The sequence below is a fragment of the Malaclemys terrapin genome, chromosome 10 (genome assembly GCF_027887155.1).
Source record: "Malaclemys terrapin pileata isolate rMalTer1 chromosome 10, rMalTer1.hap1, whole genome shotgun sequence".
NCBI lineage: Eukaryota > Metazoa > Chordata > Testudines > Emydidae > Malaclemys > Malaclemys terrapin.
This window is the reverse complement of record NC_071514.1, coordinates 61,875,992-61,948,080: the sequence shown is the minus strand read 5'-3', so window position 1 is coordinate 61,948,080 and position 72,089 is coordinate 61,875,992. Positions and strand designations below refer to the sequence as shown.

Genomic DNA, 72,089 nt, shown 5'->3' with positions numbered 1-72,089 from the left:
ACCATGATGAGCAGGGGAGGGAGCACACAGGAACTCGATCCTGCTTGAGTGAGAGCATCACACTGCCCACTGCAGGAGTAAAACCAAAAAAGGGAATGTTTGGCTAAGACCCCCATCAAGAATGATGGCTTAAGCCCATGATTCCTCAGAAACACTCATTCTCTGCTGCCATCCTTTGCTCCTTGCTTTCCCTCCCCCCCAACAAAACCCTCTGTACTTTTGAGAGTAAGGAAGTGGGCATGTAGATAGCCTGAGACATACTCTGTTTAGTGCGATCAAAATAAGAACGGGTGGTGAAGTTCTGGTCCCACTAGCTCTTATCCTTACTTCCATGGAGAAGCTTCCACCCATGTTTGTGCTGCAGTGCAACAACATTGCAATCTCTGCTCCCCATTATGTAAACAGATGCTATAGATAATGCAGATGGAGGATTCCAGGAAAGCTGTTGCCATAACAGGTACAATCTCTCTCTTTCATAAGTGTATTATTTTTCTAGTCACACCTCTCCACTGCCAGATAACAATACTCTGGTGTCTGAATTTAACTTTCTCCCTGCCAGCATCTGAGGGGAAGTATGACACGCTGCCTGACATTTGCTCCTCTAAAGATCTGCTTTGATCAAGCAATCTGAGTGGTAGAATGAAGTTGACACCAAAAAAAAAAAAAGTAGAAAAATCCCAAATAAATTGATATTAATATACCTAATATTTCTGTTCAGGACTGAGTGCATCTCTAATTTCCCAAGGCATACTGACAAAGTGAATTGCATTTTTCCATAGATATGCCATTGTCATGAGCCCAGACACTGAAAATATTGTAAAGTTTAAGAAACAAATAGCTGAAAGTAAGTTCGGAGCTCTCATTTCAAATTGTATTTAATCCAACATGGATGCTGACCTTCTGATCTTACCGTTTTAAACTAATAACTGTGGAAACTTGCAAAGACTGCAGGATTTGTCCCATTATGATTATTGCAATAACATTATTGGAATCAATGACAAAACTCCCATTAATGTCAATTTCATCCAGGGGCAGGATATTTAGTACTGCCACATCAGACAGTTCTTAACCCTGGCCTGCCCCAACCTCCAAAATATAAACACCAATTTGTCAGCATGTGTGGAAATGACAGTTGAAATAAGCCTTTTTCTGGTTCAGTGTCATCACAATTTTGACACAAAGCCAGATTTTAATTTTTATAAATATCATATTTGTTTTTACCTCATACAAAGTAGCACCTAACACAATCAAGAGGAGATATTAGAATTAGCTCGATGGGATCACTTGGCAACTGTGTTTTCACATGAGGGGAAAAGTAACAATTTCTCTCCCTTTATCGTTTTGGCTTCCTTGAGTGTGTAGATTCAGATTTTGATTTTCACTTGAGGCAGCATTGGGGGTTGGGGTGTATGTGCAAGATAGTGTAGTTCAGATTCAAGCTCAAAGCACCCTCCGAATGTCCAGATTATTTTACTATTCCCAGACAAGAATTACATTAAAGTGGAACTAAAGCCGAGCGCACACGCCAGTAATTTAGGGTAAAACATCAGATGAAATGTGTGGCTCTGTGTGGCATATACTCCGTATTTCATTGCGTGAGTGAGAGCCACAAGAGCCTTGATACACCAGCTGGTGTGCAGAATCCATAAAATTAAATTCCTTGCACCATGTTCTTGTCAAATGGTATGTAGGTGCAGCAGGCAGCATAGCTACCCTGTTTCCCCGAAAATAAGACAGTGTCTTATATTAATTTTTGCTCCCAAAGATGCGCTAGGTCTTATTTTCAGGGGATGTCTTATTTTTCAGAAATGAAAAATGCCTTATTATTGGTGGATGCCTTATTATCGGGGAGGTCTTATTATCGGGGGGATGCCTTATATTACAACGAGAGGCAAAACTGTAAGTAGGCCTTATTTTCGGAGGATGTCTTATTTTCGGGGAAACAGGGTAGCAACTGGCTTTTGGGCCAGTGCTCCCCCCTCTCCCCAGTAAACAGTGCCAGAACGGTATTGATCCCAGATGTTCAGACTCTCCCAGGTGGAGTTCCTAGGTAGCTGATGAGAATTTGCCTCTGAAATAAAATACTTGCAAAACAGGTGGGTGCACAGCACAGGGTGTGTGTGGGGGGGAATCTAAAATCCAGTAGACAAACAGGTTCTCTGTGGCAGACATCTAATTTTCCAAGCCTCCAGGAAAACAGTAGACAGTGGTTTCTTTTCTCCTTCTTCCCAGCCTGAGCTGCAATTCTGCCCCGTGTTAGTGTTTTAAAAGGTGACTTCAGTCCACGTATACAGGCAACAAAATATCCTTTAGCTCAAAGCAAATAACCCACAATGCATTTCTTTTCTTCATTAAATATGATATGGCTATTTAACGCATGGATTTACTCTACTTGCTTTACAGCATCTTCCTACCATTGAATCATTCAAGACAAAAGATGGAGAAGACATCTTAGATCATCTTATCCATACTCTCAGGGCCCAGTGCATGTGGGTTCTCACAGGTTATTTTCTAGTGCTCATGTCCAAGCTGATTTGAAATATCCTAAGTGATATTTAGAACAACAGGAGTCCCAGGATTTGAGATAGGAAACAACAAATGAATATTTCTGCAGTAAGAAAAAAAGTCATGTCAAAGAGCATAAAATCTTGTCTTCATCTTCTTTCATTTCCACTACACTATGTCAGTAAAACACTAAGCAATTTATTGTAGCATAATACTTGCTAATAGAGGTTTCATATCCTTCTGCAAGAGAATTAATTGGTTCTTGACCCTAAATAAACTGATCCCTCTAGGCTAGATGATGATGAGGGAGTACAGAGACATGTTTCTTTGGGCTGATCTGGAGTGTACCTGCTCTTCAAATGAGAGAAATCTCAGGATTTTAGCAGACTCTCTCTTTAACACACAGTTATACTCTAAAAGGGTAAGAGACGATTCCATCATTCCGCTCAGCTCTGCAATCCAATTTATTTTGAAGCACTTCAGACTGAAAGGTTAGCCAATCAATGCAGTTCTCAGCATGAATAAGCTGTGCAACATATTTCAAAAATATTGTGTAAAGTTTCATTTAAAAAGAAGGTACAATCTAAACATATCTTCCAGCAAACATAATGGGGTGTTATAGAGGATTGGCCAATCCTACAGCTAGAATAGGTCAAATTCATCCCTAACATAACCTCAGGGAAGTAAATGAAGTTACACCAGGGATGCATTTGGTCCAATAGAGCCATTTAGTACAGGCAATACACATCAGTGCCACTCATAGAAATTACAGTTGTTTGCAGATTTTAAGATCAGAAGGGACCATTAGATCATTTAGTCTCACCTCAGCCTTGTCTAATCAGACTTTCATTTCCCATTTCACATAGAAAGGCCAGGCCCTGATTTCCACAGTCTTGGAAAAGTCCTTGACTTTTCCTCCCCTTCCTTCCATGTTCGTTTGAAAATGTACATTCTCAGCTTAGGCAGAACAAGATACTCAAAAGATTTTCACAGGTTGGTGTTCTCGTTTACATTGGCACACACTCTTGGCAGAGAGCTTAATGGAGAGGCTCCTTTCTAAACAGTAGCTGTCTGTTGCCAGATTTTAACCAGATGCAGAAGATTTTCTACTATGGAGGATTCCTGAAACTTACTATCCAGTGCTCAACTGCTTAGAGTAGCTTTCCTTTCCTAAGGGTTGGCAGCTAAGCATCTAGCTGCCCTTTAGAATAATTTTCTATTGGACATCCCAAGAACAGCACTAAAGTAGGTATCTGGGCCAGCTAACATTCTGTAAGTAACCTAATCAGTTCTTAAATTTCCACCATGCTGGTATTGGTGGGAAGGTTCCAGCCTCCAGACATAACTGGCCTTCTGAGCTTCCCATTGAACATCACTTCTGAGCTTGGAAGTACACATCTTGCTGGAATGTTGTATTTGTGACTCTGGCTGCCCCATAGGGCAGACCATGAGGTTGATTGAGAGAAGAGAGGTAGGAGTGAAAATGTGCCACAGAGATGGCACTTCTTTCCTGCTCCAGCTGAGATCCTTGGGCACAGCCAGGGATCTCTCAGTGCAGAAACCAAGAACAAAGCCACATGCAAAACCAGTCAAAACAGAGCTGAAGTGGTACATCGGCCCTCTGCACAGGAGTGAACTTGATCCACAGAAAACTGGAGGGGAACTGCTGACTCTCAGATCTAGTTCAGGAAAAAGCCTCCTGTTAAAGTCATTCCTGAGAAAGCTCTACATAGTGCAGCTTATTCCAGGGAAAATGTGCTGTTTTTTCCCCTATTACAATATATTTAAGCTGTTGATCTGAGGAAGATGAGGCTCATATTTTAAATATACAGGCCAGGATTGCTATGAACCTCATCTCTTCAACTCATATCTGGAGTCTCTTTGTGCATTGAATAATTTCCATGGGAGTCTTCTCTTGTCTCCAGTGCAGTATACTTCTAGTTTCTCCAGGACATTTTTACTCCTTATCTTGAGTCTCTTCACTCTCATTTAATGAATGTTCTCCCTTCAGCAAATCAGCATGTGTAACACATCACTGCTTCTCTCCAACTGAAACTATGCCATGTTAATGGCGTGGATGTGATGTCATACATAATACCTGAGAGCAGAGGTGCCTGGATTGATTCCTGCGTGGTCATAGCTCGTTATTTACAACTAATCACCGTGCACACATTTGCTGAGATAGCTGAAAAACATGCTACCTATCAGATGCTACTATTCATGTGTTACAGACTGATCCACTGAGGGGCCGAGTGCCTTCAATGGGAGTCACAGGTTCTCAGGACTTCGTAAGACTGGGCCCTTGGGTATTTTGCCACTACCTGTAGTAAATGGCCTTTTCGTGGTGGAGAAATACCTAGATGTGACCATCAGCAATTCCCCTTTGGTTTGATATTTATTTTTCTACTCTTTGTTTAAAGATTGGGCCAAATTCAGAGCAGACTCTAGCCTAAGTTGGCATAACTTCGCCTTCTTCCAGCCTTCTCCACTCATTATTTTGTACCATTTCAGTCTCTGAAGTCTTGAACAGGGCCGGCTCTAGGCACCAGCAAAACAAGCTGGTGCTTGGGGCGGCACATTTTTAGGGGGCGGCATGGCCGGCGCCAGAATGCTGCCCCTAAAAATGTGCCCCAGCCGCCCTAGCTCACCTCCGCTGCTGCTGCCACGGCGTGCGAAACAGCTGATTCACGCGCCGCTACTCGCCCTCCCTCCTAGGCACTCAAACCTGGGAGGGAGGGGGAGCAGCGGTGCGTGAATCAGCTGTTTCGCACGCCGCGGCCACTCGGAGTCTCCCCCTCCCTCCCAGGCTCTCAAACCTGGGAGGGAGGGGGAGATCCCGAGCGGCCGTTTCGCGCGCCGCTGCTCCCCCTCCCTCCCTCCCTCCTAGGCTTGAGAGCCTGGGGAGAGGAGGCAGGGCTGGGGATTTGGGGAAGGGGCGGAGTTGAGGCAGGGCCGGGGGTGGGGTAATTAAAGAAGGGGGGGGCGGCCAAAATTGTTTTTGCTTTGGGCGGCAAAAATCCTAGAGCCGGCCCTGGTCTTGAACCAACTTACTAGTGGGTAACTCACACCTCTCCCATGCATCTCCTCTAATTTGGCCCACTGCATGTAAAGTGTAATTCACACACCAAGGGGCCCCAGGAGAAGAGTGTAGCAAGAAAAGCAGCTAACAAAGGGGTGTAAGAATGTATATAATTAAAGTAGGCCATTCCCTACTTTAAAAAAGGGTTACTCACCTTTGTAACTCTTGTTCTTCGAGATGTGTTGCTCATATCCATTCCAATTAGGTGTGCGCACACTGCGTGCGTGGCCGTCGGAAAGTTTTACCCTAGCAACACCCAGTGGGTTGGCTGTGAAGTCCCCTGGAGTGGTGCCCTCATGGCACTGGATATATACCCCAGCTGACCCAGTGCCTCTTCGGTTCCTTCTTGCTGGCTACTCCGACAGAGGATAAGGGGAGTGGGTTTGGAATGGATATCAGCAACAAATCTCGAAGAACAGTTACAAAGGTGAGTAACCGTTTTTTCTTCTTTGAGTGCTTGCTCATATTGATTCCAATTAGGTGACTCCCAAACCTTACCTAGGCAGTGGGGTCGGAGTGAAGCAACGTGGACTGCAGTACTACTCTACCAAACACTGCGTCATCTCTGGTGTGCCGGATGATGGCTTAGTGCAAGGCAAAAGTGTGCACTGAGGACAAAGTCACTGCCCTGCAGATCTCCTGGATCAGCACCTGGGCCAGAAAAGCCACAGACGAGGCCTGGGCCCTTGTGGAGTGAGCGGTGAGGGCCAGGGTTGGTACACCGGCAGGTTCATAGCAAGCATGGATGCAGGACGTGATCCATGAAGAATGCATTGAGAGGAGACCGGGAGGCCTTTCATCTGGACCGCCATTGCAATGAAGAGATGGGTCGTTTTCCTGAATGGCTTTGTGCACTCAACGTAGAAGGCAAGGGCCCTAGGGACATCAAGGGAATGCAGCTGCTGTTCCCGGGGACCAGCATGCGGCTTCGGATAAAAAAACTGGAGGAAAATGTCCTGGCTAGTATGGAAGGCCAGCACCACTATGGGAAAAAAGGCTGGGTGAGGTTGCAGCTGCACCTTATCTTTATGGAAGACCGTGTAAGGTGGTTCCAAGGTAAGGGCTCTCAGCTCGGACACATGCCGCGCCGACGTCATGGCAACAAGGAAAGCCATCTTTCAGGAGAGGTAGAGGAGGTAGCAGGTGGCCAGCGGCTTGAAAGGGGGCCCCATGAGTCTGGAAAGGACCAGGTTAAGGTCCCACATGGGGACCGGCTGCCGGACCTGAGGGAGAGGCGGTCCAAACCCACCAACCATGGGATTGACGAAGACAGAGTGGCCAGACACACCCGGGTGAAAAGCCGAAATGGCCCAAGGAGAAGCCTGACAAAGGACACCGCCAGGCCTTGCTGCTTCAGGTCCAGGATGTACTCTAAATGAGAGGCACGGGCGCTTGGAGAGGGGGCGTGCTGTGCTGGGCTCACCAGCACGAAAACCACTTCCACTTAGCCATATATGTGGCCTGAGTGGAGGGCTTCCTGCTGCCCATCAGTACTTGTTGTATGGATTCTGAACACAGAAGCTCTGAAGGGTTCAGCCACGCAGCATCCATGCCGTGAGGTGGAGAGACTGCAGGTCGGGATGGCAGAGGTGACTGTGATCCTGAGTGAGCAGGTCAGGAAGAAGAGGCAATGGGACTGGGGTGTCCACGGACAGTTCCAACAGTGTGGTGTACCAATGCTGCCTGGACCACGCCGGAGCCACCAGAATCACTCGCACCCTGTCCCTGCATACCTTGAGCAGGACCTTGTGCACAAGGGGGAATGGGGGGAAAGCGTAAAATAGTCAACCCGTCCATGGGAGCAGGAAGGCATCTGTGAGAGAGTCCGGGGAGCTACCTTGGAAGGAGCAGAATGCCGGGCACTTCCAATTGTTGCAGGAGGCAAACAGGTCGACCTGGGGAAACCCCCAACCTTTGGAAGATGAGGTGGATGACATCTGGTCGAAGTGACCACTCATGGGAGTGGAAGGAACTGCTGAGGCGGTCCGCCAGAGTGTTCTGGACCCCGGGCAGAAAGGATGCCCGGGGTGGGCTATGTAGAATGGAGTGGGCTATGTAGAATGGAGTGGACTATGAATGGAGGTGAATGGAGTGGGCTATGTAGAATTCCCACAGTCAAACGGCCTCCTGACAGGGGAGAGGAGTGGGCCCCCCCCCGCTTGTTGATGTAGAACATGGCCGTAGTGTTGTCTGTGAGGACCACCACAAAACGACCTTGCAGCCGCTCCTGGAAACCTTGACAGGCCAGGTGCACCGCCATCAGCTCCTGGACATTGATATGAAGGGAGAGCATGGACGGAGGCCATAGCCCCTGCCTCTGAAGGTCTCCGAGGTGGGCGCCCCATCCCAGGGCTGATGCATCCGTGACCAGGAACAAAGAGGGTTGCGGACTGTGAAAGGGAACTCCTTCGCATACCAGCTGTGGACCTAGCCACCAGCGGAGGGAGGCAAGGACCTGCTCCGGGACAGTGACCACCAAGTTCAGGCTGTACCAACCTGGGCGACAGACTGATTCGAGCCAGGCTTGCAATGGGCAGAGTTGAAGTCTGGCATGCCTGGTTACATATGTACAGGATGCCATGTGGCCAAGAAGACTCAGGCAACTTCTCGCTGACGAGGTTGAGAAGCTCTGAAGGCTCCGGACAAGGCCCACTATAGTCTGAAAACAAGCATCTGGCAGGAGGGCTCATGCCTGCACGGAGTCCAGAACCGCTCCAATGAATTCTATTCTCTGGGTCAATTCTAGGGTCGACTTTGCCACATTGAGGAGGAGGCCCAACTGAAGAAACATGTCTGTGACCAAGCGGAGGTGGGACTGCACCTGTTCTCTGGTGCGTCCCTGGATTAGCCAATCATCGAGGTAAGGATATACCTGCACCCACCATCAATGAAGGAAGGCCGCCGCGACCGACATACATTTGGTGAACACTCGGGGGCCATGGAGAGTCCAAAGGGAAGGGCCGTGAACTGATAGTGTTCACAGTTGACCACAAAGTGGAGGAAGCGTCTGTGCACCGGATGAATCGCTATGTGGAAGTACGCGTCCTTTATGTCAAGGGCGGCGTACCAGTCTCCAGGATTCAGGGAAGGTATGATGGTGCCCAAGGAGACCATGTGGGACTTCAACTTTACCATGAACTTGTTGAGTCTGTGCAGGTCCAGAATGGGCCGAAGCCTGCCCTTTCCCTTGGGGATTAGGAAATATCGGGAGTAAAACCCCTTGCCCCTCAGTTTCCTCAGAACTTCCTTGATCACCCCCCTGGCGAGGAGTGCCTGAACCTCCTGAATAAGGAGTTGCTCATGAGAAGGGTCCCTGAAGAGGGACGGGGAAGGAGGGTGGGAGGGCGAAGAGTCAATAGTGCCGGGTCTGTAGCCTGTGTCCCTAGACGCCTGTGTCCCTCCGGGATGCGTCTCCACAGGCGGATCCAGGGAGGCTGGTCTCTGCAGAGGCAGCCACCCTTTTCCGTCTTCCGGTGCCGCTTCTGGCCAGGAGAATGGGAGCGGTGCTGGGCTGATGTTGCTGGTTGCGGTGCTGGGGAGCATTGGTGCGGCAGAAAAAAAAAAAAAGCCGCGCTCGGCGGCAGCTCTCACGCCGCCGCTTCATTCTTCGGTGGCAGTTAGGTGGCAGGTCCTTCCCTCCGGGAGGGACTGAGGGACCTGCCGCCGAAGAGCCGGACGTGCCGCCCCAAGCACCTGCTTGCTGCGCTGGTGCCTGGAGCCGGCCCTGACTATAACTGACTGACAAACAACTATTAACTATTAGGTATACGCTAGGGAGAGTGGAGAACAAGTGAAGCAGGACTCCACAGTTCCAATGACCATCACAAGTGGTAAGAAGGAACTGAGGAGCTGCTGGGTCGGCTGGGGTATATATCCAGTGCCATGAGGGTGCCACTCCAGGGGGCTCCACAGCCGACCCACCGGGTGTTGCTAGGGTAAAACTTTCCAACGGCCGTACACACAGCGTGCGCACACCTAATTGGAATCGATATGAGCAAGCAACCAAAGAAGAACATACAGCCTTTTCTGGTTGCTTGACATGTAAGCATACACCACGTTAGGCTTCCTGACTGATTTGCAAATGGGGCTAGTTGAGTCTGAGCTAAATTCTGCCCTCATTTACATCTGCGCAACCCTTATTCTTTCAGCTGGATTGCAAGGGTACAAATGAAGGCCACAGAGCCGTGGTTATAGTCATTCACATCCATGTTGAGTGGCTGTTCAGTGCTTCCATTCTGATTTGACAGCATTTTATACCCACCCTAGTTTAAATGACTGCACAAGGTGCAGAGCAACAGAGAATCAGGCCCCTTTGTTGAACTAAGCACAACCTTACACCTCATTGCTAAACTTGGCCCTTTTAGGAGATTCCTTGCCACATTCCTTTTATTTCCTCCCAGGATCTCTCTATTTTAGATTAGGATTGTGGATACAAGAGTGGCTCAGTGTACACAGCTGGATATGTAATCCATGTCCTGCATGGTCCCTACTCCTACAGCTGGTACTCTGGTTAACCCATGCACCAAGTTCTTTAGGTTCTCGTCGTCTCTAAGAAGCATTTTTAAAATGAATGTTAGCAACTTAGCATTGCAAGGTGCATGCTTTCCTTCTCCTGCATGAAACTGGCTGGCAGCCAGGCCTGATGGAGCACACCATTGTTTGCTGACCAAAGGACACAACCTCTTCAGCAGACCCAACCAAAAGTAAAACATCATGATCCTGGAGGTTGTGCTGATGAATTCATCCACCGCCATCGAAGGATAATGAAACACCGCAAGGTCAAGTGCATTTTCTAAGGGACATGACTCCAGGGTCTTTTGCTCCATATCTGTCTGCAAGTCAAAAATTGTTTGGTTGTGTTGACAAGAACATTGATTCCTCCCGGTTTTATGTGCAGGGCTTTTACACCTTGGACTCATTGGGCTTTATTTTTTCCCCCTGAATTGCTTCCACTCCATTGTCAGAGCTGTCACCTTTTAGTGCTGCAGGTTATCAGCATCTGTTCCACCTGGTCTGTGCACTCTTCCTGGCTGTGAATCTCTCTCTTAAAGGGTTCTGTAAAAACTCACTTGAGTCTAGACTGTACTACTCTGTGCTTCGTCTGATTGCTATCAATGGACCAAATTCTGCCCCTCAGAGTTCGTTAGCTGGAATCCCATGTATGCATCTGAGGACAGAATTTAGTTCTGTCTCTGTAAATTGATTTCAAGAGCACACAACTTGCCAGAGAAGGAACTAGGCAGGGAAAGTGATTGCTTTTTACCTTCAACACTCATTTCGCTTACTGTCTGGGATTTTTCCAGTGTTTCTGAGGGTTTGAAGTGGACATTAGTTTTCCTTGTTTTATTGCAATTATTAATATAGCACTTGAGATGTGCATGGCATTTGACAAAGGTATAAAAGACAAGACACCTTCTTACTTATGGGAGCATATCATGCAGCAGGCTTGCATGATTGAGTCCTAAATTAGAAAGTTAACGTACAAGACAGACATCAGAATGTGGGTGTGGGAAGGGAAAAGTGAGGCCTAAACCAGAGGAAAGGGAACAATGATATTAGGAGAGCTTATCTTTATATAATAATTACTATCTACTTTTCTTTTAGAGAGATCATGAGTAAGGCTGTGAGTTTGTCACAGAGGTCACGGAAGACATGGATTCTCTGACTTTCCAGGACCTCGGTAACTTCAGTGGCCCGTGCAGCTGGCCCAAGGGGTGCAGGAGTAACTCAGGCAGCCTCTGGGCCAGCCGCACTGGCCGCTGCTGAGGCAGTCTCAGGCCACCGTGTCCCCTTCCCCCAGCAGAAGCAGGAGTTTGGGTGGGGGGCTCACAGCAAGGGGTTGGTGTGCAGGTGGGGGTGAGGGCTCTGTGCGGCACTTACCTTGGGGGGCGTTCCCGGGAAGTGGCAACATCCCTTGGCTCCTAGGCAGAGGTGCCACCAGGGGGCTCTGTGCTCTGCCTCCGCCTGCAGACATCACCCCTGCTGCTCCCATTGGCTGCAGTTCCTGGCCAATGGGAGCTGCGGAGCTGGTGTTCTGGGTGGAAGCAGCATGCAGAGCTGTCTGACCGCACCTTCGTCTAGGAGCTGAGCGAGGGGGATGTCGCCACTTCTGGGGAGGCACAGAGCCGGGTAGGGAGCCTACTAGCCCCGCCATCCCCCACCAACACTCATGGCGCCCCCCTGGCTGCATGCTGCCACCCACCTCCCGGGCCGCTGCCCACCCTCCCAGCACCCGCGGTGCCCCCTACTCCCTCCAGCATCTGCAGCGCCTCCCTGGCTGCCCCTGCCCAAGATTTAATCAGGAGTATATAGTACAAGTCCTGGACAGGTCATGGGCCATGAATTTTTGTTTACTGCCCATGACTTTTATTAAAAATACCCATGACTAAAACGTAGCCTTAATCATGAGATAAAGATCTGTTACATACATCTCTCTCTATGATCATGATTAGATGGCAATGGAGAGTATCAGAGTGGAGAGGATAACATAAATCTACAGGAGCTGAAAGCAGTTGGGTGTGGGGGAAAGGGGGATCTTGTATTTCACATTAATGATGCTTACGCTGGGATGGTACTTTACATATTCAAAGCACTGTGCAGACATTTACTAGTCCTCACAACACCCCTAGGAGATAAGTAAGGATCATCCCTATTGTACAGATGAGACAGAGACTTTACCAGCTATATGTTATATTGTTTATCAGCTACACCCCTCCTTTCAAAAAGAGGTTGGTAAAATATAGGATTTTTTGGCTCTAGTCAAGCACTCACAGGAATACACAATATGATCACTTCAATGAACTTTCCCTCTCCTACAAAAGAATTTTGACAATCTTAAAAATAGAAAGTGTATCTAAACCAGCTGCTTTAGTCAGTTTCTCTCCTAATACAAATGGTTGTATGTGAAAAGTGCTAACTACTTGCAAGTCACAGAAAACTAAGGTGAAGTTTTCCCACATTTGCTTCTCTCTCACATGTTCCTTGTCAAATAGGATAAAAGCAGGAGTTAAATGGTATCTAGGCCCAGTCCTGGTTCTCTGCATGGGGTGAATTTCACCCGAAATACAGGTACAAGTAATAAGTGCACTTAGCTGAATAAAGTAGCAAGGAATAGTGCAAGAAAGTTTTCTTTAGCCTGTTTTGGAGCTAAACTGGACAGGAAACATTTTCCCCATCCTGCAAAGATTTTGAGATTTCTAAAGTGTTTCCCATCCCAAACCAGGACAAAAAGTCAAAAATTTCCAAATGTTTCACAAACTAAATAGCCAAAAAAATTTCTGTTCCAGTCGATTAAAACATTTCATTTTTTATAAATAGTGATTAGCTTACATTTCAAAATGAAAAATCATTTCAAACCAGGAAAACAGAATTTTTTGGTTAGAAAGGTTTCAAAAAAAAATCTCAAAACTTCTTTTTCCAAAAATACTTCAAGTCAAGAAATTCAGCAAAAATGAGCCGTTCCCATGAAAACTTTCAGTTTTGATAAATCTGCATTTAACAAACACATGTTTTGTTGCTTTCAACAAAACAATCTGTACCAATTGATTTCCTGGCATGTTTTATACGCAGTTCACAGGACTAAAGCTAGAGCAGTTAGACCACAATTCAGCAAAGCAATAAGCACATGCTTAGAGTGCATTGACCAGCGTTGGACAGGGATGGGGATCACTCTCATGCCTAGAGTTAAGCATCGGCTTAAGTTTGTTGAACTGGGGCCTTAAATCACTAAACATATTTAATTCAAGTAAGTCTCCCTTCCTCTCTTTGCACTTTGATGAATACTTCCTAGCATGCTGTACCTAGTGATTGGGGAAGCTAACAGGAAAGGGACATTCCAAACTTTGCGGGTCAGAAATGTCAGATCAAATAAGCCACTTTCCTGGGGTAACTGGTGCAAAAATAAACCAACAAATAAAAATAAAATGGCCTTCAGTGGTCCTTTTTTATTATAGCTATTGCATTTTTAAAGTGTGGGAAGGATTTTCTTGTGGCGAAAGCACAAAATTAGGCATCATGAGTTCTAGGTTCAATTCCCAACTCTGCCACATATTTCCCATCAAATGCTGGGCAAGTTACTTAACTATTCTGGGTCACAGTTTCCTGTATAACAGGGATAATACTGGAGCATTGAGAGATCCAATTTATGACTAACTTAAAGTACTTTGAGATCTCCTAGTGGAAGGTGCTACAGAAGTGCCAAATATTATTATCTGTGATGATAATGCAACTAATTGCATAAGGACACTTTGTAAGGGAAGATGCAGGGCAGAGCACAGCATATGCTGCAATGTTTATAGAAGGGGTGGGCAGGGGGTTGTAACTAAGAAGCAAAATGATCAGAGCTCTTTGCAGACTGATAACAAAGCCCAAACAATCTCAGCATTTGCAGGTGACCTCCTGTATACACTCCAGAGTTCACTGAAGTATTTCTTGTCATTTCATCTCCTGATGCAAACATCTGTCAACTGTAAGTGATCGCTGCCCGTAGCAACCCTGTCTTGTGTAATGACTTACATCATATTTCTAGGCTATCATAACAACTAGTGGGGCTCTTCTAGACTTCATCCACACCCCATATTTGTGCCTTATGTGCATCATTAGACAATTTTCCACATGAAACCATTTTTTTGATGTAAGATATGATGGCAAATAGATTTTTGGGCTCATGACTGGATCCTGAGGCACTGTTTGTAGCACATTAATATCCTTTTTCAGCGTTCACAGCCAAGGGAACACATGGGCTACAATGGTCATATTGCTTTAGCTTCAACAAAGGAAGCTTTGGAATGATTGAACAGGGATATTCTGAAATAACTCTTTTTTGACATTGCCTCAAACTAGACTCTGTTTTGAGATGTCTATTTCATGAATACAATTTAAATAATTCTCTGATGACACTACTTTGAATTGCAGGGTTAAAGATCTGATTGGAAGTTGTATTTCCAGCAAATAGCTAAAAAAGCCTTCATTATAATTTATTGTGTTTGAGCTGAACAGGAATTTCCCAGCTACCCACATATCAAATGCCACCAGTTGCAAGCCTTCCTTCTCTTGTCATGGATCAGTCTAGCTCTAACCATACAGACAGAGCCTCTGTATAAAGCGTTTCCCCACTACATTGGTTTCAAGTACATTTTCCTACATTGTAAAAAGCATAACAAAGGATGTTTCATATGTCATAAACTAAGTATTTCTGCTGAGAGTCCAGAAATACCTAATGTTTTCTTTTTTTTACAAGAAGTTTGATAATGACAGTTGTCTCCCACTTTTCACACTGTTTTGATAAATTGGTTCATTCAGCGACCATTATCTAAAAGTGATGATTTTCCCAGAGACAGCTCTCCGGGCATCCTTAACCAACCTATTCATCTTGTGTAGGTTGGATGGAAAGCCATTTGACACATTGCAATGGGATCAAAAGAAGCCAAAAAACCCACATAGCACATTTCCGTTTAGTGCCACGAGAATACATAGGGCAGAAAAAGAAAAATGGAATGACACCACTTACGTTATTCTGCTACTTGAAGTAGCTGATAAATAGTCAAGGACTGATCCAGCATGCTATCACGTAGCTTGGGAGATTCACAAGATCACAATCAAGGTGTCATGACAATATTGTTTACCTCGACATATGAAGAAAACTGGGTCACAGATGTGTTAAATTTTTGTTTCATAATTAGAATAGGCTGGATTCTGCTTTCACACTGGACTTCAGTGGTGTTTATTCCTGATCTACGCAGGTGAAAGGCCTTGATCTAGCAAAGCATGTAAGCATAGGCTGATAGCATGCGCATAATCCCAATTATGATCCAGTCACTTAGACTCATAGACTCATAGACTTTAAGGTCAGAAGGGACCATTATGATCATCTAGTCTGACCTCCCGCATGATGCAGGCCACAAAAGCTGACCCACCCACTCCTGGAATAATTCTCTCCCTTGACTTAGCTGTTGAAGTCTCCAAATCATGATTTAAAGACTTCAAGTCACAGAGAATCCTCCAGCAAGCAACCCCTGCCCAGCAAGCGACCCCTGCCCCATGCTGCGGAGGAAGGCGAAAAACCTCCAGGGGCTCTGCCAATCTACCCTGGAGGAAAATTCCTTCCCGACCCCAAATATGGTGATCAGCTGAACCCCGAGCATGCGGGCAAGATTCTCCAGCCAGACCCTCCGGAAAAAGTTCTCTGTAGTAACTTTTAATATCCCATCATTGACCATTGTTACTAAATTACCGGCGATGGCACGTTATTGACCTATTGACTAAAATCACGTTATCCCATCAAACCATCCCCTCCATAAACTTATCAAGCTTAATCTTAAAGCCAGAGAGGTCTTTCGCCCCCACTGTTTCCCTCGGAAGGCTGTTCCAGAACTTCACCCCTCTGATGGTTAGAAACCTTTGTCTAATTTCAAGCCTAAACTTCCCAACGGCCAGTTTATATCCATTTGTTCTCGTGTCCACATTAGTACTGAGCTGAAATAATTCCTCTCCCTTTCTGGTATTTATCCCTCTGATATATTTAAAGAGAGCAATCATATCCCCCCCAGCCTTCTTTTGGTTAAGGTAAACAAACCGAGCTCCTCGAGTCTCCTTTCATACGACAGGTTTTCCATTCCTCGGATCATCCTAGTGGCCCTTCTCTGTACCCGTTCCAGTTTGAATTCATCCTTTTTAAACATGGGTGACCAGAACTGCACACAGTACTCCAAATGAGGTCTCACCAGTGCCTTGTATAACGGAACCAGCACCTCCTTATCCCTACTAGAAATACCTCGCCTAATGCATCCCAAGACCGCATTAGCTTTTTTCACGGCCACGTCACATTGCCAACTCATAGTCATCCTGCGATCAACCAGGACTCCAAGGTCCTTCTCCTCTTCTGTTTCGTCCAACCTATGCGTCCCCAGCTTATAACTAAAATTCTTGTTAGTCATCCCTAAATGCATAACTTTACACTTCTCACTATTAAATTTCATCCTATTACTATTACTCCAGTTTACAAGGTCATCCAAATCTCCCTGCAGGATATCCCGATCCTTCTCCGAATTGGCAATATCTCCCAACTTTGTGTCATCCGCAAACTTTATCAGCACTCTCCTACATTCGGTTCCAAGGTCAGTAATAAATAGATTAAATAAAATTGGACCCAAAACCGAACCTTGAGGAACTCCACTGGTAACCTCCCTCCAACCTGACAGTTCACCTTTCAATACGACCCGCTGCAGTCTCCCCTTTAACCAGTTCTTTATCCACCTCTTTGATTTCAAGGGGACTATTCACATACTTAGAGTTAAGTGCATGCTCAAGTGCTCTGCTGGATCAGGGCCTGAAGTGAGATCAGAATCAGACCCTGTACTTCCAGTAGATGCAGAGAGAGCATTTAGGAATTATGTGTTTGCCTGTGAAAGCTATGATTTAAAACTAATTTGTGGAGCATACTTAAAGGGGAAGTTTTGCATATTTCTCTCAGTGACACTGCTCAGCCATATTCAGATGTATACATTCTTCTTCTGGGGATTCATGCTGTCTAACACCAGCCATTCCCTGTCTGTTCACAGAGTGTGTTCATATTTCAATACTAAACTGTCAGTTTATTTGAATTAAAAATGTTCCTATTCACAGATTTTCTTGTTGGCATCATATTCTATGAAATTCAAAAAATATCTAAATAAATCTGAACATATTTGTAGGTCTGAGTTCTAAGCATTACATAATACTTTTGCTAATGCAGTTTTCAAAACCACTGTGGACAGGGGCGGAGGGGGAGAAAAGAAAGAACCTCTTCATTAGGATCCATTAATTCCTAATGTAATATCTGCACAACTTAATGACCCTATTCTAGTTTGATCATCCTTACTCAAGTATCGCCTCTAGATAGAAATTGTAGTTCCATCTATAGGTGCACATTGAATGCATAGATAGGGAGATTTGTTCATTCACTGGTAAGTGGTTACAGAAATTGTGTGTGTTTATGAAGAAATACCTTTTTTGTCAGTCAGTAACACACATAAGCACGTGCTGAACTTTAAGCATGTGAGCAGGTCTGTGCTAGAGCAGGGTCAAAATGATGTGCTTATTTGTACTTTAAATTAACAACAATTACAAAAGGCTGATCTAAGGCAAAGAAGCCGGAACCCAAGGAGAGGAATTAGCCCACTGTGAGGACCTGGCCCACTGTGTTGTATACCCTGTGCATTCTCATAGATAAAGTATATTTACCATGTTCCTGATGCAAAGTATCCCCACATCGACTCACCAACCTTCCTGGCAATACAGCATGTTGTGGGGAAGTGTTCAGACATAGTCGCACAATGAATACTTCATATCTGAAGAGGAACAGCTAGAGCTCAAGTTTCAGAGTAACAGCCGTGTTAGTCTGTATCCGCAAAAAGAAGAACAGGAGTACTTGTGGCACCTTAGAGACTAACAAATTTATTAGAGCATAAGCTTTCGTGGACTACAGTCCACTTCTTCAGATGCATATAGAATGGAACATATAATGAGGAGATATATATACACACATACAGAGAGCATAAACAGGTGGGAGTTGTCTTACCAACTCTGAGAGGCCAATTAATTAAGAGAAAAAAAAAAAAAAAAACTTTTGAAGTGATAATCAAGCTAGCCGAGTACAGACAGTGTGATAAGAAGTGTGAGAGTACTTACAAGGGGAGATAGAGTCAACGTTTGTAATGGCTCAGCCGCTACCCAAGATCCATAAACCTGGATATCCTGGACGCCCCATCATCTCAGGCATTGGCACCCTAACATCAGGCTTGTCTGGTTATGTAGACTCTGTCCTAAGACCCTACGCTACCAGCACTCCCAGCTATCTTCGAGACACCACTGACTTCCTGAGGAAACTACAATCCATCGGTGATCTTCCAGAAAACACCATCCTGGCCACTATGGACGTAGAAGCCCTCTACACCAATATTCCACACAAAGATGGACTACAAGCTATCAGGAACAGTATCCCTGATAATGTCACAGCTAACCTGGTGGCTGAACTTTGTGATTTTGTCCTCACCCACAACTATTTCACATTTGGGGACAATATATACCTTCAAGTCAGCGGCACTGCTATGGGTACCCGCATGGCCCCACAATATGCCAACATTTTTATGGCTGACTTAGAACAACGCTTCCTTAGCTCTCGTCCCCTAACGCCCCTACTCTACTTGCGCTACATTGATGACATCTTCATCATCTGGACCCATGGAAAAGAAGCCCTTGAGGAATTTCACCATGATTTCAATAATTTCCATCCCACCATCAACCTCAGCCTAGATCAATCCACACAAGCGGTCCATTTCCTGGACACTACTGTGCTAATAAGCGATGGTCACATCAATACCACCCTATACCGGAAACCTACTGACCGCTACACTTACCTACATGCCTCCAGCTTCCATCCAGGACACACCACACGATCCATTGTCTACAGCCAAGCTCTAAGATATAACCGCATTTGCTCCAATCCCTCGGATAGAGACAAGCACCTACAAGATCTCTATCAAGCATTCTTAAAACTACAATACCCACCTGCTGAAGTGAAAAAACAGATTGACAGAGCCAGACGAGTACCCAGAAGTCACCTCCTACAAGACAGGCCCAACAAAGAAAATAACAGAACACCACTAGCTGTCACCTTCAGCCCCCAACTAAAACCTCTCCAGCGCATCATCAGAGATCTACAACCTATCCTGAAAGATGATCCTTTACTCTCACAGATCTTGGGAGACAGACCTGTCCTCGCTTACAGACAACCCCCCAACCTAAAGCAAATACTCACCAGCAACCACACATCACTGAACAAAACCACTAACCCAGGAACCTATCCTTGTAACAAACCCCGATGCCAACTCTGTCCACATATCTATTCAAGTGACATCATCATAGTGTTGAGTCTGAACTTTTGATGAGCTTAAACTTAACCCAGACTTGATGTCTCTGTCTGAACTTTTAATCAAAGCTCTGACCTGCGAACTACTCATGACATCCCCCTCCCCTTAAGTAGTCATCTCCCCTTTTCTCTTTCTGAATTTACATTTTAACCTGTTTTATCCTGTAGAATCTTGATTGATTATACATGACCATTATGATCTGTTAATCACTTTGTTTACTTCTGTGTATAAATATTGATGCTCACCCCTAATAAACTTGCCACACTTACTCTGAAGCTTTTCAAGCTAAGGATAGTGTGAGCCCGTTGATCAACGAATTGGTGTCTGGTCTCTGACAGATTGTGAGCCCCATACCAACTCCGCACGAACTCGGGTGCTGGAGAGGTGAGTGAGGACTTGCTTTTTACCTAACAATTTGGGGGCTCGTCCGGGATTTCCTTCTGGTGCGGTGCCTCTGTCCAGTGGTCAGACCACTCATATACGAATTGGCAGGCGCCACGGGAGATTTCTCCCAGCCAATTCAATATTGAGGGGTCGTGTACTGGACAGCAGGGTAAACGCCAGTTGGAGGGCTCCTGTCAGACACCATGGGTCAAGGGACTAACGTGCCTCTTGAGAGTCCGTTGGGGATTGTAAATAAGTTATGGAACGAAGGGAAACTCCCAGTACAGACAGGAATGTCTAGGAGGAAGTTGTACACACTGTGTGTAAGGAATTGGACTGGGAATACCGCGGTATTGGCCGACCCGGAGATGAGGTGGCCTTCGTATGGCTCTTTCGAACAGGCTGCCTTAAGAGGAGTAAGGAGCCAGATCGAAAAAGACCATCCGGGACAGTTATGTTACTGGTTTTGTTGGGACACAGCAGCAGAGCTGTGGAAATCTTTAAAAATTATGGCAGTCAGGTATTCTCCCGAGAGTGAACCCCCTCCATGTTATTTCGATGAAGGGTGTAAACCACGGCGTGTTTTGACTCGTCAGTTGGTCCCCACTGCACCTGCCCCTATTCCTCCGCAGGGGGACTCTCTCCAGGGCGCAGAGGGGAATGTGCAGGACTCCAGATCGGAATCTCTGCAGAGGGATAAGGGGGAAATGGAAGGGCACACCTCGGGAGGAGTAATTACTAGGCAAAAGATCAAGCAGATGCAGCAGGTTGCATACCCCTCCCCTGGGGACGCCCAGAGGGTCCGGTCGCATCCGCAGATACTTACACCAGGGACGAATACACCCCTGCACCACCAGCTCAGCCCGTTCCCCAGGCCTGGATCAACTACGGGCAACAGCAGCAGCTGCAGCAAACTCAGCCTCCTCAATGACGGTACCCCGGGGGCGAAGGCAAACAATGTGATGGTCTTATTTCCTTAATGTCTTTAGCCGGCTCCTTCCTCACTTTCTCCCCTCCCAGCAAAGAGCCTCGTCTAACCCTTTCAGTCCAGGGACTGCCTGTCTCCTTCCTCAATGATACTGGAGCTACTTTCTCTCTTTTAAATCATGCCCCCTCTCCCTGGCTATTCTCTGAGGTTAAAACTGCAACTGGGGTGGAGGGCAACCCACAGTCTCTGGGACTCACTTTGCCTCTAAATGTTATTTATGCTGATAAATGTTTTTCTCACCATTTTCTTTTTTCCCCAGCTTGTCTGATCCCTTTGATGGGCCGGGATTTACTCTGTAAGCTTGAGGCTACTTTAACCTGCACTCCTGAAGGGGTAGGATTATTGATGACAGTGTTAGGAGATTCGGCCCCAACTCAGGGTAATTGGGAACCCCCCCCCTCTCTCCCCTGACCTCACTGACTTGCTTTTAACCCTCTGGGGAATTTCTGACACTGATGTTGGCCTGCTCCTTTCGGCAGAGCCAGTAAGGATTCAAGTGAAGCCCTCCTTAACCCCCCCCGTCAGTCCCTCAATACCCCCTGTCGCTGGAAGCCCGGGAGGGCATCCGCCCCATTATCGAGGGATTCATTGCACAAAAGCTAGTCCGCCCTCAGCGCACTCCCTGTAACACCCCTATACTGCCTGTCAAAAAGCCTCCTAAAAAGGACGGAGACCCTATCCGTTGGCGCTTTGTACAGGATCTACGGGTTGTTAATCAGTATGTGGTCCCTCTTCATGCAGTAGTTCCTGATCCAGCTACTATCATCAGCCAAATCCCCTGGGATGCTAAGTGGTTCACTGTTATTGACTTAAAATCAGCCTTTTTCAGCATTCCTGTGCACCCAGACTCTCAGTATCTCTTTGGTTTCACCTGGGAGGGACAAAGTTATGTCTGGCAACGACTTCCTCAAGGCTACAGAGACAGCCCCATGATTTTCAGCCAATGCCTCCGCCACTACTTGGAAGGCTTCACCAGTCCGCAGGGATCCACGTTAGTCCTATACGTAGATGACATCCTATTAGGTAACCGCGAAGAAGCTGCCCTCCGCATCGATGGTAAGGCACTTTTATTATACCTACACACCAGAGGCCACAAGATAGACCCTAACAAGATTCAGTGGGTCTCACAGAAAGTCCGATATCTGGGCTTCCTGTTAACCCCAGAGGGGAGACAAAGGGACCCAGTCCACATAAAGACTATCCAAAACTGCCCTCTGCCAAACACCAAGAAACAACTTCAAGGTTTCTTAGAATTAATTGGCTTCTGTCACCCCTGGTTGCCGTCCTGCGGGGAGTTAAGCAAACCGCTCCACCGACTCACTGCTAACCTTGCTCCTGACCCTTTGCAGTGGTCCCCGGACACAATCCAAGCCTTTCAGTTACTCAAGGACAGTGTGGCCTCCTCCATGTCTCTCCGCCCCCCCCAATTACAGCAACCCTTTCACCTTTTTGTCCACGAGAGGGGCGGAATTGCTAGTGGCGTCCTTACCCAGCTGAGCGGGCCCCACCATTTCCCGCTTGCTTTTTACTCTCAGCAGATCGACCCTGTCGCTCAGGGAACCCCATCCTGCACCCGGACTCTGGCAGCAGCTGCCCTGCTGATCACAAAGGCAAAGAGCCTGACCCTGGGTCATTTTACCACGATTTGGACCTCTCATGCCTTGTCAGCCCTTCTGCGTAGGGGCACAACCCAAGTCTTTTCGGCCCATCGTCAGCAACAGCTAGAGGCCGAACTCTTAAAAGACACTAACCTAATTTTTGAAAGGTGTGGGCCCCTTAATCCAGCTACCTTGCTTCCTGACCTGCCAGTCCTCCAGGATCAGCACGACTGTTTGGAAGTAGTTTATAGCATCTTACAAATAAGGGACCTGGCTTATGCCGGATGGCTGAGCCTGCCTCCCTCGCTCCACATACCCCGTGGCAGTTCACTGGCACCATGATAAGGGGGGTCACTACGGCACGCACGCCCTTGTGGACACCATCGCTCGCTTTTGGTATGCTCCAGGCATTCAACCCTACTGCCTGTCAATAGTGAAAGCATGCAGCACATGTCAGCGTAATGGACCTGCTCCGCCTCTTAACAAAATTAAGGGTGGAAGACCTCCGCCTGCTGCTCCATTTCAACATCTTCAAATTGACTTTGCAGATATGCCAAAGGCTTTTGGGGAAAAGCACCTCCTTGTTTTGGTTTGCCCTCTGACTTCCTGGGTCGAAGCTTTTCCTACTGCTAATTGTACTGCTGCCACAGTGGCGAAGATTCTCCTTAGAGACATTGTACCCCGTTTTGGCATCCCTCTCGTGCTTGACTCAGATCGCGGACCTCACTTTACTGGTCATGTCCTTGGCCGTTTAGAACAAGGACTGGGCATTTCACACTCCTTTCATACACCCTACCACTCTCAGTCTAGCGGGAAAGTTGAGCGTATGAATAGGGAGCTTAAGTTTACATTGGCTAAATACTGTCAGGAAACAGGATTAAAGTGGCCTCAGGTACTTCCCTTGGTCCTGTTTCACCTTCGTACTCGCCCAACCCGTGTATTGGGATTATCCCCCTTTGAACTGCTCTATGGACACCCCTCTTTCAAAGGCGGGGCGCTACCACGTGCTGATGTTTCACTATTGGGAGGGGATCATATGACCGCGTGCCAGTTTCTCTCCCTACAGGCTCGCCTCCGTACCCTTTGGAAAGCCTCGCAGTTTTCCCAGACCGTGCCGCTGGAAGAACAGATCCACCCGTTCCAACCAGGGGACTTCGTCTGGGCCAAAAAGTTCGTTCGTGGCGACACCCTCCAGCCGAGGTTTACTGGACCCCACCAGGTTCTTTTAACAACCCAGACTGCAGTGTTCCTGGAAGGACGCAAATCCTGGATCCACCACTCCCACGTCAAGCCAGCCGTAGTGGACCACAGTGACGGACCAGCAGCTCTTGCCACCACTGAGGACACTGCCTCCGACCAGTGGACCAGCTTACCTCTTTCAGACATCAGACTTAAATTGACTCGGCAAAAATGAGAGGACCTTTTATTCTGACAACTGTATGTTTTTTATTATGCCTTTTTAGTTTATTTTCTACTTATGAAGATAATGCTTTTATTAGATATTCCCATGAGGTTAAAACTCGTATTTTAGGAAATAGAAGTAATTGCTGGGTATGTACTCAATTTCCAGTAAATGCAGAACAGGGACTACTAGAATCTTTAACCAATGAAACTGCGACCCTATTTGAGAATCAGGCCGGGGAAATGTCCCAGCTGCGCCAGTTAGCTTTGCAAAACCACATGGCTTTAGACATAATGTTAGCAGCCCAGGGAGGAACTTGTGCCCTCATAAATGAAGAATGCTGTGTTTTTGTAAATGACACCTACTCTGACACTTTTCAATGTACCAAACATCTAAGGGAAATGGCTAAGAACTACTCCTCTGGCTCCCTTGCTCCCCTTTGAAAATGTAGAAAGCATCCAAAATATTTGAATAAATGGTATTCTATTATTGTTTAACAGTGCAATTAATTGTGATTAATTTTTTTATTCTAGAAATAATATGAGTGGTGGAGGAAACTGAAAACAAAACCCAAAACCCAACTGATTTGGAGATTTAAAAACAGATTTTGCTGGGTATCAGTAATTAATACAAGTTTAGATAAACTAACCTGTTTACACTGTCTGAAAGGAGGAAATCGGGCTTTAGCAGAAGAATTGCTATTTCTAATCCAGGCAAACAGTGACATTTTGGCAATAATAAGTGTTTGTAATGGAATTGATTGTGTGCTGTTTCCTACTTTTAACTTTCATATTCAGTAAACAATTTGGACGTTCCTGAATGAATGAACTCAAAGTTCTAAAAATCAATTTCACACATTCATCTCTCCATTAATAACATATTAATCTCTGTAGTACTTCTGCAGCACAGTGACTTCAAGAATCTCACTTGGACTATGTAAACATTAATTAAAAGTAATTGAACCAACCAGGGCTGCCCTCCGCACAGCTGTCAGGGAGCTAGTTATGGGCTTTCAAATGCTCAGGCTGGTATTTTGCCAACCCCAGGGAGGTTAGAGCAGCCTGCTCTCAGCTACACCAGCCAGTGATGGCTCCCAGGGAACTGTCAGTCAGATTGGGATTGTCAGAATACAGTACACTCTGGCCAATGCCCCTCAATACCCAACATGTCAAGAGGTGGAAGTGTGGGGGCAGAAGTCAGTTAGGCCAGCTGTGATCTCCCTCACACTGGGGAATGCTCAGTTGACTAGATCCAGCTGTTTTCTGGCCCCTGTGCACCACTATGTCTAGGGATCCCCATGGTTGCAGATATGGCAGCATCCTCCAAATGGTTACTGGTTGTCACTTATGTATTCAGTAAAGGCAAATGTGACCAAGCACAAATGACTATTTCCCCCTGTCCACGAAAGCCAGTTCAAATCAGAGGCTCCCCTTGGTCAAAGATCCCATGACCCTACTGTCCTAGCTTTTGAAGATTTTTGGAAGAATTCAATAAATTAGAAATTAATCTCTGGAAAGGGAATTTTACCATTTTTGATTTCCTCGTTTTCTTGATGGGATCTTTATAATGATTTTGTCAGGATGCTTTGATGCAGAATTGCCTGTCTAAAAATGTGCAACAATTTAGTTTTCTTCTGGGATTTCATCTTCCCTCAGGACAAGGATTTACATTTGAATAGACCACATTGATATGGAAATTAATCTTCCTTTGATATATCCTTGCATGTTCGCTCATCTATCATTATGGCCTAATTGTACAAGCACTAAGTGTTTACTTCATCAAGATATTAATTACTATGTTTATGTTTACCCAGATTCTGCAAAGACATCCACAGTGATTTAGCTTTACAGTTAACTCTCCTTGTACGCCTAAATTGTGTGTGGGAGTATGTGCGCGTGCTGGATTAGGGCCTTAGGACAGTAAATTCTTCAGGGTAGGGACTCACTCTTACCATGTATTGTACAGCACACAAAACAACTGGGTCACACTCCTCCTCAGGAGCTGCTAAGAAAGACACCATAAATAATCCTGCATTTTCTTTTTTTTTTAAACCACCACTACTCATTATTGCTTGGCATACTGTTCTGAGACATGAATTGAATCTGCCTTCCTCCACTGTGAAAATATGGGAGAAATACATGCAGTTATTTCATGTAATGGCACAGCTTGCTACTGCTATGAGTTTTAGGGCTGAAGGAAAACGTTAGAAAGAAACTAAAATGTTCTTTTTGTACAAAGCTTTTCATAGAACTTTTCAACAAAACAAAATGAAAAATTTGAGGAGTATTTTTCTCCCTGTCTCTGGAAAAAAGGGGGGAATCCCCCAAACAACTGAAATTTAGTCCAGCTCTAGTGTTTTGGGCGTGAACCCTCCCTTCAGTGAGGCTAGCCCCTGCCCTTGCCCCTTCTGCCTGAGACCCTGCCCCTCCTGCCCCCCTCCCCCACACATTGCAGCCCCAAGACCCCCCTGCGGCCGAAGGAGCCCCAGCCACTCCGAGCCCCAGCCCAGCCCAGACCAGCTGCCCCGAGTCCTGAGTCGCCGGCCGGCCAAAGCTGCCCCAGGTCGCCAGCCGGCCCAACCACTGGCCCAACCCCGGGCTGACCTGAGCTACCCTGGGCTGCTGGCCAGCCCAACCCAGCCCTGGCCCCTGGTCAGCCTGACCCCCGGCCCGACCCCTGGGCCACCAGCCAGCCCAAGCCCCAAGTTCCAGGCCACTGGCCTGAGTTGAGCCTCCGCTGGCTTCAGGGGAGAAGGGGAGCAAGGGTGGGGTTTTGGGGCAGAGGTGGGCAGGGCCATAGCCTGGGTTAGGGAAGGCTTAGCCTTCCCTGGCCTATTATACCTGCCGCCCATGGTGTTTGGATCAGCCATTTCAGCAATTGTATTCTCTGACATCCTTTACTCCTCTGGATTTCATTAGGAGAAGAATGAAGGCATTTATTAGAGACTTTGAATTAAGGATTTGCTGGTATGAAGGGGTTTGTACACTTCTGGTTTATATTTATGAAAAATAAGCTAATAACATTTCTCCTCTTTTGTATACATTTTATATGGCACTTCTCTTTTGTATGTCTGAAAAGACTGATAGAGCAAATAAAAAGTATGACTACATGATTCATTGTAACCTTTGACCACATTGTCTAATAAGGAAAGTCTATTGGGATGCTATCAAAATATATCCATAAGTTTGTTTGCATGCTACAAAGTAGTATCTGTCTGATTTTGAAGATTATTGTATTTGAGTAAGGACTCTCCTTTGCATAAGGCAGCTTTTCCTTCTGATCATCATCTTAGGTTTATGACAGTCCATTGACATGGAATAGATAATTATGTCACAAACTCTGCCTTGTGATAGGCACTCTTAAAATAGATTTATTTCAGAGAACAAGTAAATCCAGATTGTTTGTAAATGATTGGTGTTCGACCTAGGAAGACCCCTGAGACTCAAAGTGAATTACATTCAGCAAGAAAAGAAAATGCCTCATAGGCCCTGTCTATAAGATGTATATATTTTACACTTGTGTAGCTACAGCAAAGAGAGTCTCCAGTGTAGATGCTCTGCACTGGTTTAAGCATAAAATTGCACTGGTGCGATTTGATCCGGATAAGTGACTGAAATCAACTGACTTCAGTCATTGGCTCAGCTCCATAAGCAGGAGATAAGGTAGCAGCATGGCCAACATGTTGAGTCACTCAGAGGCACACACTTGTTCTATCACATGCACATTAGTCTTTCAGAAAATCTTGTGATGGAAAGAGATGCACACATCTGAGATATCTATGCTCTCAGATGCCGTACCCACTGAAGCATGTTGAGTTTACTACAGCTTTATATAGTCAGATGCTCACTGCACCTTGTGCTTTATTGGAAGGGGATAGTCAGAGGTAGCAATGATTTGGCAACAGGGTCAGTTTTAAATCCATATTTAAATTGGTACTTACTCAAGAGGTAGCAAAAATGCATAATTCTTGGTATTAAACCTACATTTGATTATTTTGTTACTGGACACAATCTAGAGCAGAATGATAAATAGGATGTATCATACTGTTGTCATCAATGTCTTTTGGTAACATTATAGTGTCCATATATTATGAAATAGCAAATGTTTTGCACATAGTGAGAATATTTTGTCTGGCCATCTTCAAGCACTTAATGGATATTAAGCCACACAACACATCTATGGGTGACCACAACCAGTATTTTGCAAATGGGGAAACTGAGGCACAGGGTCACTAGCACATGACTCAATGGCAGAACTGTAAACAGAACCCAGAAGAGCTGGCTCTTAGGCTTGCTCTCTGACCACTAGAAATACACTCCCTCTTACAAGATGTGTCACAGCTGCTCTTATTGCTCATATTTTCAGTGACTTTTTTTCCTAACTGCAAGATACATAGAGCTGAGCCATACACTACCTGAAAGGTATGTATTGCAGCATGTTTCCCTCGTTGCCCCCTCCATTCTGAAATGGATTAAAGAAACCCACCTCACTTAGACCTACATTTGGAAAGGCCAAAAACAAACAAACAAACAAAAAACCAAGTACATTTCATCATGAATTAGCTGGAAAAATAGACCCACAAAAGTGTTCAAATGTAAGAAAACATTTTCAAACACGTCACAAGCTGTTTTAGTCTGTGCTCCCACATCCTCCCCATAAATAAGAGTCTGATTTGCACCAAGGGAAGATTTTCCATTCCTGTGTGAGACAGCTATGCTGAGATTTTCAAAGCTCCTAGGAGATCTGGATACTGAATTCCCATTATTTTCTAATAAGTATTCGAACCCCTTAGGGAGGCTTACGATGACAACCCTACCCCAACAAATCCCATCCTCCTTTAAAACTCTTTTGAGAGGTACTGATGAAAAGGGCTATATAAGTGCCAAGTAACACTGGTCTACAATTTTTGAGAAGTTGTCTGCTTCAGAGATAAAATGTGCTATTTATTATGTATTTTGATGTGCTGAATTCAAATATGACAATTAAAACAACTGATTGGCTACTGTTTCTAAGATATTTAAGTTTTTACATTTTATGTCTATGTATTTTGTGTAGATAGTAGAGTTTTAATCATAAATTGTAAACCTAGGTCTTTTCATGTGTTTATGGTTGCTTTACATGATAATATTTCACCTGTCCTGTTTATGTAACACTTTAAAAATCAGCAAAAGGGTTATATAAATAAAATTTATTATGAAACAAAAGGCAAAAAACTATTATGTACATAGTTTAGTCCTATTCAGTGTCTACTTGGCGCTTCTTGGCTTGTCTCTTGTATTCATTAAATGGAGCATCTCTTGTCACTGTCCAGCAATAGTCTGCAAGCATTGATGGGCTCCATTTGCCCTGATAGCGTTTCTCCATTGTTGCAATGTCCTGGTGAAATCGCTCGCCGTGCTCATCGCTCACTGTTCCGCAGTTCGGTGGACAAAAATCTAGATGAGACTGCAAAAAATGTATCTTTAGTGACATGTTGCAACCAAGGTTTTTGTATGCCTTGAGGAGGTTTTCCACCAACAACCTGTAGTTGTCTGTCTTGTTGTTTCTGAGAAAATTTATTGCCACTAACTGGAAGGCTTTCCATGCCATCTTTTCCTTGCCACGCAGTGCATGGTCAAATGCATCATCTCGAAGAAGTTCACAAATCTGAGGACCAACAAAGACACCTTCCTTTATCTTAGCTTCACTTAACCTTGGAAATTTTCCACGGAGGTACTTGAAAGCTGCTTGTGTTTTGTCAATGGCCTTGATAAAGTTCTTCATCAGACCCAGCTTGATGTGTAAGGGTGGTAACAAAATCTTCCTTGATTCAACAAGTGGTGGAAGCTGAACACTTTTCCTCCCAGGCTCCAATGACTGTCAGGACCAGAAGTTTCATCCTCTTCCTCTTTCTCATCTGACTCAAGTGAGAATGATTCTGGTGCACCAGGAACCGGCAGTCCTTCTCCGTGGGGTACTGGGTGTATAGCTGATGGAATGTTTGGATAATGCACAGTCCACTTTTTCTTCTTTGACACACCTTTCCCAACTGGAGGCACCATGCAGAAGTAACAATTGCTGGTATGATCTGTTGGCTCTTTCCAAATCATTGGCACTGCAAAAGGCATAGATTTCCTTTTCCTGTTCAACCACTGGTGAAGATTTGTTGCACAAGTGGTGCAGCATATGTGTGGGGCCCACCTCTTGTCCTGATCTCCAATTTTGCAGCCAAAATAAAGGTGATAGGCTTTCTTAACCATAGTGATTATATTGCGCTTTTGTGATGCAAAAGTCACTTCACCACAAACATAGCAGAAGTTATCTGCACTGTTCACACAAGTATGAGGCATCTCTGCTCACTTTGGCTAAACAGAAATGTGTCCCTTTGCAAAATCAAACACTGACAAATAAGAGAGCACGACACTGTATGATTTCTAGAGCTGATATAGGGCAATTTGTTCAGCAGAGTGATGTAAGCTTCGTTATGATTGCATCATCCATGACTTCTAGGAATAACATGATGCACTTCATATCATGTATGACACAATACCAGCTTCAGATTGCATCATTCATTGTTTTGCCTAAAAAGCAAGTACTGTCCAAACCCAGTCATAGATTAATTCATAGATCCAGTCAAAGATGTATTTTAGTCATTTCTGGTTTAAATTAAGATCCTTTCCCTTTATAACTCACTTATCCTCCGCCATTCCCAAGTCAAGGGTAGTATATACTGACCCAATAGCATATCTTGAAAACTAGAGCCAATCAACAATTTTAAGCATCATTTTCGTTCTCAGTGACCCAGAATTAGTAAAGTTTGACTACATTTATTTCAGAAACATTTTGTCTGTAGAGCAGTGTAATTAGCGAACAAACAACATCTGCAGGCATTCACCTGTTAAGGAAGAACCAGGGGCTCACGATTAAGATTGCTCTCAACTGCAGTTATCCAGTCCCCAGGGCATTGCTGCATGCAAAGGACTTCTGCTCCTGGCATCAAGCACAAGGGCAGGAAAGTTCCCCCCTTAATGCTGCCCTGAGGACACTGGACCGGTCCTTCAAGCCTGCCACGGAAAGGCTGGAGGGAGAGCAGGGCAGATGCACGTACAGTGTAACTGCCAAGGAGAGCAGGAGACGCCGGCAGGGCTGAGAGAGCCAGTGCAGAGAGGAGGGGTGTTGCAGGATCTCCCCCAGCAGCAGGAACTGCTCCCAGCAAGAAAGCCAGCTGGGCTGGGAGCTGCTGCCCTTGCATCGGGCTGCTTCGCGCTCCCAGGGGATTTGGTCCCCGTGCCTTACACGTGGCCAACGCGCCCCTTTGCTCGAGGCAGGACTCTGCGGCGGAGCTGTCCGTGGTGCTGACCCGTGAGCCCAGCCCCAGCACAGCTCGCCCGGGGAGGGGGCAGGTGGGACAAGGGCTGGCCCAGAGCCTGCTGGCCGGGGAGCTGCTCGGAGCGCAGACACAGCAGCGGTTCCGCTCACTGCCGGCCGTGCTCCGGGGAAGGCGAAGGGCTGGGGCTGCAGGCGGCAAGCGGCGCTCGTGGCTGGGATCGCGGGCGAAGCGAGCCTCCCGCCTGGCGTGGCTGGGAGGGGACCGGAGCCGGGGCTGCGGGAGCTGCAGGTGGCTGGGTCCTGCCGACAGCCTCGCGCTGCAGCCGAGGGGAAGGGGGGCGGATTGGGCGCAGCGCGGCTGGCCGCGCTCAGTGCCGGGGCTGTCCCCGTCAGGAGCTAGGCAGCCGGAGACTCAAGGCAGCAGCACCATGAAGATCAAGTTAAGTGGCCTCGCCGTGTTCGTGGCCCTGGCGGGCGTGTTAAGTTTCATCTTCCTGGTGGTAGCCATAGGGACCGACTTCTGGTACATCATCGATGCCTCCAAACTGGAGCGGTCAAACAATTCCTCGGGGGCGCTGAGCTCGCACTCGGGACTCTGGCGGACCTGCAGACGTGAGTACACCTCGACCTCCTGCGGCCCTCTAGGGATCCACAGGGCAGCTAGCTGCAGTGTCCTTCGAGGGGCACAGCCCCTCAGCGGCGGGGGTCAGCTCTCAGAGTCACACTGAACAACGCTACTGGGTGGAGTGTGTCCCCATCCCTGACACTGCCTGGAAAATCTGCCCCCGGCACTGCATCTCTGACTCCTGAAACAGGGGCTACTTTCCCCGCTTAATGAAGGAGGCTTATTAAATACACACAGTACCTAGGTATTGTTATGACAATTACCACGGCCTAATAAGTACAGTGAGGAAGATTAAAACCCTGAGTTGCATCTCTTTATCTGTATTTAGGTACTTTAGAAATCTCACCAATTGATTAGGTGGCATATGTACCAGAAAAGCTGCACAAACTAGGTACAGTAGGCAATAAGATAGTGAGGTTATGAAGCTTTCTGGCCTCTTAACATAATCCATTTCCCCCCAAGTCTTAGCGTTTACAATAATACTTTTCAAAAGAAGTACAAACATGTATTTTTATGTAAGTAAAACTTTTTAAAAAATCATATACATTTTCATCATAAATGCAACCAAAATTAAGAAAGGCATCTCATGCCCTCTATATTAAAATGTAAAATTGTGTGGGTTTAAATGCTTGGGTTGACTGGGGGTGGGGGGGGGGGGGAACGCAAGCCAGTTTTGCCTTTTTCTTTAGATAAAAGGAATAATTTGAACTTTAGCCCCAAATGGTAAGATTTAAAATGACCAACAGCGATATTTTAAAGAAGGATATATTTAAATTGAATCTTGGAGCATATTTTACAGCTTTGGTCTATAATGGAAGGCTGATAAACTCCTTTGCTGGTGTGATAGGATTTTCCATTCTATTTACCTTCTCCTGACATGCAAATCACCATGATATCTGAATTAATTTAAATTAAAATAAAATCACAAACACACACAGTAATTAATGTTGCCTGGCTATGAAAAAGCTTTCAGGTGGGATTTTCAAAAGCATCAGGGTTGACCTTTGCTCCCATTCAGCAAAATCTTGGCACCACTGAAATCAATGAGCGTATGGCCCTCCTGAAGTCAATGACAAGGATTTCACCCAGTGGGAACACATTTAGGCCAGTACTGAAATTCTCACCCTTATTCTCCACACACAAAAATAACTGCTTAAGGGGAGGACATAGAAGGATCTGTATGCACATGTTGAGAACACACGCTAAAGTCTTCTATTTTCATTTGCAATACAAACTTTGCATACTATTTTTCCCCTTCTCTATTAGCTAGGAGCAAATGCTTCCCTTTGATGAACCCTTTCTGGTACGAGAACATAAACATGACTGCTTCGCACAAACAACTCTTAAGTGAGTAACTTTTATATTATTTGCATGTCTTCACCCCCCTGCATCACATGGGAAGAAAGCAAGGACCTATGTCTGGGATATATTGTATGCGCTTTGGGGCAGGGTTTTCACTAGGTGTGTACACAGCACCTACCACAATGGGGCCCTCATCCCTGAACAAGGCTGTAAGGTGCTGTCACACACAATGAATATTATTAATAGCTCAACTGATGTCAAGTGTGTTCCTAAATGACTTCAATAGGATCATGTCTGGACCCAGGTGATTGTGCATCAGTGTATGACCTGAAATATCTTCAGTACTGACAATAGGATGTGCACAATTTAGGGCTTGATATTGCAAGCTGCCGAGCACCTCGTAGGAGGTAACAAGCACTCTCAATTCAAATGAAGTAAATAGTTGGCTGTTGCTCAGGATGAAAGATCTACTAGTGATATTTTACTATTAGCAACTATTTAACCTCTGACCCTGGATAAGTCAGTTCTCTGTGCATCAGTTTCCTTGTCATTTAATCCCTCCTGTTAAGTGCTTTGAGAACTACAGATGGAAATAAAACGACACCACATGATTACAGAGTTATAAGGAGGATTCAACAAAGAACCACCAACTCTTGTGTTTTTGTACCTGGCATTGGCTACCCCATCAATCCTAAGAGATATTGCATTGTAGGAGAAGGCTGATTGGACCAGCATTTCTCTTCTGCTGCTGCTCCTCCACACTGAAACCTCCCCAATGTTTTCTTGGGGACTGGAGAACAAATAGGAGCATGGCTCCCAAGTGAACCATGCTACCATGAAAGAAGGCTGGGCAGTAGTGCAGAGTCACTTTGCTTGCACACCAGCTTTACTTGGCCTGACATCTGTAGGATTTCCTAGTGAATCTTGTGTGGGGTTCTGCAGGGTTAGGAGGCCACACAGCCTGTCTATTCTTCTTATGGGCCTAATCCTGCAAGGTGCCAAATGGCTCCAATTCCCATCAACCTTGCCAGATTAGGCCGGGGGCAGGCTGGGAAGTTGCAAAGCCCCTCTATTTCCCATCCACTACAATGAATGGAAGGCAGCTCCATAAGATGAGAGTTTTTTGGCCTGTTTCCTCGTGTGCTGATAGGGCCTGAAACTTGGCATAGCTGGTGTCAAGTGCAGACAGCATTATTGCCTTCATTACCCTACAGAAATGCCTATCACCAGTTGTTGATTGTTACCATTAGAAGTAAACATCATGGCACTTAAGACAAAGGAGATAGTGCCTATATATATGGCAGGCAAGCATCTGGTGATTGGCAAACAAAAGATAAGTTGTGGGTGAATTTTTTTTTAAAATGTCAGAGATGTTTCTGTCTCTGAGCTACTGATGTTTGATTTAAACTGTACCCCAAAGTGTAGTTTTCTTCACAAGCCTTTAGATGCTTTTATTAAACAGCAGACTCAGGCAGGATGTCTATTTCCCATGGGATTTTTTTTTTAAACAAACAAAGACGGACTGACAATCTTAACTAGATTAGTTTTCTATATTTTGACCTGGCATTCCAGTTTGCACTAAAGTCCTCTTGTGAGTGGGTATTTGGGCTCAGTTCTGCAGTCCCACTGAGCCCGATTCTCCACTGGCTTGCACCTTGTGTAGCAATTTATACCTGCACAAATAGTTGTAAACTGATATTGCCCATGCTAGTCATTTTGCATAGATGTAAGTGATTATGTAAAGTACAAGGTAGTGGCAGATCAAGCCCCTTGACATCAGTGGGTGTTTTACCTGAAAAAAGATTGCATACTGTTAGAGCTCTGTATTTTTCAGACATGCAAAATAACATGAAATAGAACCAAAAAAGTATTAAAAATTAAAAAACAAACAAACCTCACCCCACAGCAGCATCATGACTGGGAGCGGAGGGCAGCTGGGTCAAATTTGAGTACGTGGCACTGCAACCTGGCACAAGGGGTCACAGTGTCTCTTAGGTGTGGCCCAGCTGTCCTTCTGCCATGATGACAGAGGGGCAGCCAAGTCAAACTTGAGTAGCACTGCACCAGGTTGCAACTCCCAGAGCACAGGGTTGGAAAGGAGCCGCCCTTGAAGACTCACTCTGCAACCCTGCACCACCACTTACGGGCATAAAATGAAGTAACATAAAACTCCAAAAAAAAATCAAAAAAAATAAATAATTCCACAGGGCTCCACATTCCATCTTCTTCTTCAAAATGTTCAGCTAGCATCTATGTGCTGCTGCATGTATTTTGCAGCATGCACGTTAAGATTCATAATATACTTTGGTGATTTTAATATTTCAATTCTCCCAAGCCCCTGCTAGCTGCAAGCTACAGAACAGATAGAAACATATCAACAGGTACCATATGTCTTTGAGATACAAGTTTGTATACCTGGAATTAGGCCACACACATTTTATGTATGGCTTGCATACTCCAGCCTGGGAGACACTATTTTCAAAAGTGGAGCATGGTTATCTTTCATGTGCAGAAGCTGAAGGAGACAGGGTGAAGATACAAGGAGCCATCTTTATTTTGCAACCACCTGAAATATTTCTAATGTCAATGTGGTGCCAACAAGTCCTTCCCCTTATGAAATATGACTATACACAAGTAGATCAGTGATCAACAAAGTCCAACCAGATGATCTACTATAATGAGATACCCTGGCCATAGTAAGAAGCTATAGCAGTTTCCACTCACCAAGACCTGTAAAATGGTACTCAGTGGGCACCTGATCATACAGTAAGAGAATGCAATTGTTCAGTACACTTCTCTCACCCTAAGGGTGAAGCTTTTATGCAGGTAAGGCTCCATTCCTACAGCTGTTATAACATAAGCAACCTCTCAGTCCAGATCCCATTCCCAATTCCTCATCCATTGTCCCATGGCTCCCATCTGAGTTAGGGCCAACAAGTCTTTTGGCTTCACCTCCTGTCTTCCCGGGCTATGTTTGTGTCACCACAGACTGCAGAAGCTTTTACTTAGATGGGAAGGGATAGCAGGCAGGCATGAGATAGCCAGGAATTATGTACATGGAGGTATAGGCCTGGTCCCAGGTAATGAGGAAGCTGGATGGGCCTCGCACATATTAATTTGCATAAGGTCCTTCAAAACCTATGACCAGACCTCAGCAGACCTCACTAAGTTGCTCATTAACTTTTCCTTGCAGTTCCACTGCTCATAAATTTTAAATCCAGACTGTAAAGGGAATGTGACAGCTAAAATGCTAGGTGCTCTTATAGTGTGTGGGGGGACCTTAATGAAGGACAGTGCCTCAAAGCTCAGTGTGTAGCAAGTACCCCACCTCAGAAATCTGAGCACACTTGAAGTTGATTCAGCAAGTAAATATAGTCTTTGCTCCCTCTACAAATGCCAGGAACCACGAGCAAACTGGTCAAGCAGGGTTTCCATTTTCGACTATTTTAGGATGGCACCCTCTGCCCCACCAATGGTCCTTCCATTTTGGTTGAAGACAATAGTTGTGTCCTGGGTGCGGATGAACCACTCTAAAAGCCAGAGATCAAGAACCCAGGTATCCCCTGGCAAGCTGGACCCAAGTCCTACAGCAAGGATTCTGGTTGTGGTGAGTCTCCAGTGTAGCAGATTAGCAATTCAGCGGAAGCTGGAGTTAGATTTAAACATGAAAACAAATAAAGCACCAAGCGCAGTAAGCCTTGTACTATTGAGCATACACTAGCCTATTGTTATTTGTGTTGCAATAGCAGCCAAAGCACCCAGATAGGATTGGGATCCCAGTGTCCAGTGCAATGCAGGTAGACTGAGTCCCAACCCCAAACCTCTACATGTTCCATTTTCAATATGCATAGATATTTGTATGGACAAAACAGGCTTCACTGCAGTTGGTAGGGGGAAGCTGAAGGTTTTGTCAGCAGGAGATGTGGGGAAGGGTCAGATCTTCAACTTTGGAAGGTATAAGTAGCAAAGTGATTGGCTGTTGGCATTTAAATGAGGGTTTACAGGAAACTTCCCAGTGAAATGAACTGGACAGTTAACACCTCAGTTCTGGTGTCTCAGCTAGTTTAGGCTGTTTTCAGACACAGAAAAGCAGTGTACTGGTTGGCACTTAATTCACATTTGGAAGTTAGTTTCACATTGTGAGGGCTAGAAGTGTAATTTAAGCAACAAAGCTTAGATTTCAAAGCACAATTTTTCAGCAAGAGCAAGATTCTGCAGCCACAGAGTCGTAGAATACAAGGGGGGTTCTGCTTATGATTAGACAAATCTTGTTGGTTTGGAAACAAGGAAACAGGTCTTCAGAACTGTCAGGAAATGGGAGAGAAAGAGGGGATAGAATGGACATGAATAAAATTGGATTTATAATGATGGTTTAGACTTAGAGGAGATTTGCGTATCTCAAAGAATAAAAGAATTTTTCATACTAGTTCAATTCCCATTAGTAGAAAACATGTAGAATGGCCACTAACTTACAGAGTGCCTTACATATTTTGCATGGACACTAGCAGTTTATTTAGAAGTGACATGCTCATTGGTTAGCATGATGAAAGACAGCCCAGTTAGAAGGACTCATTCCAATAAAGGTTTGGTTAGAATATAATACAAACTGAGTTTAGAGGTTTTGCATTTCAGCAGAATTAGACTTTATACCTGCCTTTATGCAATCCATTTACTTGGGCTCCACACAGATGCTGGAACTTGGTTGTAATAAATACACTGCTACCTTGATATAACGCGACCCGATATAACACGAATTTGGATATAACGCGGTAAAGCAGTGCTCCAGGGGGGCAGGGCTGCGCACTCTGGCGGATCAAAGCAAGTTCAATATAACGCAGTTTCACCTATAACGCGGTAAGATTTTTTGGCTCCCGAGGACAGCGTTGTATCGAGGTAGAGGTGTATAACAGTTTGTCCAGAATTGACTTACATTTAAGTTACTCTGAGCTGGTAAGATTGGCTGATTAAATGAATTGGAAAACATTTGGATACAGATTCATGGTTTTTTTTTGTTTTTTGTTTTTTAAAGGCCGTTGTTGAGTCAACTAGATAGGCAAGCAGCCTTAAGGGGTGCATCACTGATGTATCAGCTAGAGCAGCGGTTCTCAAATTTTAGCAACCTGAGGACCCCCATTTTGATTTAAATTTTTTCACGGACCCCCAAGTTGCCCCACTCAGTCCTTGAACCTGCCCCCACTCCATCCCTTCCCCCAAGGCCCCACCTCTTCCCTCCCCCGCTCCACCCCTGCCCCTCCCCCTTCCCTCCCAGTGCCTCCTGCAGGCTAGGGAACAGCTGTTCCAGGGTGTGCAGGAGGCACTGGGAGAGAGGAGGAGGAGGAGTTGATCAGTGGGGCCAGCAGCCCCAGTCATGGTTCTGCTCCATCCCCTGAGCATGCTCCGTCCCCACTCTGAATAAGTCTCAGGTTATCAAAGTCTCTTTCAGTGTCAGGGGTTGAACTGATAAAAATAAAGTAGTGATGCTCTCCTAAGCTCCATCCACAAACCGGTTTCCTCAGAAGCCAGATGCCATGCACAGATGATTGGGAAGTTCTTCTTAATAACCCAATCTAAAGCCAATTGATATCAACTGAGACACTCCCATTCACTTCAATGGGCTTTAGATCAGGGCCAATAGGATCCTCCTTCATGTGCTTACAGCAAAAGTGATATATTTATCAATACTGACATTTAAATTATCGTTGTCAGGCTTCAGTTACCACGTGGAAACTGTACAGGCACAGTTCAACTCCACTTCTTACATAGTCCCTTTCCATATACATCTCTCATCACAGGGGTTCTCCAAACATCTAGCCAGGCCTAGAGAAAATAAAGGTCAGAGAAGATAAGTAGTGTCTTTCAGCCATTGCCCATTCTAGAATCTAGCTCTAACAGAAGCATTTTAAATTAGAGCTGTAGCCAGATATGAACACCCATGAGCTTTGGCAATGTGAGGTTCTGGATCTGAAATTAGCAGCCCAGCCCTCCACCCCAAGTTATGTCTTCCATAGGTAGTGAGCACAGCATGCCCATTCCATATGGAAAGACATATTTCAGATTCAGCAAGACAAATAATGACTATAAACCCTCCATGAGAGAGAAAGTAGAGATTTCTTACTCTGTGGTTCTCCATCTTGAATATCCTCTCACAGATCAGAGCCCTAGAAGGCAGAATTCTTACAGAGACAGCTGCAGCACACTGAAGTTGTAGCTACACACACAACTGGTGTGTAAATGTTCAGATACCTTTTTTGGCACTTTTGGTTTCAGGCTGAATATGGAACTGGATGTGTCAAGAAGGCTTGGGAAAAATCTGTGCACTGGGCATGAATGAGAGCAGGAGTGCTGGTGAAGGCAGAAGTGTCAAAAGCCTTAGCATTCCCTCCCCCAAATTTCTAATAGCTCAGGAGCCGCTGAGTCCTGACAACTTGGAAAAGATCAGGTGTGTAAGCCAAAGCTATTTGTGCTACCGGTGCCATTATTCAGGTAATCACCTCACGTCTTGTTAACCTTGATAATAGGAGAAGTCATTCTGCACATGGTTAAGCTACTCAAGCAATTTCTCTAATGGAATTGACACAAGCTACATTTTCTTCTACATTAGGCTTCCATTTCCTCTCTTTCCACTTTTCTCATTTTCCCTCCAACCCCACAAACACCTCATGGGATATTTATACATTCTTCTAAAACACTGGCCACTGTCAGATATGGGACAAGATAAACCAGTCATTTGTTCCCGCACAGCAATTTCTAAAATTCCTCTCAACTGGAGATGTAGGTTTTCCTCTGCCCTGCTAATAGTAGCACTTGGTGGTGATGATGGAAGAGAAGATCTCATTCATGCCTCTTCTTCTCTACTTTAGAGAAACCGATCGTTCCTTTTCCTACAGTTTTGACTTTGGGGCATGACAGAAGCTTGTTGGCCTCATATGGAGAGTGCAGGTCAAATTGTGCTTTTGGGCCCATTTCTGCAAGAATGCACTTTGCCAACAGCAGCACAGGATGTGGCGGTAGATACAAATCCGCCATACAAAGGGCCTGAAACTTGCTTGCTAGCAAAATAGCTTATATTTATATAGTGCATCCAAAAATTTATGAGTCATTATTAATGGCTCATATACAGATCACTTGGTTTAGCTAACAGAGGTGTTTACTGGAGCACAACGATTACAGGTGGAAGTTGAAAGCAAATATTGTAGCCAACTACTATTGCAGGGGGAAATTCAGATACATTAGTCAGGATACAGTTACATAAGTACAAACCAGTCAGGACACTGACTATTACAGAAGCCGACCATAGACTCTTTAAACCTAAACTGTTAACTACTTGTGAGAATTAAATCAAATCTGAAAGACAGAACTCCTGGCAGTTAGCTACCTTAATACTGTGCTGGGGCATTGGTTCAGTGAGTGATACAGAGGGAAGATCACCTTCTGCAGAACGGAAAGGTTGTTCTGCAATACCTGGTGTTGCTTTTCCTTTACAGTAGGACAAAGGAAAGCACTAGCATTCAAGATGCATTTATCATAATCTAGATAGTAATTAGAGTCCTGTGGTTACCTTTACGATTAAACAGCACTTGCCAGTGAGAGCTTCCTTTAAAAGGTGTCTGTCAGCTAGCAGCAAAACAAAAGTCTGTCCTAAATTGCTAATGTGATTTCCTGTTTCTGGTTTTGGAGGTGAGGAGAGAGAGAGAGAGAGAGAGAGAGAGAGAGGGAGGAGAGGAGCTGCCTTCATTGGGGGGGGGGGGAGGAAAAAACAAAGAGTCTAAAAGGAAAAAAAATTTTTTAATGGGAAAAAAATCAACTTTTGGAATTTCTCTCATTACTATGAAAAAATATTGGAAATACATTTTAATTTACCAAAACCCCTAACTTTTGCTAAGCAAAAAGTGTCTGTAATGATTTGAGATGATTTTTAACTCCACAAAATGGACACAATTTCAAAAATTTTCAACCAACTTTAATGAGAATTGCTCCCCACACTGGGCCCAGTTGAAGATGACAACCAACCTGACCTGCAGGGGGAATTCACCAGCAGATACCTTACTGCACACCTTCTGTTAGCATTTTCTGACAAAAGTCTGCTATAAACTTGAGTTTCAGTTTTCAAGAAGTAAGGAAACCTGACTCTGGGCAAACATGCTCATACTACTATAAGCTGTACAGTGCTGAAAAGAATCCTAAAAGGAGCAGATAAGAACCCCTTGATCATCCTTCACGTAGGAACGAATGACACGGCTAGGTTCTCGCTAGAGAGAATCAAGGGAGATTATGCCAGGCTGGGGAAGACACTTAAGGAAATCGAGGCTCAGATCATCTTCAGTGGGATTCTGCCTGTTCCTAGAGAAGGGCAGCAAAGGGGTGACAGGATTGTGATGATTAATAGTTGGCTAAGCGAGTGGTGCTATAAAAAGGGCTTTGGGATGTATGGCCACTGGGAGGCTTTCGGGGATAGAAAACTTTTCTCACGGGATGGACTTCACCTGAGTAGGGAAGGAAATAGACTTCTGGGAGGAAGGCTGGCTCATCTCATCAAAAGAGCTTTAAACTAGAAATTTGGGGGAGAAGGTTGGGAGATGTCCAGTTAATCTCCGCACCAGATTATAACATTGAGAAGGAGGACCATGAGATAAGAACAGATATAGCCGGGGGGACGAGACTGGACATAAGGAGGAGCGGGGGGATGGATACTAGACTAATAGGTCATACTAGCAGTACGGTGTCCATACCAAATGGGATAACAAATATGAGAGAGGCCAAACGGCATAAATTAAGATGTTTATACACCAATGCAAGAAGCCTAGGTAACAAAATGGAGGAATTAGAGCTCCTGGTCCAAGAAATGAAATCAGATATCGTAGGAATAACTGAAACGTGGTGGAACGGTAGTCATGACTGGAGTACAGGTGTGGAAGGGTATGTGCTGTTTAGGAAAGACCAGATCAAAGGTAAAGGTGGGGGAGTAGCATTGTATGTCAATAATGAAGTAAACTATAAAGAAATAATAAGTGATGGAATGGATAAGACGGAGTCTGTCTGGGCAAAACACACACTGGGTAAAAGAACTACTAGAGCCTCCCATGGGATAGTGCTTGGGGTGTGCTATAGACCGCCAGGATCTATCCTGGATATGGACAGAGAATTCTTTAACATTTTTAGGGAAGTAAATACTAATAGGAACTGTGTAATCATGGGAGACTTTAACTTCCCGGATATAGATTGGGGAACAAATGCTAGAAACAATAATAGGGGTCAGATTTTCCTAGACGTTATAGCTGATGAATTCCTTCATCAAGTAGTTGCTGAACTGACGAGGGGGGATGCCATTTTAGATTTGGTTTTGGTGAGTAGTGAGGACCTAGTTGAGGAAATGGTTATAGGGGACAACCTTGGCTCGAGTGACCATGAGCTAATTCAGTTTAAACTAAATGGAAAGATTAACAGAATTAAATCGGAGACTAAGGTTTACGATTTCAAAAGGGCTAACTTTAATAAATTAAGGGGACTAGTTAGGGAAGTGGATTGGACTAACATATTTAGGGATCTAAAGGCAGAAGGCGCCTGGGATTATTTCAAGTTGAAGTTGCAGGAGCTGTCAGAGGCTTGTATCCCGAGAAAGGGAAAACGGTTCGTGGGCAGGAGATTTAGACCGAGATGGATGAGCAAGCATCTCAGAGGGGTCATTAAGAAAAAACAGAAAGTGTACAGGGAGTGGAAGATGGGAGGGATCAGCAAAGAAACCTACCTTATTGAGGTCAGAGCATGTAGAGATGGAGTGAGAAAAGCCAAAAGCGGTGTAGAGTTGGACCTTGCGAGGGGAATTAAAACCAATAGTAAGAATTTTTATAGCCATATAAATAGGAAGAAAACAAAGAAAGAAGAAGTGGGACCGCTTAAGACTGTAGATGGAGTGGAGATTACGGATAATCTAGGCCTGGCACAATATCTAAATGAATATTTTGCATCAGTATTTAATGAGGCTAATGAAAGGCTGAGGAATAGTAGAAGCGAGACGGATGGGAATAAAGGAGTGGGGGTTGACATTACCGTATCCGAGGTAGAAGCCAAACTCAAACAGCTTAATGGGACTAAATCGGGCAGACCGGATGATCTTCATCCGAGAATATTAAAGGAACTGGCGCGAGAAATTGCAAGCCCGTGAGCGATCATTTTTAATTCATCTGTAAACTCGGGGGTGGTACCTTTTGACTGGAGAATAGCTAATGTGGTTCCTATTTTCAAGAAGGGGAAAAAAAGTGACCCGGGTAACTACAGGCCTGTTAGTTTAACATCTGTAATATGCAAGGTCTTGGAAAAAATTTTGAAGGAGAAAGTAGTTAAGGACCTTGAGGACAATGCCAATTGGGACAAATTACAACATGGTTTTACGAAAGGTAGATCGTGCCAAACCAACCTGATCCCCTTCTTTGAGAAAGTAACAGATTTTTTAGATAAAGGAAATGCGGTGGATCTAATATACCTCGATTTCAGTAAAGAGTTTGATACGGTACCGCATGAGGAATTATTGGTCAAATTGGAAAAGATGGGGATCGATATGAAAATCCAGAGGTGGATAAAGAACTGGTTAAAGGGGAGACTGCAGCGGGTCGTACTAAAAGGTGAACTGTCAGGTTGGAGGGAGGTTACCAGTGGAGTTCCTCAAGGTTCAGTTTTGGGTCTGATTTTATTTAATCTATTCATTACTGACCTTGGAACCAAATGTAGAGTGGGCTGATAAAGTTTGCGGATGACACAAAGTTGGGAGGTATTGCCAATTCGGAGAAGGATCGGGATATCCTGCAGGGAGATTTAGATGACCTTGTAAACTGGAGTAATAGTAATAGGATGAAATTTAATAGTGAGAAGTGTAAGGTTATGCATTTAGGGATGACTAACAAGAATTTTAGTTATAAGCTGGGGACACATCGGTTGGACGTAACGGAAGAGGAGAAGGACCTCGGAGTCCTGGTTGATCACAAGATGACCGTGAGTTGGCAATGTGATGTGGCCGTGAAAAAAGCTAATGCGGTCTTGGGATGCATTAGACAAGGTATTTCTAGTAGGGATAAGGAGGTGCTGGTTCCGTTATACAAGGCACTGGTGAGACCTCATTTGGAGTACTGTGTGCAGTTTTGGTCTCCCATGTTTAAAAAGGATGAAATCAAACTGGAACGGGTACAGAGAAGGGCCACTAAGATGATTCGAGGAATGGAAAATCTGTCGTATGAAAGGAGACTCGAGGAGCTCGGTTTGTTTAGCTTAACCAAAAGAAGGCTGAGGGGGGATATGATTGCTCTCTATAAATATATCAGAGGGGTAAATACTAGGGAAGGAGAGGAATTATTTCAGCTTAGTACTAATGTGGACACGAGAACGAATGGATATAAACTGGCCATCGGGAAGTTTAGGCTTGAAATTAGACGAAGGTTTCTAACCATCAGAGGGGTGAAGTTTTGGAACAGCCTTCCGAGGGAAACAGTGGGGGCGAAAGACCTTTCTGGCTTTAAGATGAAGCTTGATAAGTTTATGGAGGGGATGGTTTGATGGGATAAAGTGATTTTAGTCAATAGGTCAATAACGTGCCATCGCTGGTAATTAGCAACAATGGTCAATGATGGGATATTAAAAGTTACTACAGAGAACTTTTTCCGTAGGTCTGGCTGGAGAATCTTGCCCGCATACTCGTGGTTCAGCTGATCGCCATATTTGGGGTCGGGAAGGAATTTTCCTCCAGGGTAGATTGGCAGAGGCCCTGGAGGTTTTTCGCCTTCCTCCGCAGCATGGGGCAGGGGTCACTTGCTGGAGGATTCTCAGAGATTTGAAGTCTTTAAATCTTGATTTGGGGACTTCAACAGCTGAGTCAAGGGAGAGAATTCTTCCAGGAGTGGGTAGGTCAGCTTTTGTGGCCTGCATCATGCGGGAGGTCAGACTAGATGATCATAATGGTCCCTTCTGACCTTAGAGTCTATGAGTCTCTGCCTGTATTACACCACTGTGCACTGATTAGCTAGCCCAGCCCCTGCATATAGCTCTTCGAACTGAACTTAAGGACCAGATCCTACAAACAGGAACCCTAACTGATTTCTGAACTAACATCAATTTGGGACAGAGCTCATGTGTTCCTATGTATATAGAGCACCAACCCTATGGGACCCTGATGCTGACTGGGGCTTGTGGGTGCTACAGCGATATACACATTTTAATAAAAGTGACTTCAATTTTATATGAATGTTATATAGTTTGCAGATCCCTCAAAACAGATCCTTCTCAAATCATGGGCGTCTGCTAGTACACCAAGATCTTTTAGCCAGTAGCTTTTTTGCTATATTTTCTAACGGTAAATTGATAAAGGCTTTTCAATTCTATTTTGATTTGGGTTTAAAAATACAGTCAAAAGAAGTGTATAATTATTTGCTGCTTGAGCAGAATGAGGCCTTTTGGCCCAAATGGTGCTTTTGATGCCAGCAGATCCAGTTTCCCCCCGTATGAGGTCCAACCAATGGGCACTGCCACAGGCCTGTAGGGAGGCGCTTTAATGCAACCATGATCTTTCATCTTATGTCTTGAACCTGCAATATGCTCTGCATCTATGTGAATCCAGATGCAGGGCTGGGGGGATCGCATGTAAGGAACCAAATGACAAAGATTAGAGTGAAGAAAAGTCTAGAGGGAAGACCATTATTAATGGCTGAAATCCTGGTTTGCTTTCACATACTGTGTGCACCAAAGCAATAAATGCATTAGACACCAGCAAAACATGATTAAATCATTGTCAATTCCAAAGTCACTTAAACAATGTAAACCTCATGGCCAAGGGCTGATTTCCTGTCACAACTCATTTGTTACCATTCTTAGGCACTCCAGAGCCATCCAGTGATCAGGTGTTAATGGCCACACACGTTTTCCATCCATATAGCTAGGAGAAAATGCTTTCCTTGTTATGATTTTGAGAATAGTGTGTGCAGCTGGGCATGGATCAGCTTTTTAGATTATTTTTACATGAAGTACCTCTTAACATTAGCTTGCTTGGAGCTATAGAGCTATGGGGAATTTAATGTTTCCTGTAGAGGGACAATAAATCTTTGCTGCAATGTCTTACCTCCTAGTTATGATAACACAGCAGCTGCTGCCTCTGTTTCCCTCTCAAACTAAGTTCATTTAGCCCTCTGGCTAAATTAAGACACATATCTTTCCAGCATAAGGACAGTTCAACCACCAGCCACTAGTCCACCTTAAAAAGAGTTATTTATTTCTGCTCCCCTTTCCGGAGTATAACAGAGGTGCCCAGTCCCTTGATTCCCCTCTCTGGGGTTGGATCACTCTGGCTTTCTAGTCAGAGCATCACCCCTGCCATGTGGTACTTTACACAGTCCTGTGGCTGTCCCTTTAGGCCTCTCCCAGAGCTGCTGCCCCCCTTTCATCTGGAGAGTCCCAAGAACAGTTTTGTTCCCTTTATGAATTAAGGGATCTTACTTACGACTCTGCCTCCTTTCCCAGTACACCTTGCTCTCAGGCCTACAGTACCCATGATCCCTTGGAATTAGAGTCTCCAAAATCCCCTCCTTTCTAAGCTGAAATCAGTAACAGTGCAGAGTTGGACCATGCTTCTTAAAGGGCCAGTTCATCATGGTACAAATTAACTAATATAATTAAGTGTTTTTAGCTTCAATCGTGTAATAGGTATTTAGTATGCTATACTGATTTTATTTGTTTCTGAGCTACTGTGCTTGGTTCCCCACAGAAATTCTTCAGTGATTTAATGATATTATCTCAGACTCCGAGAGATCTGCAGTGACTATTACTCCAAATGAATCACACTACTAGGTGAATGTTTTAGGCTAATGAAACTCTCAACTCAAAACAAACAGAACATGGGGCTTTGGGGAGAGAAAGGGAAGGACATATTTTATTATGTATTGTCATTCTACAATGATATTTTCTTCTTCCTTCTAAGGCAGTAATGCTTATTGCCTGTTTTATAGTTTTGGCATGGCTATGCCAGATACTCAAAACCAAATTCCCCCTCCCCCCCGCCTTAAAATAGTTTTTTTTGCAGTCAACACAATAAGATTAAGCAGAGAATGGAGTTAAAAATATAGAGCCAGATCCTAAATTGGCATAATCAGGAAATCAGCTGATGTAAATGGAGTTAATTCAGTAAACGCTCGTAGGGGCTACTTCCAATAATCAACTCCATCTTGAATGATCACTTTAAAATATTTTCAGATCTGGACAAATACTGCAAGAAATTTCCTGCAAACATTTGGTTGAAGTTTGAAATGAATTAGTTTTGGCCACTTTGGTAAGTTTTAGCATTTGTTTTCCAGAAACATTTGAATTATTTAGTTTGATTGACTGATGAGATTGTCCAACAAAGAGTGAAAACAAAAAATGAACAAATAAAAACAAAACAGGCTGTTCAGGAAATGGAGTGGGTATCAGCAGGAATCACACCTGAGCCTCTTGCATTGACGGATCACTGAGGCCAGAAGTGTTCTAAAAGCTATTTAAAATGGCATCCTTCCGCAGACAGTTTTGTCACGTATGGCACAGTGTAATAGCTTAATGACAATCCAGAAGGCCTGAGTTTGGATCACTGAACAGTTTCCATGGCAGCATTTCAGAAAAAGTTTCCCAGGCAATGGCTGACTGTATTGAAGTGGAACAAAATGGGCATTAGGCTTTGGATTCACAAAGTATAAATGCTAAATGCATTGTTTAACCTGATGTTGCGCAATTAACTAGGAGATTTCAAATCACCACATTTTCTTATAAGCCACTGGAACCCAATACCACACCTAGAAAGAGCAGTACTCCATCCTGGGAGGATGCCTGGGTTTCACCTAGGCCAGTGGTTCTCAAACTTTTTTTTCTCGCGGACCACTTGAAAATTGCTGAGGGTCTCAACGGACCACTTACTGATCTTTCCAAATGTTGTTTGTACCGTTAGCTAACTATTGTAGAGTGCTTTGGATAAAAGTGATATATATATATATAAAAAATAAAATTCAGATTTTTTATTCTACAATAAAAGCACACAACTCATATTTTAATATTTTACCTTTCTAATGCCTCTCTCCCTCACCGCAGCAGCCCTCGAGCAAGGGCTAGGAAGGAAGGGGGTCTCTCCCCCACCACAGCAGCCACAGAGCTGAGGCTGGGAAGGAGGGCCATCTCTCCCTGGCAGCTGCAGCCCTGGAGCTGGGGAAAGTCGCCTCTTTCTCTGGCTGCCGCAGCCCTGCATGTCCCAAATTCCCCCCACCCCCTCTTCTCACCCCACTGCCCCCCTCCACCTACCCCCTATTCCCCCCCCCAAGGCCACCACCTCACCTTACATGTGCATCTTTTCCAGGGTCCAGGCACCTAATTAGTGGAGCCATGCCTGTGCAGCTCCACTAATTAGGTGGGTGGGCCTTCATTCTCTTTGGTGCGGCCGCCCAGGCACGTACCTTATAGGGAACTATCTGTAGACCACCTGAATGGAGCTCGCGAACCAGTGGTGGTCCACGGACCACAGTTTGAGAACGTCTGACCTAGGCTATCCCTCAAATTTGTTTCTGGTGGAGAAGGCATTAAAGAGTCTGTGTGATTTTGCGTGTGACTGTAACTGGAGATTAACATTAGCTAGCCAAGCCTGCATGGTTAGACATGGAAAGTGCTCCATCACTTTGCGAATCCATTTGGAAGAAGGATAGCCTGAAGTGGATTTCTGTTCCCTCTGCAGTGGGTTCTGTCTTTTAGTACAAGAGGACGTACTGTATCCAGATCCACTTCTTCTTGCAACATGCTTATTATATTTAAATCCAGAACATTTTGTTAAGACCTTGACTCACTGAAGTCAAACTAGAGACAGGAAAGCAACTGTTCATTAGCCCTTCTATCCTGCTATATCAGCTAGCGAAGGACAGCATTCTGAGAAGCTGTGAAGCAGGTAACAGATCTGGAATGAAGTCAGCCTTGCTGCTCATGGTCTCATTCTACAGGTCCAATGATAGCCTTTGTTTACATGGTGCTACTCCCAGCAATGTCAGTTCTGAGGGTAGAATTGAGCCATTACATTTTTACTCGTTTAATTTAGTTGCAGTGATATTACGCTTTGCCCCCAAAAGGCCAGTTTCTCCTCTGACCTGCGCAGGAGTAAAATAACTCTATTGAAGTCACTGAAGTTACGCAGATGTAAAACTAGTATGAAAGCAGAATCAGGCTCAGTGTCTACTGGAAGCGGAAGGCTGGGCTTGAGCCTGCTCTTCTTGTGTCCCAGGAATGCAGGATTATCACTCCTCCCAGCCCCCCTACCAGAACCCAGGCCATTGGAATTAAGTTCCAGGACAGTTTTGGAGATATTTTTATTACTGCCACTCAACACACCATGTTAGGTTCTGTGGTACATACTGAATACCAACTAGAGTTTAACTCTAAGTGACATACTGAGCCATAGCCTTTAGTTTGTGTGGGAGTTGATTTGAAGCTCCTTTGGCTCTTAACATTTGTTGACACCTGGCACGCTTAGCTCCAAAGTGATTCCTAGGGTTTCTCAGATGGCAACAGAACAAATGGCTGGTCAAACGTATCAATCTACTGTCCAAGGAAGTTCCAGAGAGCATCTTAGGGATCAGTAACACTAAGGGGAGACCATCCATCTGCTGAAGATTGCATCCAATGTAAACTTTAGCTTGAGGACCAGAAAGCATTAACGCAGGGATTCTCAAACTGGGGATCGGGACCCCTCAGGCGGTCGTGAGGTTATTACGTGGGGGGTCATGAGCTGTCAGCCTCCACCCTAAACCCCGCTTTGCCTCCAGCATTTATAACGGTGTTAAATATATAAAAAAAAGTTTTTTTAATTTATAAGGGGGGGGGGTGTCACACTGAGAGGCTTGCTAGTTGAAAGGGGTCACCACTACAAAAGTTTGAGAAAAACTGCATTAATGCACACAAGTATATTTAATCTTCAGGAGTCTTAAACTTCTCCAACCAATGCAGCATTTAGAGTTAGATCCAAGGTTCCTTTAATAGAGGTATGTCGATTCAGGACAGGTCATACTCATCATTCAAAGCGTGTGGATTGAGAGAGTCACTGGCTGTTAAAGAGCATTCTCTGCAAACTTTGTTTATTTTCATCTGGTGTGCAGTGTGGGAGAGCCAAAGTGAACTGATAATGGGGATCTGGTTTCACACCTTTGGGGTGACAAATCAGAGGGGAACCGTTTGAGTGTCTGGTAACTAAGAACTCAGGAAGAATGCATTTGGGGAGACCTGTGACTGCAAGGGCAGTTGGTATCAATCTGCAAAGCATAACGAGGCTGGTGAGAGCCAAAGTGAGACCTTATGCTCATGAGCAGGCTACTGGTGTCAGGGAATAAACCCATAACTGCACCGCACAAAGAGGCCAAAGTTCTAGGGCAGGTGGTGACATAACCCCTTCCTGTTCTGGGTGGACCCCAAAGTGTCAGAGCCAGATCCTTAGCTGCTGTAATGTGGTGTAGCTTCATTGCCTTCAATGGAGAACTGTTGATTTATACTAACTGAAGGTCTGGCCCATTACATTTAAACTCTGCTCCACTACTGGCAACCCTATAGTGCATTTAATCTTCAGGAAGCCTAAACATGGGGTAGTTGAGGTTAATGATTTTATGGGGATGATCATGTGAAGCACCACATCTGAAAGCTACATTATAGGGTCATGTAGATAAAGGCAGACGGTTGAGGTGTAGGGGAAGGACCACATGGATCATGGCCCCGTAGGATTATGATACCAGCCTCTACCCCGGGAATGTTTCCCCTCTCCTATCGTGGGGAGAGCAGGGTTGTGGTGGAGTTAGTTGGTGAGCTACTCATTGTGCAGAGTCACTTCTTTCTTGTGCTCCCTCCACCCCATGTTTGAGACATACCTGTCTCCCCATGTGTGCTCATCTCCCCCACTCTGAGTACATGTCCCTGAGAGATCCGATTGCTCTCTCCTGCAGCATACAACCTATATCATGCTATAGAATGGACCAAATAGGCAGGTAAGATTTAAGGGGACTAGGTGGGTTGCAGCAGCAGCTGGCAGGTAGGTGTCAATGGGGCAAGCAGGTGGATCTCAGCATCTGGATGTCAGAGTGGGCTGCTGACCATCCTTGGGGGCAGGTGGACAGTAGCAATGGGAATGAGAGTGTGTTTCTTGATCTTGGGGTGAGCTATGTAGATCATGGTAGGTAGGTGCTTCTTGATCTTAGGAGGGGGAGAGATGGATATGAATAAAGAAGGTTTATGAAGGGAGTTTCAATGCAATAGGAAAATAGCAACTCTGTTTACACAGCTGTTAGAATACCCCACCAAAGTGGGTCAGGGTGAAAAGGTCAACACAGACAAATGTAAAACATTTAGTATGGGAGGAAAGACTCAAGATAAGGCAAATGTACTAAATGAAATGGTTATCTAAAAGACTGATAGCTAGAGAGATGCAAGGGTTATGGAAAAAATTCAGATCAACCATTAACCCAGTGAACAGCTGCAGGGAATAAAAGCAAACAAGAAACTATGTCGATTTAGCAGAAGGACAGAATATTAACAGAAGACACAGAAAAGTATTTGTTGGATCCCCCTAGGAAACTGAGTAGTGCTGGTGTGAATATTATTAGTTATTGGTCTATTGTAGGCAGGGCTGGTTGCCCAACATTTCCCATTGTAAGACCCTGCTTTCAGTTGTTTATAGTTTTGTCAAACTTTCATTCTGAGTTATCTAGCAACCCAAATGGTTAATTGTCTTGGAAAATTTCAGCCAAAATGATTCAGCTGTTTCTGAGAGGGTGGCTAGGAAAAATGTTGTTTTGCCCATGTCAAAGAGTTCTGAAGACCTTTTTTTGGAACATCTCCAGTGGCCACTTTTTGTAGCAGGGACTTGAAATTTGGCAGAGGATGACCTTTGTATCAGGGATAAGCCTTTTGCCTTCCCTGTGAAGAGTTGCTCAAGTCATAAGCCTTTGGGGGGGGAGGGGGGAGAATACTGCTGCTTGCACATGCTCAATAGAGACTTACATTTTAATATTGAATTCCCTGGAGATTCCCTGCACTGGACATGTTTCAGCCTGGGTCTGAACAGGACTGTCCTTGAAATTGCAACTAAGACTGCTGTGGGCTCTTCTGGCTCCAGGTTCAGACACCTGAAGTGAGAACAGGGAGCCTGTCTTTCAAGGCTTCCCATGCTAGGCCCCCCACAGTGTGAAGGAGGAAGCTGTCCAGTTCAAATGAAGAGGGGACAAGAGCCAAACCAGAGAGGTGGGGGAAGAGAAGACTGGTACTGACTCAGCAAGGAGACTGGGATGAGAAACCTGAGGAGTGGAGACTGGAATGGCAAGGATAGTGGGACTGGGACAGGGATCCAGGACGTGGACAAAGAAAATTTGGAGGGGGAGGGGACAGAAGAGTCTGTGCCCATTAGAGAACACTCCCTCCAGGGCCTGGAATGGAACCAAGATTCTCCCCATTCCTCTTCAGCCAGCAAATAACTGTGAAACCCACTAGCAAAGTTGCAGGTCCACCTAGAAGATGATAACCTACTATTGCTGTCAGTTACATAGTTAGCACAAATAGCAGAGGTCTGTGTGATGATCTAAAGGTTCCAGCCCTGCTGATGACCCATGTAGGGGTTGGTATGATGACACATAGTGGAATTTATTTTTTCATTTTTCTTTAAGAACTCTATAATAATTATGTACAAAGCAACATTAAAAGATTAAGACTGAAGAGTCAGGTATTCAAAGTTAGCCTTAATTCTGGCATTTCCTATCTGGGCAACCTTAATTCAGCCCCTTTGTGAGCATGCATTGTGTGTCTTTAATTACATGATCACAATTCCCGCCCCTTCTCCCCTCCCGCCACTGGAATTCTACCTTGTTCAGAGCCCAGGATAGACCTGCTCTAGGGATGAATCCTGGTTGTATAGTGAAGAAGTCTGTTGTCGGTAGGACCCCTGCCTCAGTTGTTGAAGGTGGAAGATGTGCAGTGACTGAGGCAAGGGATTGCAGGAAGATAAAGGATGGCCTCATGGGTAAAGAAGTTGAATCCTGTCCTGAAGACTTGGATTCTACCTCAGACTGTGTGATGCTGGGCAAGTCACTTCAACCAAACTTTTCACAAATGGTCACTAGCTGTGTGTTCCTCATTTTCTGGGGACCTGACTTGAGACCCTGGGGTCTGATTTGCACAAGAGCTGAGCATTCACAGCTGCAATTGAAGCCAACAGGAGCTGTGTTTGCATATATATTAAGTGCTATATAATGGTAATTTCTCTGGGAAAGAAAAAAAGTCAGGTCCTATGCACTCAAAATTAATCGATACCTTTGACCTCTGTGCTTCAGTTCCCCATCTGTGAAGTGAGGATATAGCCACTCCATCTCACAGGGATATTGAAAATAAAATACGTTCTGTGATGCCTTCTGACACTGCAGTGATGAACAACATAGAAAATCCCAGGAGAAAATTAATAATTCTGTCTTCAGAGCAGGGTTTGAATAGTGTGCAGTAAACAAGGCCCGGGGCCACCCATTGAAAAATGGATAAAACAAATTTTGAATAGTTTTTCAAGAAGTGAACATCATAGGCGCTGACTCCATGGATGCTCAGGGGCTGGAGCACCCACGGAAAAAAAAAAAATGGATGGTCAGCACCCATCAGCCACAGCTGTTCAGTGGCATCACTGCCTATCAGCTGTTTGGCAGTGCCCTGATGAGCTAATCGGCAGGCCATGGGGAAAGGCTTGGAGAAGGGCAGAGAGCAGCAAGAGCGAGTGGGCAGGAGCCTCGTGGGAAGAGGGCGGAGCAGGGGCAGGAAGAGGCAGAGTGAGGGTGAGGCCTTGGGGGCGGAGCAAGGTTGGAACACCTCTGGGGAAAACTAGAAGTCGGCGCCTATGGTGATCATCATCCATCTTAGGCTTTAAGCAAGGCAGAGGTGTGGTGGGCTAAAAAATCCAATATGTGGTTATATAACTGGAGATGATCATAAGGTTTATGCACAGGAAGGCTAAATTATGATTACACGGGTAGTGTACTCGTGTTAAGTACATAGAGAGGTTGGCTGGGATGAAGTAGGACAAAGGTAAGGACAAAAGGCTTATGGGTTCATGTGGGAGGCTATCAGACCACTTAAGGGAACTTTGGCTTTGGAGAGGATTCCATGGACAGCAGCAAAGATGAGTCCAAGTCTGGAGAATCTACGTGATGAAGTATTAAGGGAGCTGGGCTGAGGACAAAGAAGGTGTTTCAATGAGCTAATGGAAGTGCTCAGTGTTCTGAGAAGGACTAAGATGAAAGAGACTGCTTCCCCCTGAAGGACTGAAATGTGTGCATGTGCGGGGGGACACTCCACAAGGGGAGAGGGACAGAGCGGTCTCACACACTGCATAACCAACCTATACAGAATAGGGCACTACAACAAAAGGTGGAAGAGCAAGAAGCTGGTTAAAATAATATTAAGCAGAAAAGGGAAGGCATGCTGGGTTAGATAATCTTATGCTGTCACTAAAGTTAATGGATAAATATTCCTGCAGTGTCCTCAGAAGCTGGAGAGTATTTATTATACAGCCCTGGCATTAGTAGGAGGTGGTAGGGAAAGGACTTGCCTATGTTCCAGATAATGATGATGTGGGCATGCTCACAATTTGGTATGTGTGTGGACTAATGCTGCCCTGATTTACCCCTGGGCAACCCCAGTGGTTTATGGGGCTCTCGCCTATTCTGCTGAATGCCTTTCATGCATGGATCTCAAACTGCATTACAACTATTAAGGGACAAGTCCTCTTAGCCCTTCAGTAGCTGCAGGACCAAAATATAGCAGAACCCTGTAGTACCACTACATGGGAAAGGCTGGGAAACAGAAGCTATCAATTGAGTCCCTTTGGCACTCAGGGTGCACTGGAGCTGGGGTCTGTGGTGGTTGCTCAATGGGAATGTGGCCGCTATTACAATCCATGGGCAGGAATGGTAGCCTGAGATTGGCAGGTGCGCTGAACTCTGCCTCTGGCTTGTCCTCCTCAGCCATTGTGCTGGTTTCTCGCACAAAGCCTTTCAAACAGGCTTGGTGCGTGGGCAAAACCAAGGTTTCAAGCTAATGAGTTAACCTTCACATCACCCACATCCAGATACTGAGGCACAGAGGCCAGTAACCTGTGACTTACCAAGGTCCCTGCATGACCATGGTAGAGATGAGAAGAGATGCCAGGGGCCCTGGATCCCAGTCCCTGCTGCTTCCATCACACTATGCTCCCCCCTTCTTCTCCAACCCCAGCACTTACAATAAAAAGCAGGAATAACTGAGTATTGAGAATAGGAGGTAAAAGCCCAGCGTTTGAAGAGAAGAAATCAGCAACACTGATGGGAGACAGGATGAAAAATTATCTTGAATCAGAAGAGTTTCAGCCCTCTGACCATTGCCTTGTGCAGAATTGTCATTTAAAAGCTTTGACACGAGTCTTTCAAGGGAATTCTGAGATGCATCTGACAGTGAGCACCCACTTCAGGTTTCACCCTAGCCATCTGCTGTCCCATTATGTCAGTAACCTCTCATCCCTATCACAGAGTCTTTGAAGTTAGTCAGCACTAAGAATATTCCATGTTGTATGGAATCTCAGAAAACCAAGACCTGGAACTAACATGAAGCTTGCAACCCATCACCTTGATCTCTATGGGCCAGATTCTGATACCCTTACTCACAATGAGAAGTGCAATCAGTAGAGCTGTTCACTGAATAAAGTACTACTAAGTCTAAGTGAAGGGATCAAAATCTCATTGTCACATCTCATTTCTCTCACCCTTCATCCTGTCTATTTAGACTGTAAACTCCATGGAGCAGGGATGGCCTTACTATGTGCTTGTACAGTACCCAGCACAATAAAGTTCTGATCTTGATTGGGCATTACTGTAATACAATCAATGGCAGTGATAATGAAACATTGATAACTTTCATTTCTCTCTAGACATGCATGGGACATTTGTAATCCTGCTGCCTCTCAGCCTGATCCTGATGATTTTTGGAGGAATGACTGGATTTATTAGTATTCTTGCCAGGGCCTACCTGCTGCTTCTAATGACGGGATGGCTTTTTCTTTTTGGAGGTATTGTACTGAGTCCTATTTTTTGTTAATGAGACTAAGGGTGACAGCTTAGAACTGTAGCACTTCAACTACCAGAGGGTAAAGAGACAATGAGAACAGAACCAGCCAAGTGTCTGCTTTCAGACCGAGTGCCTTCACTTCATGTGCTTTCTCATTCGTCTCCTTGCAGATTGACAAGCTAGTAATGTGGATTCTGAGGTAATCAGCTGACATTTACAACAAGGAATAGCAGAAAGTTACATATAGTTGTGTCTCGTGGAGGACTGAGAGACATCTTGAACACAGTATCTTCATCCTTGAAAGGTTAAATACCCTTTCGGCAAATGTTATGTCAGTTTTCTCTTCTAGAGACAAGATTTTTTTTTTTTAAATCTTAGTAGAATGCAAAAGGCTTTGGAATTTATGAAACTTGGCATTATACAACTTTGAACTGTAGTGAGTTAAGGCTTGATCTTAAGCTCAAGGAAAAAAACCAATCAAACAAAAACAGCCATCAGTGGGAAGATTTCCATTGACTTCAATGGACTCTGTATCAGGCCTGTAAATTGGGGCTTACATGGTCTGTCCAGCTATTTCATTTATTTTATTCTTACTATTTGCTTTGAGCTAGGAAGCTACCACCCAGCCCTGTGAGGTACCAAATGCCCTCAGTTCTCTGCTCAGCACCGTGCATGAATGGCTCCAGTTAACACAAATAACATTAACAGAAACAGGTTCAAGGCTTCAAGTGTCCCTATCAGTACTCTAGGGAGAGTGTTTTTACTTAGGAGCAGGAGGTGAGGATTCCTGGAGCTGGATTAATAATTGCCCCCTCTCCTATTGTAAGGATTTTGATTTGGTGGAATCAAAAAGCAGCGAGCCAGATTGTGACCCAGTGTGAATGAGCATTAAAGCCACTTCTAATCCCCTCTAACGTTTTAATGATCAAACTGCAAGCTAACTGAAACGGACTGCCCTGCGCCATCTTCATTTACGCAAGCCTCCCACTACCCATTTCTACATTGACTGTTTTTAAAAGGAAAGCTACCATTGCCCTAGCACATGTACAGCTTCATCAGCAACAGCAATGGTGGAAGAATCACTGTAGACAGGCCACTGTAAGTTCTCAAACCACCATGTCATCTACACTTGCTTGGAGCATCCCAAAGCACCCTGTCTTTAGCAATGGCTTGCAGTGTAAGGGCCTGATTTTCCAGAGATGCCAAGCACTAGGGCCCATTCTGCTGGAAGGTGAGGCCATCACAAGGAGAGAGACATTCCTTCCTGGTAGTTGCACCCACTTTTAACTCATCTCCATTTTGGCCAGTTTATATTTCCCCATGATACTAAGGTAAACTCTGCCAGTAGGGGTTTGGGATCATACAACGTAGACGGTAATAAATAGGAGAATTCCCATCATCATATTTAGAGTTTCCAGTGTCTAATCCTGCTCCATCCTAGCACGTGTGGAAAGCAGAGTGTAAGCAGATGGGGCTCCCACTCTTCTCCTAACAGTGCACATTCGCTCTGGAGCAGTTCTAAACTCCTGTCTGGGATTTGCCTTTATTGTTAACAACAAAGCCGGCCTCAGACTAAGCTTTCTCCTAAGGTTGGTCCTACAGTTTTCTATTGCAGGATTCTATTTCTGCAGCTGCTCAAAGAGACAGATTTAATTCCCTGTATACATCTGGATTTAAGCTAATTACGAATAGGACCCACGTGGTCTGGGTGACACTGAGTAAGAGTAATTGAGTCTGTTCAGGGTCCTAGCACATGACATCAGCATGAGTCAGCAAAACAACTCTGCATTTCTGCCTAGATATCTGGAACCTGATATCTTGTTACAGTGACAAACATTTTGATAGGTTCAGATGGCAAGAGTTGAGATATGCAGGCCAGGATACTCTGACATCTAATAATGTCTAACTGATCACCATAATACCTGCATGCAATCAGTGTTTTACAGTGGTGCTCACTATGGAATCTGAGCAGCAAGCCAAAGCAAAATTTACAAGCAGAATCTCTTGAATGAGGAGTGTAATCCTTTATTTTATAAACCTCCAGTATGATTTTGATCCCTACTTCCTAGTCCTACTTCTTTCCAGGGAATTTGCTACAGGCATGAGATTAACATTGTGCGCACAATACCAGAGCGAACTGCATACACACAAATCAATGAATTCTCTCTTGGAAAAAGAGAAGAAACATGGCAGCAGCTTTAATGCAATGTTCTTTCATAACATACATTGCCTTGGTAGAGCAACAAGCCTATAAATACCCGCCTTGCCACACATTAGCATTAATAGCAATCTTCTATCCATGTACCTCAAAGTGATATACAAGCTACTTAGGGCAAGACTTAACAATACTAACTAAATCTCACAATACCCTGTGAGGTATTTTAGATTAGGCATAACTTTCTTCCACCAATAGTATAAAAGTAAAATGGTTGGAAAGGGCCAGAGAAGCCTTTTTAATTCACTACAGTACAACAACTTCACACACACACACACACACACACACACACACACACACACACACACACACACACACACACACACACACACACACACACACACACACACAGCTTGACAACAGCCCTGTGTGGTAGGATTATAGGGAATATTTCACCTGTGACAAGAAATGCAGCCAGCTCTGCAGTGGTACTTGGTAACTGTTTTTAACAGTCCACAAGAATGCTAAACCCAAGTGTAGTGGAAGTTGGTGATTGCAAAAATGATCACATATTGGTGTGCTCAGAACTTAGCAGCAAAGGGTGCAGGCTTATACTCTAAGCAGAAGATAGAGTTAGGGGACGGGGAGGGGGTAATACATCCTAATAAAAGGAATAGCCAAGTATACAGAATTTTGCCCCACAATTCTGATGTTATGTGCTTTTGATAGTTTATAACCAGTTACCACTTGCTATAAAACACAAGAAGTTTCCCCCCAGTCAAACAGGCGCTCTTCCTTGGTCACACTAATGCCAACAATAAAACTTCAGTCTCACGCCCTTCCCACCCTCCCAGGGCTAGTGGGGGACAGGAGTCCATCTTAGCCTAGATCACTCTGCTGAAGGTTCTTGCAGAGCACTGCTCTATAGCAGCCGCTCCACAGTTGCTTGTTACTTTCCCCCCAAATCAACAGTTACAGCAGCAGCACTGAACAGATAAGTGGGCCAGGAATAGACCTACCTGCTGAGCAGTTCCAGCAGATGGCATGCTGCTGAAACCCAACCAAGACCATGCTGCCTGCCACCCACCTCTGTCTGTCTGCCAAGTCCTGACCCTTTGGTCAGGCTGAGCTTAGGAGGAACGTCCAGGCGATCCCCGATAATGGCCATTTCAGCAGGTCACTAGTCATGTCTGCTTTATTAGGATCCAATTACACATGGGTCAGTGAATCAGAATATCCCATTTCTAAAAGGGAAAGAGAAGGAGGACAAGAGTTGCTGGAAGCAAACAAGCAACTATTTCAGGGCTTTGGGAGCTCTGGGCAGAGTGAAGTGCACATCACTGTTTGTGCTTTCACAAGACCAACTCATCATGTAAGCTCCTTGTTTCTGCAGCTGTTCAGGAAGCACCATTCAATAGACATGCATGAGAGCAGTGTCACAACAGATTTTGGGGATTGGGAAACCACTGAAGATAGTGTTAAGTGAAAAGCTAAGACACAGAAGATTTGTAATTTATAATTTAGTTTTTCCACTTGGGTTTCATTTGGCCCACTGAATGCTGTAGCTCTGAGAGCTCAGTTGAAAGGAAAATCTTGAGCCAGAACCTTAGCTGGTGTAAATTGCTGTAACTACAAATTCTTATGCTGTAGCTTAGTGTAGCACACACAGTTTTATACAGAGTGCCACTTTATCTGCTGTTCTATATTGATTGACAATGTAGAACAATATGAAGAGATACTTTAGGCCAGTGGTTCTCAAAGCCGGTCCGCCGCTTGTTCAGGGAAAGCCCCCAGCGGGCCGGGCTGGTTTGTTTCCCTGCCGCGTTCGCAGGTTCGGCCAATCGCGGCTCCCACTGGCCGCGGTTCACCACTTCAGGCCAATGGGGGTTGCGGGAAGTGGCGCGGGCCGAGGGATATGCTGCCGCCACTTCCCACAGCCCCCATTGGCCTGGAGCAGCAAACCGCAGCCAGTGGGAGCCACGATCGGCCGAACCTGCAGATGCGGCAGGTAAACAAAATGGCCGGCCCGCCAGGGGCTTTCCCTGAACAAGCGGCGGACCGGCTTTGAGAACCACTGCTTTAGGCTGCAGACACAAACACCAGGGCTTTTTCCTTGCCAGCACAGTTTGTACTTTCCAGGTTTTGGAACACTTTAGCTTGCCACCTCTTAAATGTACCCACCCTGGTTAGAGTATCAGAATCTAGAAGACCTTCCCCAAACCCCCATGAAAATAATCCCCTCATCCTTATTTGGCAGTTTGTGTACAAGGAGGAAGAGATTCACCCTCATGCTAAGGTCTAGCAAGCCCCATGCACTCCTTCAACCAAGAGTATGAATGTGTTTTACTTCTCTGATGTCCAGATGCATCTGTGCCTCAGTTTCCCACCAAAGAGGTCTTTCACAGGCTGGTAGGGCAATTTGACCTATGGTCAGACTAGATCTCTTCTTCCTAGGCAAACAGGAGCACAAACAAAACCACCACAAATCTTCTCTTTTAAGTGCTCCACAGATAACTTCACCATCTCTGGACCACAGTCCTTAGTCACATAATTGCAGCCTTTTCAGGTGGCACAGCTGAGATGTAGAGGAACCCAGGTCCTTTTGCCTTTTTGTTAGTTAGCCTTGAGAGCCTAAACAAAAAAGCATTCCTCAGCTATAGGCTCTACATTTTCACTGGGGCTATTCCCTACACTAGCTCACTTCCCAGCATCCTAGACCCTCTTACACATCCTCCATACAGTCCTTTCTAGGCTACTCTGCCAGCAGGGAGACACACCAGCTCCAGGCCAACTCTTGTGTCTGGAGAGCTTCCCAGGCTTCTGCTGGATCTCTGTCAGCTCTCTCCTACCAGAAAGCCACATCTAAGCACTCTGCAAACTCTAATTACCATGGAATCATCCAGTGGGCTGTTCCTGCCACCTCTCTTCCACCCTTTATCCTGTTTCCTTCTTCCCAGCAGGCCTTGCTCCCCACCCACAGTCACATGATCCAGGTGGAGAAGAGCCAGGCACAGGTGAGAGCTGGGACTTTAGAGGCCCTGCTTACCCTATGACAGTGAGGGAGAAAGTGAGACTTCAATAACGGACTGGCCTTATGCTAGCCATGTGCACTAGGAGGAATTTCTCTATTTAACACCTGGCTTGGTAACTCTTGATTGCTTTGCACCAGCTTAAGGCCTCATCCTCCCCTATACAGAAGCAGGGGACAGGAAGCTCTGAGAATTTTAATGTACACTGCTCCCTCGGGTTCTTCCATCGGGGAGTGGGATTAGGGTATCTCCCACCTCTGTGCAGAAAAGGCCTGGGGCTCCAGCCCCCAGATATCATGGATCTTAGCAATTGTCTGGAGAACAAGGCCATTTACATGGAGGCCCCACCCTTTGTCTAAATTCCACAGATGCATGACTCCATTGCAAATGCAGGGGCAAGGATGCCCTGCTCACTGCTGCTGGTGGTGGGAGAGGGAGGCAAGCCAGCCCAGGGAAGTCAGGGAGTATTAACTTTTAGAGTTTTCTCTTGGGGTTTTAGCAGGGAGACAATCTGGGAGGAGCTGAGATGGCCTCCCTGCCCTCAGCCCTTTCTGTCCTCACTGGAACAGAAGCACCTGGGAGGGGCCTTGTACGGAGCTAGGGGAACATGCTGCAGAGGTGGAAATCTCCTTCTCCCTGGACAAAAAGTCCCCTCTGCATCTGCATGGGAAAAGCAGCATGAGGCTGATTCCACAGCAGGCTCTATACACTGCACCTAATAACAGAGCTGTCCCGAGGGAGCATGCCCCTCCTAAACAGACTTATACTGCGATCCTGTCTTGAATTTGGGTTTCACCACCCGTCCTGCAGCAATTGACAAATTATGCAGCCACTCTTGAAAAATGTGGATGCTTATTTTGAGCACCTGGATTTTTCTTGACATACCTACAGTCTGATTTTCTGGAAGTGGTGAGCAGTTCCAGTCCAGTCCAGGAGCTGACCATAAGGCTCGAGAGACAAAGTAGGTGAGACAGTATCTTTTATTGGACCAACTTCTGGTGGTGGAAGGTAAAAGCTTTCGAGCTACACAGAACTCCTCTTCAGCTTGTGCCTTCCACCAAGAGAAGTTGGTTCAATAAAAAATATTACCTCACCTACCTCCTCTCTCTCATATCCTGGGCCAACGCAGCTACAGCAATTCTGCAAATTCTGTAAAGCCCAAGGAGTTTTAAGCTGGGGACTCAACATCAGAGACCACACTTGAAAATTTGAGCCTAAATACAAGCATCATCATTGAGCTGAAATGTATAAACCAGTTCTCTACTTGCACCCGGTGTAGTCATTTACAGCTGTGCAAAGTGTCTATAAAACACTCCCATTCACACCCACTTTTCACATGAGTACACAACTATATAAGGCGCAAAGCAGGGGCGAATCAGGCCCATTATATAATACAATTTTGTAAGTTGGGCTGTATATTTTTAGGTGTCTGAACACACATCATTAGATGTACATCAGGAAACATGCTGTTTTACATTTTGGTTAATCACTTAAGTGATACAGAGACCAAAACAAAACTAGAGACATTGACAAGAAACAAAAACAGGGCAGAAGAGAGTCCTGCCTGTGTATACAGGGAGGGACGGCAAAGGAGATCTAGCAGAGTCCTAACCACGCAGTTTTGACTCAAGTGGACTCCAACACTATACTGTATTTGTGTTTCCTCTAGGCCTTGTTACGCTCACTGGGATCAGTGTCTACGTCGCATACTCAGCGGCTGCCTTCAAGGAAGCTCTCTGCCTTTTGGGAAGGAACAATCTCTTGGAGGAAGTTGACATCAAGTTTGGCTGGTCTTTGGTGCTTGTGTGGGTCTCCTTCATTGCAGAGGTGCTGACTGGGGCAGCGTTCCTGCTGGCTGCCCGAGTGGTAGGCCTCAAACAGAGACGGGAGCAGAGGATCTGAAGCAGCAATGCAGCCTAATGATAATGTGGAATCTAACAAGGTGAACTGACTGTGGATAAGAAGAATGGCAAAGCTACTCCTGAGCGTACCATGCTGCTCAGCTAGCTCGTCTCTTAACCAATGTGCAGTGCTCACTATGGCAACAGTTCATTGTTAAATGTTAATGAGGTGACCTTTGTGTCTTTAAAAGAAAATAAATGGTGTGTATTTAGTGCTCACTAGACAAGCCCAGAGACTGAGCTGTCCCCTTTTATTGCAGGGCAGATCTAGCACAACACAGCTTCTCCTCTTTCCTTTCCCCCGCCAACTGCCCCTGACAGAGTGTCTCATGACTGCACTGGCGTCCTGTCTCCACAGCCCACTTAATCCTAGGCCTCTGCTGAGGCTCCTAACAAAGGTGCCAATTAGTGCTAGCTGTGATGGAAGCTTCTCTCCCTTAATAGCTGGCCTGAGACCATCACTACATTTATTGTACATAGGCTACTAAGCAGCCCTTAGACATTGTGACCTTCATGTCTGCTCTTATATAGATTCTATATATCTGAAGCCTGGTTAAGAAAGAGTGAGAAAGACAAAAAACACATGAATAATAAAAATGTATCTCCTAGCACAGTTTCACTGCACAGAATGAGAGTCAGATTAGTGATCTAGGGTGCCATGGACTTCAGAGTATTTGAAGGGTGACCTAAACCACACACATGACAATCCAGAGTACTCAGGCTTCTAGCGTACTGAGTGATATCCCAGGTACAGTAGTAGGACTTGGTCTGAAGTACAATTCAGTAAGTATCAGTGGTATTAACACTTTACTAATTACAGATTAGTAATTAACAATGTTTACTAATTACAGATTCTCTCTGTTCCCTTACATCTCACTTCAGACATGGGAGACCTTCATCTTTTATAGCATAGCTGTGATTCTATTTTTTAATGACACACATGTGAATGTGCACACACAGAGCTAATGTTAGAAATGAAACAGCCCAAGAAACCTGTAAGCCAGGTCAGGTATTTCTAATTTCAAGGGAGTTCCTTCAAAACATAGCACTCACTTTACATGGTAGACGATATTTACCCCACACCATTTATTACACATTGCTAGTTGGATTCTTGAGATGCATGATTCTTGGGCTGTATTAGTAGGAGCATTGCCAGCAGATCGAGGGACATGATTATTTCCCTCTATTTGGCACTGGTGAGGCCTCACCTGGAGTATTGTGTCCAGTTTGGGTGCCCCCACTATAGAAGGGATGTGGACAAATTGGAGAGAGTCCAGCAGGGGGAAACAGAAATGATTAGGGGGCTTGGGCACATGACTTACGAGGAGAGGCTGAGGGAACTGGGGTTATTTAATCTGCAGAAGAGAAGAGTGAGGGGGGATTGATAGCAGCCTTCAACTACCTGAAGGGGGGTTCCAAAGAGGATGGAGCTAGACTGTTCTCAGACGTGGCAGATGACAGAACAAGCAGCAAAGGTCTCAAGTTGCAGTGTGGGAGGTCAAGGCTGGATATTAGGAAACACTATTTCACTAGGAGGGTGGTGAAGCACTGGAATGGGTTACCTAGGGAGGTGGTGGAATCTCCATCCTTAGAGGTTTTTATCCGGCTTGACACAGCCCCGGTTGGGATGATTTAGTTGGTGTTGGTCCTGCTTTGAGGAGGGGGTTGGACTAGATGACCTCCTGAGGTCTCTTCCAACCCTAACATTCTATGATTCTCTGATACTTTAACATTGTCATTTACTTTGTTCTCCAACATGTTTCTACATCTGGATTTATAATTTCAGTGGAAACTCTGATGCATTGTGGTAGGATGTATTTAACTTGTGCAAAATCATACATACAGCTCAGCTGAAATTTATCTTCTGTGCGGAGTATCCTGGCCAATAATGCCTAATAGAGGGCCTGATCCAGTGCCATTAACCGTCAAACTCCCAGTGACTCCGGTGGGCTTTGGATCAAGCCCATATTGAGTCTAATGCTCCACTATATTCCTATTAAGGATGTGTGTTCCTTTATGACTTCAGTGTAGTGATCCAGATGAAATGGACGCATGGAAAACCATTCTGAAATAAGGAGACTGTGCAAATCTAGCACAGGACTGAGAGTCAGGATGCTGCGGTCACGTCTCAGCAGTGCCCCTGATGTGCAATGGGACCTTGGGCAAGTCCCTTTATCTCTCTGCACCATAGTTTCTTCATTACTGAAAATGGGGATAACTGTTCTCACCTGCTTCTGTTAAATGTTATAGCAATTTATTATTTTTTGTATTCAAAAACTGCATCATTAGTGATATTGTAGCACCTAGAGACCGCAGCTGAGAGCAGAGTCCAATTGTGCCAGGTGCTGTATGGACAGAGAGAGAGAGAGGCCTTGCTCCAAAGAACCAGCCCTGTAAACAGGCTAAGGCAGGAAAGAAGGGAATTTAATGGAGTTGGAATAAAGAGATTAAGTGATTTGCCCAAAGCCTCACAGGAAGTCTGTGGCAGAGCCAGAAATCAAACCAGATCTTCTGATTCCTAGTCCAGTGCCTTACCCACAAAACCCTCTCTCTCCTTTTCATCAGGATGAAATACAGGGAGGATTTTTTAAAGCTCCTCAGTGATTTAGGAGCACAAGTCCTATGGACAGTCAATCAGTCTTGCGCTCCAAGGTCACTTAGGTGCTTTTGAAAATCTCACCCCACCACATTCCAGTGTTGTTGTATTTTCAACATGTTGCCGTGCACTTGAATTAGGCAGGATACATTTCTGGCTGTGTACTATCAACATGCAATCACTTTACCAGTGCAAAAATATAGTAACTGCTTTAAAATGGAAGTAGGGAAAATCCTTCATTACCAAAGTTACACACACTTGAGTATGGTCCTTTAAATGTTATGTGTTAGACTCAGCACCTGAGTAGTAACAAAAATCTCTGTATGTGTGAAATCGCAATTTAATGCCGTGCCAAAATTTGTATCATGTAACTCTAAATGTAGTTACTTATAAACGTACTGTAAACAGCAGCTTCATGCTGATCTCTGAATATTTATTACCGCTACTCCATTAAAATGGGCCTGAATTGTGATGAACCCCCTAAAATGACATCTCACAGCTGACCATGATTTACAAAAGCACAGGAGAACTAAGACATACGTTTTCCATAAGGAATGAGACAGCTTTCTGTGCAGAGTTATTATATATTAATATGATATGCTTTCAAAGTACCTCTATAAAACATCTGAATTGTAGTTGCACAAAGTTTTTATAAATATAAATATATACGTTTGTATAAAGGAGTGGTCCTTAGTGGTCTGGAGTGGTCCTTAGTGGTCTGAACTAAGTACAAAACAAATGAATTTGTCACCATAAATCACTAATGGATTATGTTTCTGTGTCTTCTAGGAGCTTTTAAAAATCTTCCCCTAATTCCTTATTAGAACTTCCTGCACTATTTGGATGTGATGATGGCACAGCGTTATTCTTCCTTGAGAGTTTATGAAAAATCCTTAAAATTCTCTGAAATAATTCCCCACGTGAAGCATTCAAACACACACATCTATCTAGAGAGAGATGGGGTGGAACAGTCCATGGGAATTAAGGTCCTCAGCACCTTGTTGGGTTAGGCTCAGAGACAGGAAATAGTGTGGAGGCAGTTTTATAAAATGTGACAAATGTGACGATCATGGTTCTTTCTGCCAGCAAGATTAATGCCTGTTTGATATCCAGTAGTTTGCTGTGCTTCCCCACAATGCGTTACTGAGCCTGGCAGACTGACTTGTCCCATTAACCCCTGCTGACATGTAAACATGCTTAGGTAAAATGGCCATGGTTAAAATGAAGGAAAAAGGCAAGACTTACATACTTGGCGCACATGAGAAAAAGGACCCTCGGCCAGGTCAGAGGCCAGAAGCCAGAGCCAGGCAGTGCGCAGCACTGGCTGCTTGCAGATGCTAATAGCTGCTTGGGTGTCAGCGGCTGCGGAGGGCAGGGCCCAGGAGCCCAGGCCAGAGTGGGTCAGAACCGGGTGCTGTTGGTAGCCCCAGACCTCCCACCCTATCCTGAGGTGTGTCCCGGTGGGTGGGGACACAGGCCGGGTGCTGCTTTTGGGCCCCCCGAACCCTTGCCTGGGTTTACTCCTGCGCTGTTGCTGGAACTGGGCACCCAGCCAGCAGCCGCTGCTCTCTCCACTCTGCCTTCAGAGCTGGGTGGCTGGAGAACGGCACTGTGACAGGCTGGCTACAGGGTGGCTAAGGCAAATTTTGGGGTGGCTAGAGCCCCGGCAAGACCCCCTTTGACAGGTTACAAATAAGTGAAAACAATGCAATTAACATCCCATTAGTCTTCATGAAGTTAAAACACCAAATCCACTCATACATTTAACAATCCCTTTGGGATTAGGGAATAGGCCTGGGGAATAGGCCTGGGGTTTTGGCATACACTGGTACCTGGACTGCCAGAGTCACAGTCACAATGACAGAGCTGATGGGTCGACCTCCATGGGAAATGCTTTTGAAAGTAAAATGCTGTTCATAGATTTATGCATATAATGTTTGGTGAGATAGGGAAGTACTATCCCAGTTTTACAGATGGGGAGCTGAGGCATGGGGTAGATTAAATAACTTGCCCAAGGTACCATAGAAAGTCTGTGGCATTAAATCCAGTGTCTCCCAAGTCCTGTATCAGTGCCCTGCTCACTAGGCCATCCCTCCTTTCCTCTAATCTCTGTCACTTATTTTAAACACTATCAAATGCATTTTTTCATGCTCCAAGGACGGAAGGAGTTTTCCTAAAAAGGTCCCATCAGCTCCATGTCTTTGCACAGAATATTTGGCTCCACAGGAGAATTAATTTTTAAAGTTATTGAAAACAGGAAGCTATAAGGAAAATTCTGACAACTTTAACTGAAGCTTTAGCTACCAGAAAAGCATTTGCTTTAGATCTGAGCTCTCTTAAAACTGTATTTTATTCATTTTGGTAACAAAAAAAATGCTATATTGATTTTTTAAATTGCTGGAGTGGTTTTCTATGTTATTTCTCTCTTCATCTTTTTGCATTCAATATTTCATCTAAGGCCTTGTCTACACTACGAGAGTAGTTCAATTTTACTTAAATCGAATTTTTGGAATCGATATTGCAAAGTCGAACGTGTGTGTCCACACTAAGGACAGTAATTCGACTTCGTGAGTCCACACTAACGGGGAAAGCGTCGACATTGGAAGTGGTGCACTGTGGTCAGCTATCCCATAGTTCCCGGAGTCCCCGCTGCCCATTGGAATTCTGGGTGGAGCCGCAAATGCCTTCTGGGTAAAAAAAATGTGTCCAGGGTGCTTTTGGGTAACTGTCGTCATCCGTCCATCACTCCCGCCTTCCCTCCCTGAAAGCGCCGGCGGGAAATCAGTTCGCGCACTTTTCTAGTCAGTGACAGCGCGGACGCCACAGCACTGCGAGCATGGAGCCTGCTGCAACCATCACTGCAGTTGTGGCCGCTCTCAACGCCTCGCAACTTATCATACACCTTTCCCTGAGGCAGATGCAGAAAAGTCAGGCGAGGAGGCTACGTCAACGCGGTGATGGCCTGAAGTCTGAGAGTAGCACAGACCTCTCAGAAAGCAGGGGACCCAGCGCCGAGAACATCACGGTGGCAATGGGTCATGTTGATGCCGTGGAAAGGAGATTCTGGGCACGGGAAACAAGCACTGAGTGGTGGGACCGCATAGTGCTGCAGGTCTGGGATGAATCCCAGTGGCTGCGAAACTTTCGCATGCGGAAGGGAACTTTCCTGGAACTTTGTGAGTTGCTGTCCCCTGCCCTGAAGCGCAATGACACCCGGATGCGAGCAGCCCTGACTGTCCAGAAGCGAGTGGCCATAGCCCTGTGGAAGCTTGCAACGCCAGACAGCTACCGGTCAGTCGCGAACCAGTTTGGGGTGGGCAAATCTACCGTGGGGGTTGTTGTGATGCAAGTAGCCAAGGCAATCGTTGATGTACTGCTGCCAAAGGTAGTCACCCTGGGAAACGTGGAGGCCATCATAGATGGCTTCGCAGCGATGGGATTCCCAAACTGCGGTGGGGCCATAGATGGAACTCACATCCCTATCCTGGCACCGGAACACCAGGCCAGCCAGTACATTAACAGAAAGGGCTACTTTTCCATGGTGCTGCAAGCACTGGTGGACCACAGGGGACGTTTTACCAACATCTACGTGGGATGGCCGGGCAAGGTTCATGACGCTCGTGTTTTCAGGAACTCTGGTCTGTTTAGACGGCTGCAGCAAGGTATTTACTTCCCGGACCACAAAATAACTCTTGGGGATGTGGAGATGCCTATAGTCATCCTTGGGGACCCAGCCTACCCGCTAATGCCCTGGCTCATGAAGCCCTATACTGGCGCCCTGGACACTGAAAAAGAACTCTTCAACTACCGGCTGAGCAAGTGCAGAATGGTGGTGGAGTGTGCTTTTGGCCGTCTCAAGGGGAGATGGAGAAGCTTACTGACTCGCTGTGATCTCAGCGAAACCAATATCCCCATTGTTATTGCAGCTTGCTGTGTGCTCCACAATCTCTGTGAGAGCAAGGGGGAGACCTTTATGGCGGGGTGGGAGGTTGAGGAAAATAGCCTGGCTGCTGATTACTCACAGCCAGACAGCCGGGCGATTAGAAGAGACCAGCGGGAAGCGCTGTGCATCCGGAAGGCTTTGAAAGCAAAGTTCCTGAGTGAGCAGGGTAACCTGTGACTTTAAAGTTTGTGTATTGAGAAGCTAAACCTGCCCCCGTTTCTTTGCCCAGTTAATGTTGACTATCCTATCCAGTTACATACCCCCTTCACCCCACTTCCAACACACGTTTCAAAATAAAAATAGTTCTACTTTGTTAAAGCACACCGTTTTCTTTAATACTGTATTCGCGGGAATTTTTTAAAACTGGGACGCAGACTGTGGTGCGGAGCGGGTGTACTGTAGTGGCGCGAATGCAGCTTCTAAACTCAAGGATTGACAGGCTCCGCTGCGGTGGGATGGTTGTTTCAACGGAGCCTGTCACCCCTCCTGATAGGGACTGTGTGTATGGGGGGGTCTATGTGACTTTGTGGCAGGGGGAGGACGGTTACAGATCCCCTTCTGTGTGGCTCTGTGATCCTGCCTAAGGACCGCCGCTTAAGATCTGTAACTGCCCTCCCCTGCCACAAAGTCACAGAGCAACCCACCCCCCACCACATAACATGAAAACAACCTCCCAGACTAACCAGGGTAACTAGTCACTGCATCACTGCACTATGTATGTGCCCTGCTGCTGTGCCTGCCCCCGACTATATACCCTGCCAAAGGTGACTGTCCTGTCGAATTACCAACCCCCTATCCCCCCCTCCTCCAAAAGAACATGATGGAAACAGTAGTTAACAGAAACGTATTTTTTATTATCAACCAAACATGGAACTGGGAAAGTGAAACTTGGACGGGGGCTTGTGTCAGGCGGGAAGGAAAGAACTTGTCAAATTTTGGGGAATGAGAGCCTTCTGCTGCTCGAGCTCTCTGCAGGGGTGGAGTGAGAGTTAGCAGGGACTCTGCCGCCTCTCCTTCTGTGCACTTTGGGTGAGGGGAGTATGGGACTTGGTGGCGGGGGAGGGCGGTTAGAGATGGACTGCAGCGGGGCTCTGTCCTCCTGCCTCCGTTCCTGCAGAACATCCACAAGGCGCCGGAGCGTGTCCGTTTGCTCCCTCATTAGTCCAAGCAGGGTTTGAGTCGCCTGCTGGTCTTCCTGACGCCACCTCTCCTCCCGATCCATGTTGGCTTGGTGCATTCGGGTCAAGTTCTCCCGCCACTGGGTCTGCTGTGCTGCCTGGGCTCTGGAGCAGGCTATAAGCTCCGAGAACATGTCCTCCCGTGTCCTCTTCTTCTTATGCCTAATCCGCGCTAGCCTCTGGGAGTGTGATGACAGGCTAGGTTGTGAGACAGTCGCAGATGGGGCTGTGGGAATGGGAAAAAGGGAGTGAATTCCTCAGAAAGATAAATGTAGTTGTGAACAAAGAACATAGTCTTTCTCTGTGAACAAGACCATGCACAGCACCTATCACATGCGCACTCAGCACAAGGTCGAATTCTCGGCCTTCGCATTCAGTGCCTGGGGTCTTCTACAGCACATTTGAGAAGCCTCTCAGGAGAACGGAATTTCTGTTGCAGGCAGACATGGTAAGCCGTAGACTTGTGGCAGCTTAAAACTTTAATATTAGCAATGGCCTCATTTCACATTGAAATCAATGTCGGTCCCTGCTGCCAGCAATTCGGCAAGCAGGAAGTCTGCTCCTGTCCCACACCCTCGCGGCTGTCCCCGGGAACGATCCCTTTCGGCTGCCCCTCTCCCGCCTCCACCGCGTGGCTGCAAACCAGCGGTTACAGTTCTGTAAAGGAACGGCAAAGCAGTCCCAACACTAACATTCCCCTACCTCATTCAAAGCAGGTCATCATGAGCGACATCACCCTCATGAGGATCTCTGACAGCGAGAAAGAGAGAATGCTCCGGGAAAGCCTGCAAAGACCAGGGCCGTATGCCGCCATGCTGTGCAGAGCAATGATTCCAGAGTACTTGATAGTCTCGTGGCGTGGCAACGTGTCCTACTACGGAGGACCCAATAAGGCCGCTCTCCCCAAGAACCTAATGCAGCGGATTTCCAATTACCTCCAGGAGAGCTTCCTCGAGATGTCACAGGAGGATTTCTGCTCCATCCCCGGACATATAGACCGCATTTTACTGTAGCTGCTGTAGCAGTGACTAACCAGTAGAGCGGCTTGGGCAGGACAATCATGCAAAACCGGACATTGCTAGATTTTTTTTTCAATAG

The 72,089-nt window shown here is 45.4% G+C and overlaps 1 protein-coding gene across 2 annotated transcripts; it reads left to right on the top strand.

Annotated features, from left to right (window-relative positions):
- The first annotated feature begins 31,093 nt into the window (after positions 1-31,093).
- Positions 31,094-63,503, top strand: TMEM114 (transmembrane protein 114). Of its 2 annotated transcripts, XM_054042678.1 has the most exons (4): positions 31,094-31,783; positions 33,063-33,143; positions 56,053-56,190; positions 63,043-63,503. In XM_054042678.1, the coding sequence occupies exons 1-4, from the start codon at positions 31,600-31,602 to the stop codon at positions 63,273-63,275; spliced, it is 636 nt and encodes a 211-aa protein (XP_053898653.1). In that variant the 5' UTR covers positions 31,094-31,599; the 3' UTR covers positions 63,276-63,503. The 2 variants fall into 2 exon arrangements, with proteins under 2 accessions (XP_053898653.1, XP_053898654.1); XM_054042679.1 differs by lacking the exon at positions 56,053-56,190.
- The last annotated feature ends 8,586 nt before the right edge of the window (positions 63,504-72,089 follow it).

Coding starts and splice junctions, on each gene's coding strand:
- TMEM114 (XM_054042678.1), top strand. CDS start 31,600: ATGAAGATCAAGTTAAGTGGCCTCGCCGTGTTCGTGGCCCTGGCGGGC. Junction 31,784..33,062: donor ACTCTGGCGGACCTGCAGAC/GTGAGTACACCT, acceptor CTTCTCTATTAG/CTAGGAGCAAATGCTTCCCT. Junction 56,191..63,042: donor ATGGCTTTTTCTTTTTGGAG/GTATTGTACTGA, acceptor TGTTTCCTCTAG/GCCTTGTTACGCTCACTGGG.